Genomic DNA, 72,089 nt, shown 5'->3' on the forward strand with positions numbered 1-72,089 from the left:
CTACACTCTACACCCTACAATCTACACCCTACACCCTACACGCTACACGCTACACTCTACACCCTACACGCTACACGCTACACTCTAAACCCTACACGCTACACTCTACACCCTACACGCTACACCCTACACGCTACAGCCTACACTCTACACGCTACACTCTACACCCTACACACTACACCCTACACTCTACACCCTACACCATACATGCTACACGCTACACTCTACATCCTACATGCTACACGCTACACGCTACACCGTACACCCTACACCCTCCATGCTACACGCTACACGCTGTAGAATGTAGGGTCTTGGGTGTAGGGTGTAGAGTGTAGAGTGTAGGGTGTAGACTGTAGACTGTAGGGTGTAGGGTGTAGACTGTAGACTGTAGGGTGTAGTGTGTAGAATGTAGGGTGTAGAGTGTAGGGTATAGAGAGTAGTGTGTAGGGTGTAGAGTGTAGGGTGTAGAGTGTAGTGTGTAGGGTGTAGAGTGTAGAGTGTAGGGTGTAGAGCATAGAGTGTACACTCTACACCCTACACGCAACACGCTACACTCTACACCTTACACGCTACACTCTACACGCTACACGCTACACTCTACACTCTTCACCCTACACCCTGCACTCTACACGTTACACATTACACGCTACACCCTACACTCTACACCCAACACTCTACACGCTACATGCTACACCTTACACCCTACACGCTACACGCTACACCCTGCACCCTACACGCTACACTCTACACTCTACACCCCACACGCTACACCCTACACTCTACACCCAACACGCTACACCCTACACCCTACACGCAACACGCTACACTCTACACCCTACACGCTACACTCTACACTCTACACGCTACACTCTACACTGTACACCCTACATGCTACACGTTACGCTCTACACCCTATACGCTACACGCTACACGCTACACCCTACATGCTACACCCTACACTCTACACCCTACACCCTACACGCTACACGCTACACCCTACACGCTACACCCTACACCCTACACGCTACACTCTACACCCTACACCCTACACGCTACACCCTACACTCTACACTCTACATTCTACACCCTACACTCTACACTCTACACCCTACACCCTACACTCTACACCCTACACTCTACACTCTACATTCTACACCCTACACTCTACACTCCACACCCTACACCCTACACTCTACAGCCTACAATTTACACCCTACACCCTACACTCTACACTCTACACCCTACACTGTACACCCTACACCCTACACCCTACACCCTACACTCTACACGCTACACTCTACACCTTACACTCTACACCCCACACGCTACACCCTACACTCTACACCCAACACGCTACACCCTACACCCTACACGCAACACGCTACACTCTACACCCTACACGCTACACTCTACACTCTACACGCTACACTCTACACTGTACACCCTACATGCTACACGTTACGCTCTACACCCTATACGCTACACGCTACACGCTACACGCTACACCCTACATGCTACACCCTACACTCTACACCCTACACCCTACACGCTACACGCTACACCCTACACGCTACACCCTACACCCTACACGCTACACTCTACACCCTACACCCTACACGCTACACCCTACACTCTACACTCTACATTCTACACCCTACACTCTACACTCTACACCCTACACCCTACACTCTACACTCCACACCCTACACCCTACACTCTACAGCCTACAATTTACACCCTACACCCTACACTCTACACTCTACACCCTACACTGTACACCCTACACCCTACACCCTACACCCTACACCCTACACTCTACACGCTACACTCTACACCTTACACGCTACAACCGACACGCTACACGCTACACTCTACACCCTACACTCTACACCCTACACCCTACACGCTACACGCTACACGCTACACCCTACACCCTACATGCTACACTCTACACGCTACACGCTACACTCTACACCATACACGCTACACCCTACACTCTACACCCTACACCCTACACGCTACACCCGACACCCTACACCCTACACGCTACACTCTACACTACACCCTACACGCTACGCGCTACACTCTACACCCTACATGCTACACTCTACACCCTACACCCTACACGCTACATGCTACACACTACACCCTACACGCAACACTCTACACACTACACGCTGCACCCTACACTCTACACCCTACACCCTACACTCTACACGCTACACTCTACACCTTACACGCTACAACCGACACGCTACACGCTACACTCTACACCCTACACTCTACACCCTACACCCTACACTCTACACGCTACACTCTACACCTTACACGCTACAACCGACACGCTACACGCTACACTCTACACCCTACACCCTACACCCTACACCCTACACGCTACACGCTACACGCTACACCCTACACCCTACATGCTACACTCTACACGCTACACGCTACACTCTACACCATACACGCTACACCCTACACTCTACACCCTACACCCTACACGCTACACCCGACACCCTACACCCTACACGCTACACTCTACACTACACCCTACACGCTACGCGCTACACTCTACACCCTACACGCTACACTCTACACCCTACACCCTACACGCTACATGCTACACACTACACCCTACACGCTACACGCAACACTCTACACACTACACGCTACACCCTACACTCTACACCCTACACCCTACACTCTACACTCTACACGCTACACGTTACACGCTACACTCTACACCCTACAGCTACACTCTACCCTACACGCTACACCCTACACTCTAAACCCTACACGCTACACGCTACACTCTACACCCTACAGGCTACACTCTACACCCTACACGCTACACTCTACACCCTACATGCTGCACCCTACACTCTACACCCTACACGCTACATGCTACACTCTACACCCTACACGCTACACGCTACACTCTACACTCTACACCCCACACGCTACACCCTACACTCTACACCCAACACGCTACACCCTACACCCTACACGCAACACGCTACACTCTACACCCTACACGCTACACTCTACACTCTACACGCTACACGCTACACTCTACACTGTACACCCTACACGCTACACGTTACGCTCTACACCCTATACGCTTTACGCTACACGCTACACGCTACACCCTACATGCTACACCCTACACTCTACACCCTACACCCTACACGCTACACGCTACACCCTACACGCTACACCCTACACCCTATACACTACACTCTACACCCTACACCCTACACGCTACACCCTACACTCTACACTCTACATTCTACACCCTACACTCTACACTCTACACCCTACACCCTACACTCTACACTCTACACCCTACACCCTACACTCTACACCCTACAATCTACACCCTACACCCTACACTCTACACTCTACACCCTACACTGTACACCCTACACTCTACACCCTACACCCTACACTCTACACGCTACACTCTACACCTTACACGCTACAACCGACACGCTACACGCTACACTCTACACCCTGCACTCTACACCCTACACCCTACACGCTACACGCTACACGCTACACCCTACACCCTACATGCTACACTCTACACGCTACACGCTACACTTTACACCATACACGCTACACCCTACACTCTACACCCTACACGCTACACCCGACATCCTACACCCTACACGCTACACTCTACACTACACCCTACACGCTACGCGCTACACTCTACACCCTACGCGCTACACTCTACACCCTACACCCTACATGCTACATGCTACACACTACACCCTACACGCAACACTCTACACACTACACGCTACACCATACACTCTACACCCTACACCCTACACTCTACACGCTACACTCTACACCTTACACGCTACAACCGACACGCTACACGCTACACTCTACACCCTACACTCTACACCCTACACTCTACACGCTACACTCTACACCTTACACGCTACAACCGACACGCTACACGCTACACTCTACACCCTACACTCTACACCCTACACCCTACACGCTACACGCTACACCCTACACCCTACACTCTACATGCTACACTCTACACGCTACACGCTACACTCTACACCATACACGCTACACCCTACACTCTACACCCTACACCCTACACGCTACACCCGACACCCTACACCCTACACGCTACACTCTACACTACACCCTACACGCTACGCGCTACACTCTACACCCTACACGCTACACTCTACACCCTACACCCTACACGCTACATGCTACACACTACACCCTACAAGCTACACGCAACACTCTACACACTACACGCTACACCCTACACTCTACACCCTACACCCTACACTCTACACTCTACACGCTACACGTTACACGCTACACTCTACACCCTACAGCTACACTCTACCCTACACGCTACACCCTACACTCTAAACCCTACACGCTACACGCTACACTCTACACCCTACAGGCTACACTCTACACCCTACACGCTACACTCTACACCCTACATGCTGCACCCTACACTCTACACCCTACACGCTACATGCTACACTCTACACCCTACACGCTACACGCTACACTCTACACGCTACACTCTACACCCTACACCCTACACGCTACATGCTACACACTACACCCTACACGCAACACTCTACACACTACACGCTGCACCCTACACTCTACACCCTACACCCTACACTCTACACGCTACACTCTACACCTTACACGCTACAACCGACACGCTACACGCTACACTCTACACCCTACACTCTACACCCTACACCCTACACTCTACACGCTACACTCTACACCTTACACGCTACAACCGACACGCTACACGCTACACTCTACACCCTACACTCTACACCCTACACCCTACACGCTACACGCTACACGCTACACCCTACACCCTACATGCTACACTCTACACGCTACACGCTACACTCTACACCATACACGCTACACCCTACACTCTACACCCTACACCCTACACGCTACACCCGACACCCTACACCCTACACGCTACACTCTACACTACACCCTACACGCTACGCGCTACACTCTACACCCTACACGCTACACTCTACACCCTACACCCTACACGCTACATGCTACACACTACACCCTACACGCTACACGCAACACTCTACACACTACACGCTACACCCTACACTCTACACCCTACACCCTACACTCTACACTCTACACGCTACACGTTACACGCTACACTCTACACCCTACAGCTACACTCTACCCTACACGCTACACCCTACACTCTAAACCCTACACGCTACACGCTACACTCTACACCCTACAGGCTACACTCTACACCCTACACGCTACACTCTACACCCTACATGCTGCACCCTACACTCTACACCCTACACGCTACATGCTACACTCTACACCCTACACGCTACACGCTACACTCTACACTCTACACCCCACACGCTACACCCTACACTCTACACCCAACACGCTACACCCTACACCCTACACGCAACACGCTACACTCTACACCCTACACGCTACACTCTACACTCTACACGCTACACGCTACACTCTACACTGTACACCCTACACGCTACACGTTACGCTCTACACCCTATACGCTACACGCTACACGCTACACGCTACACCCTACATGCTACACCCTACACTCTACACCCTACACCCTACACGCTACACGCTACACCCTACACGCTACACCCTACACCCTATACGCTACACTCTACACCCTACACCCTACACGCTACACCCTACACTCTACACTCTACATTCTACACCCTACACTCTACACTCTACACCCTACACCCTACACTCTACACTCTACACCCTACACCCTACACTCTACACCCTACAATCTACACCCTACACCCTACACTCTACACTCTACACCCTACACTGTACACCCTACACTCTACACCCTACACCCTACACTCTACACGCTACACTCTACACCTTACACGCTACAACCGACACGCTACACGCTACACTCTACACCCTACACTCTACACCCTACACCCTACACGCTACACGCTACACGCTACACCCTACACCCTACATGCTACACTCTACACGCTACACGCTACACTTTACACCATACACGCTACACCCTACACTCTACACCCTACACGCTACACCCGACATCCTACACCCTACACGCTACACTCTACACTACACCCTACACGCTACGCGCTACACTCTACACCCTACGCGCTACACTCTACACCCTACACCCTACATGCTACATGCTACACACTACACCCTACACGCAACACTCTACACACTACACGCTACACCATACACTCTACACCCTACACCCTACACTCTACACGCTACACTCTACACCTTACACGCTACAACCGACACGCTACACGCTACACTCTACACCCTACACTCTACACCCTACACTCTACACGCTACACTCTACACCTTACACGCTACAACCGACACGCTACACGCTACACTCTACACCCTACACTCTACACCCTACACCCTACACGCTACACGCTACACCCTACACCCTACACTCTACATGCTACACTCTACACGCTACACGCTACACTCTACACCATACACGCTACACCCTACACTCTACACCCTACACCCTACACGCTACACCCGACACCCTACACCCTACACGCTACACTCTACACTACACCCTACACGCTACGCGCTACACTCTACACCCTACACGCTACACTCTACACCCTACACCCTACACGCTACATGCTACACACTACACCCTACAAGCTACACGCAACACTCTACACACTACACGCTACACCCTACACTCTACACCCTACACCCTACACTCTACACTCTACACGCTACACGTTACACGCTACACTCTACACCCTACAGCTACACTCTACCCTACACGCTACACCCTACACTCTAAACCCTACACGCTACACGCTACACTCTACACCCTACAGGCTACACTCTACACCCTACACGCTACACTCTACACCCTACATGCTGCACCCTACACTCTACACCCTACACGCTACATGCTACACTCTACACCCTACACGCTACACGCTACACTCTACACGCTACACTCTACACCCTACACGTTACAGTCTACACACTACACGCTACACGCTACACTCTACACCCTACACGCTACACGCTACACCCTACAAGCTACACGCTACACTCTACACCCTACACACTACACGCTACACGCTACACTCTACACCCTACACGCTACACTCAAAAACGCTACACGCTACACGCTACATGCTACACCCTACACACTACACGTTACACTCTACACTCTACACGCTACACTCTACACCCTACACGCAACACCCTACACGCTACACTCTACACCCTACACACTACACCCTACACTCTACACCCTACACCCTACACGCTAAACGCTACACTCTACACGCTACACGCTACACTCTACACCCTACACGCTACACTCTACACCCTACACGCTACACCCTACACTCTACACCCTACACGCTACACTCTACACCCTACACGCTACTCCCTACACTCTACACCCTACACCCTACACGCTACACGCTACAATCTATACCCTACACACTACACTCTACACCCTACACCCTACAAGCTACACGCTACACGCTACATGCTACACCCTACACTCTACACCCCACACGCTACACGCTACACCCTACACCCTACATGCTACACGCTACACTCTACACCCTACACGCTACACTCTACACCCTACACTCTACACCCTACACCTTACACGCTACACGCTACACCCTACACGCTACACTCTGCACCCTACACGCTACACTCTACACACTACACCCTACACGCTACACCCTACACTCTACACTCTAAATTCTACACCCTACACTCTACACTCTACACCCTACACCCTACACTCTACACTCTACACCCTACACCCTACACTCTACACCCTACATTCTACACCCTACACCCTTCACTCTACACTCTACACCCTACACTCTACACTCTACACTCTACACCCTACACTCTACACCCTACACCCTACACTCTACACGCTACACTCTACACCTTACACGCTATACCCGACACGCTACACGCTACACTCTACACCCTACACTCTACACCCTACACCCTACACGCTACACGCTACACGCTACACCCTACACCCCACATGCTACACTCTACACGCTACACGCTACACTCCACACCATACACGCTACACCCTACACTCTACACCCTACACCCTACACGCTACACCCGACACCCTACACCCTACACGCTACACTCTACACTACACCCTTCACCCTACACGCTGCGCGCTACACTCTACACCCTACACGCTACACTCTACACCCTACACCCTACACGCTACATGCTACACACTACACCCTACACGCTACACGCAACACTCTACCCACTACACGCTACACCCTACACTCTACACCCTACACCCTACACTCTACACGCTACACGTTACACGCTACACTCTACACCCTACAGCTACACTACACCCTACACGCTACACCCTACACTCTAAACCCTACACGCTACACGCTACACTCTACACCCTACAGGCTACACTCTACACCCTACACGCTACACTCTACACCCTACATGCTGCACCCTACACTTTACACCCTACACCCTACACGCTACACGCTACACGCTACACCCTACACCCTACATGCTACACTCTACACGCTACACGCTACACTCTACACTACACCCTACACGCTACGCGCTACACTCTACACCCTACACGCTACACTCTACACCCTACACCCTACACGCTACATGCTACACACTACACCCTACAAGCTACACGCAACACTCTACACACTACACGCTACACCCTACACTCTACACTCTACACGCTACACGTTACACGCTACACTCTACACCCTACAGCTACACTCTACCCTACACGCTACACCCTACACTCTAAACCCTACACGCTACACGCTACACTCTACACCCTACAGCCTACACTCTACACCCTACACGCTACACTCTACACCCTACATGCTGCACCCTACACTCTACACCCTACACGCTACACGCTACATGCTACACTCTACACCCTACACGCTACACGCTACACTCTACACGCTACACTCTACACCCTACACGTTACAGTCTACACACTACACGCTACACGCTACACTCTACACCCTACACGCTACACGCTACACCCTACAAGCTACACGCTACACTCTACACCCTACACACTACACGCTACACGCTACACTCTACACCCTACACGCTACACTCAAAAACGCTGCACGCTACACGCTACATGCTACACCCTACACACTACACGTTACACTCTACACTCTACACGCTACACTCTACACCCTACACGCAACACCCTACACGCTACACTCTACACCCTACACACTACACCCTACACTCTACACCCTACACGCTAAACGCTACACTCTACACGCTACACGCTACACTCTACACCCTACACGCTACACTCTACACCCTACACGCTACACCCTACACTCTACACCCTACACGCTACACTCTACACCCTACACGCTACTCCCTACACTCTACACCCTACACCCTACACGCTACACGCTACAATCTATACCCTACACACTACACTCTACACCCTACACCCTACAAGCTACACGCTACACGCTACATGCTACACCCTACACTCTACACCCCACACGCTACACGCTACACGCTACACCCTACACCCTACATGCTACACGCTACACTCTACACCCTACACGCTACACTCTACACCCTACACGCTACACTCTACACACTACACCCTACACGCTACACCCTACACTCTACACTCTAAATTCTACACCCTACACTCTACACTCTACACCCTACACCCTACACTCTACACTCTACACCCTACACCCTACACTCTACACCCTACATTCTACACCCTACACCCTTCACTCTACACTCTACACCATACACTCTACACTCTACACTCTACACCCTACACTCTACACGCTACACTCTACACCTTACACGCTATACCCGACACGCTACACGCTACACTCTACACCCTACACTCTACACCCTACACCCTACACGCTACACGCTACACGCTACACCCTACACCCCACATGCTACACTCTACACGCTACACGCTACACTCTACACCATACACGCTACACCCTACACTCTACACCCTACACCCTACACGCTACACCCGACACCCTACACGCTACACTCTACACTACACCCTTCACCCTACACGCTACGCGCTACACTCTACACCCTACACGCTACACTCTACACCCTACACCCTACACGCTACATGCTACACACTACACCCTACACGTTACACGCAACACTCTACACACTACACGCTACACCCTACACTCTACACCCTACACCCTACACTCTACACTCTACACGCTACACGTTACACGCTACACTCTACACCCTACAGCTACACTACACCCTACACGCTACACCCTACACTCTAAACCCTACACGCTACACTCTACACCCTACAGGCTACACTCTACACCCTACACGCTACACTCTACACCCTACATGCTGCACCCTACACTTTACACCCTACACGCTACACGCTACATGCTACACTCTACACCCTACACCCTACACGCTACACGCTACACTCTACACGCTACACTCTACACCCTACACGTTACAGTCTACACACTACACGCTACACACTACACTCTACACCCTACACACTACACGCTATACCCTACACGCTACACGCTACACTCTACACCCTACACGCTACACGCTACACTCTACACCCTACACGCTACACTCAAAAACGCTACACGCTACACGCTACATGCTACACCCTACACACTACACGTTACACTCTACACCCTACACGCTACACCCTACACTCTACACCCTACACCCTACACGCTAAACGCTACACTCTACACGCTACACGCTACACTCTACACCCTACACGCTACACTCTACACCCTACACACTACACCCTACACTCTACACCCTACACGCTACACTCTACACCCTACATGCTACTCCCTACACTCTACACCCTACACCCTACACGCTACACGCTACACTCTACACCCTACACACTACACTCTACACCCTACACCCTACAAGCTACACGCTACACGCTACATGCTACACCCTACACTCTACACCCTACACGCTACATGCTACACGCTACAGCCTACACCCTACATGCTACACGCTACACTCTACACCCTACACGCTACACTCTACACCCTACACTCTACACCCTACACCCTACACGCTACACGCTACACCCTACACGCTACACTCTGCACCCTACACGCTACACTCTACACCCTACACGCTGCACGCTACACCCTACACGCTGCAGCCTACACGCTACACGCTACACTCTACACCCTACAAGCTACACGCTACACACTACACCCTACACGCTACACTCTGCACCCTACACGCTACACTCTACACACTACACCCTACACGCTACACCCTACACTCTACACTCTAAATTCTACACCCTACACTCTACACTCTACACCCTACACCCTACACTCTACACTCTACACCCTACACCCTACACTCTACACCCTACATTCTACACCCTACACCCTTCACTCTACACTCTACACCCTACACTCTACACTCTACACTCTACACCCTACACTCTACACCCTACACCCTACACTCTACACGCTACACTCTACACCTTACACGCTATACCCGACACGCTACACGCTACACTCTACACCCTACACTCTACACCCTACACTCTACACGCTACACGCTACACGCTACACCCTACACCCCACATGCTACACTCTACACGCTACACGCTACACTCTACACCATACACGCTACACCCTACACTCTACACCCTATACCCTACACGCTACACCCGACACCCTACACCCTACACGCTACACTCTACACTACACCCTTCACCCTACACGCTACGCGCTACACTCTACACCCTACACGCTACACTCTACACCCTACACGCTACATGCTACACACTACACCCTACACGCTACACGCAACACTCTACACACTACACGCTACACCCTACACTCTACACCCTACACCCTACACTCTACACTCTACACGCTACACGTTACACGCTACACTCTACACCCTACAGCTACACTACACCCTACACGCTACACCCTACACTCTAAACCCTACACGCTACACGCTACACTCTACACCCTACAGGCTACACTCTACACCCTACACGCTACACTCTACACCCTACATGCTGCACCCTACACTTTACACCCTACACGCTACACGCTACATGCTACACTCTACACCCTACACCCTACACGCTACACGCTACACTCTACACGCTACACTCTACACCCTACACGTTACAGTCTACACACTACACGCTACACACTACACTCTACACCCTACACACTACACGCTATACCCTACACGCTACACGCTACACTCTACACCCTACACGCTACACGCTACACTCTACACCCTACACGCTACACTCAAAAACGCTACACGCTACACGCTACATGCTACACCCTACACACTACACGTTACACTCTACACTCTACACGCTACACTCTACACCCTACACGCAACACCCTACACGCTACACTCTACACCCTACACGCTACACCCTACACTCTACACCCTACACCCTACACGCTAAACGCTACACTCTACACGCTACACGCTACACTCTACACCCTACACGCTACACTCTACACCCTACACGCTACACCCTACACTCTACACCCTACACGCTACACTCTACACCCTACATGCTACTCCCTACACTCTACACCCTACACCCTACACGCTACACGCTACACTCTACACCCTACACACTACACCCTACACCCTACAAGCTACACGCTACACGGTACATGCTACACCCTACACTCTACACCCTACACGCTACATGCTACACGCTACAGCCTACACCCTACATGCTACACGCTACACTCTACACCCTACACGCTACACTCTACACCCTACACTCTACACCCTACACCCTACACGCTACACGCTACACCCTACATGCTACACTCTGCACCCTACACGCTACACTCTACACCCTACACGCTGCACGCTACACCCTACACGCTGCAGCCTACACGCTACACGCTACACTCTACACCCTACAAGCTACACGCTACACACTACACCCTACACTCTACACCCTACACCCTACACGATACACTCTACACCCTACACGCTACACTCTACACCCTACTCGCTACACCCTACACTCTACACCCTACACGCTACACTCTACACCCTAAACGCTACTCCCTACACTCTACACCCTACACCCTGCACGCTACACGCTACACTCTACACCCTACACTCTACACCCTACACCCTACACGCTACACGCTACATGCTACACCCTACACTCTACACTCTACACCCTACACGCTACACGCTACAGCCTACACCCTACATGCTACACGCCACACGCTACACTCTACACCCTACACGCTACACTCTACACCCTACAATCTACACCCTACACCCTACACGCTACACGCTACACGCTACACTCTACACCCTACACGCTACACGCTACACTCTACACCCTACACGCTACACTCTACACCCTACACGCCACACCCTACACGCTACAGCCTACACGCTACACGCTACACTCTACACGCTACACTCTACACCCTACACACTACACCCTACACTCTACACCCTACACCCTACATGCTACACGCTACACTCTACATCCTACATGCTACACGCTACACCGTACACCCTACACCCTCCATGCTACACGCTACACGCTGTAGAATGTAGGGTCTTGGGTGTAGGGTGTAGAGTGTAGAGTGTAGGGTGTAGACTGTAGGGTGTAGGGTGTAGACTGTAGACTGTAGGGTGTAGTGGGTAGAATGTAGGGTGTAGAGTGTAGGGTACAGAGAGTAGTGTGTAGGGTGTAGAGTGTAGGGTGTAGAGTGTAGTGTGTAGGGTGTAGAGTGTAGAGTGTAGGGTGTAGAGCATAGAGTGTACACTCTACACCCTACACGCAACACGCTACACTCTACACCTTACACGCTACACTCTACACGTTACACGCTACACTCTAAACTCTTCACCCTACACCCTGCACTCTACACGTTACACATTACACGCTACACCCTACACTCTACACCCAACACTCTACACGCTACATGCTACACCTTACACCCTACACGCTACACGCTACACCCAGCACCCTACACGCTACACTCTACACTCTACACCCCACACGCTACACCCTACACTCTACACCCTACACGCTACACCCTACACCCTACACGCAAAACGAAACACTCTACACCCTACACGCTACACTCTACACTCTACACGCTACACGCTACACTCTACACTGTACACCCTACACGCTACACGTTACGCTCTACACCCTATACGCTACACGCTACACCCTACATGCTACACCCTACACTCTACACCCTACACCCTACACGCTACACCCTACACGCTACACCCTACACCCTACACGCTACACTCTACACCCTACACCCTACACGCTACACCCTACACTCTACACTCTACATTCTACACCCTACACTCTACACCCTACACCCTACACCCTACATTCTACACCCTACACTCTACACTATACACCCTACACTCTACACCCTACACTCTACACCCTACACCCTACACTCTACACGCTACACTCTACACCTTACACGCTACACCCGACACGCTACACTCTACACCCTACACTCTACACCCTACACGCTACACGCTACACCCTACACCCTACATGCTACACCCTACACCCTACACGCTACACCCGACACCCTACACCCTACACGCTACACTCTACACTACACACTACACGCTACGCGCTACACTCTACACCCTACACCCTACACGCTACATGCTACACACTACACCCTACACGCTACACGCAACACTCTACACACTACACGCTACACCCTACACTCTACACCCTACACCCTACACTCTACACTCTACACGCTACACGTTACACGCTACACTCTACACCCTACAGCTACACTACACCCTACACGCTACACCCTACACTCTAAACCCTACACGCTACACGCTACACTCTACACCCTACAGGCTACACTCTACACCCTACACGCTACACTCTACACCCTACATGCTGCACCCTACACTCTACACCCTACACGCTACATGCTACACTCTACACCCTACACGCTACACGCTACACTCTACACGCTACACTCTACACCTAACACGTTAAAGTCTGCACACTACACTCTACACCCTACACGCTACACGCTACACCCTACACGCTACACGCTACACTCTACACCCTACACGCTACACGCTACACTCTACACCCTACACGCTACACTCTACACCATACACCCTACACGCTACACTCTACACCCTACACTCTACACCCTACACCCTACATGCTACACGCTACATGCTACACTCTACACCCTACACGCTACACGCTACACCCTACACCCTACACGCTACACTCAACACCCTACATGCTACACGCTACACTCTACACGCTACACTCTACACTCTACACTCTACACGCTACACGCTACACTCTACACCCTACACCCTGCACGCTACACGCTACACGCTACACTCTACAAGCTACTCCCTACACCCTACACCCTACACGCTACACTCTACACGCTACACGCTACACTCTACACCCTACACGCTACACTCAAAAATGCTACACGCTGCATGCTACACCCTACACCCTACATGCTACACGTTACACTCTACACTCTACACGCTACACTCTACACCCTACACGCAACACCCTACACGCTACACTCTACACCCTACACGCTACAAGCTAAACGCTACACTCTACACGCTACACTCTACACCCTACACGCTACACTCTACACCCTACACGCTACACCCTACACTCTACACCCTGCACGCTACACTCTACACCCTACACGCTACTCCCTACACTCTACACCCTACACCCTACACGCTACACGCTACACGCTACACTCTACACCCTACACTCTACACCCTACACCCTACAAGCTACACGATACACGCTACATGCTACACCCTACACTCTACACCCTACACCCTACACGCTACATGCTACACGCTACAGCCTACACCCTACATGCTACACACTACACTCTACACCCTACACGCTACACTCTACACCCTACACTCTACACCCTACACCCTACACTCTACACGCTACACCCTACACGCTACACGCTACACTCTACACCCTACACGCTACACTCTACACCCTACACGCTGCACGCTACAGCCTACACGCTACACGCTACACTCTACACCCTACAAGCTACACGCTACACGCTACACCCTACACTCTACACCCTACACGCTACACTCTACACCCTACACGCTACACTCTACACCCTACTCGCTACACCCTACACTCTACACCCTACATGCTACACTCTACACCCTACACGCTATTCCCTACACTCTACACCTTACACCCTACATGCTACACGCTACACGCTACACTCTACACCCTACACTCTACACTCTACACCCTACACTCTACACGCTACATGCTACACCAAAAGCTCTACACCCTACACCCTACACGCTACACGCTACACTCTACAGCCTACACCCTACATGCTACACGCTACACGCTACACTCTACACCCTACACGCTACACTCTACACCCTACACTCTACACCATACACCCTACACGCTACACGCTACACTCTACACCCTACACGCTACACTCTACACCCTACACACTACACACTACATGCTACAGCCTACACGCTACAAGCTACACTCTACACCCTACAAGCTACACGCTACACGCTACACCCTACACTCTACACCCTACACCCTACACGCTACACTCTACACCCTACACGCTACACTCTACACCCTACACCCTACACGCTACACTCTACACCTTACACACTACACCCTACACTCTGCACCCTACACCCTACATGCTACACGCTACACTCTACACCCTACATGCTACACGCTACACGCTACACCGTACACCCTACACCCTACATGCTACACGCTACACCCTGTAGAATGTAGGGTCTTGGGTGTAGGGTGTAGAGTGCAGAGTGTAGGGTGTAGACTGTAGACTGTAGGGTGTAGGGTGTAGACTGTAGACTGTAGGGTGTAGGGTGTAGAGTGTAGGATGTAGAGTGTAGAGTGTAGGGTGTAGAGTGTAGGGTGTAGAGAGTAGTGTGTAGGGTGTAGAGTGTAGGGTGTAGAGTGTAGGGTGTAGGGTGTAGAGTGTAGAGTGTAGGGTGTAGAGTGTAGAGTGTACACTCTACACCCTACACGCAACACGCTACGCTCTACACCCTACACGCTACACTCTACACTATACGCGCTACATGCTACACTCTACACTCTACACCCTACACCCTACACTCTACACGTTACACATTACACGCTACACCCTACACTCTACACCCAACACCCTACACGCTACATGCTACACCTTACACGCTACACGCTACACCCTGCACCCTACACGCTACACTCCACACGCTACACGCTACACTCTACACTCTACACCCCACACGCTACACCCTACACTCTACACCCTACACGCTACACCCTACACCCTACACGCAACACGCTACACCCTACACGCTACACTCTACACGCTACATGCTACACGCTACACTCTACACTCTACACCCTACACGTTACACTCTACACCCTACACGCTACACGTTACACTCTTCACGCTACACGCTACACCCTACATGCTACACCCTACACTCTACACCCTACACCCTACACGCTACACGCTACACGCTACACCCTACACGCTACACCCTACACGCTACACTCTACACCCTACACCCTACACGCTACACCCTACACTCTACACTCTACATTCTAAACCCTACACTCTACACTCTACACCCTACACTCTACACTCTACACTCTACATCCTACACTCTACACTCTACACCCTACACGCTACACCCTACACTCTACACCCTACACGCTACACCCTACACCCTACACGCTACACTCTACACCCTACACCCTACACGCTACACCCTACACTCTACACTCTACATTCTACATGCTACACGCTACACCCTACACCATACACGCTACACCCTACACTCTACACCCTACACGCTACACCCGACACCCTACACGCTACACTCTACACTACACCCTACACCCTACACGCTACATTCTACATCCTACACGCTACACTCTACACCCTACACCCTACACGCTACACACTACACCCTACACGCTACACTCTACACCCTACACGCTACACTCTACACCCTACACGCTACACCCTACACTCTACACCCTACACGCTACACACTACACCCTACACGCTACTCCCTACACTCTACACCCTACACCCTACACGCTACACGCTACACGCTACACTCTACACCCTACACTCTACACCCTACAAGCTACACGATACACGCTACATGCTACACCCTACACTCTACACCCTACACCCTACACGCTACACGCTACAGCCTACACCCTACATGCTACACACTACACTCTACACCCTACACGCTACACTCTACACCCTACACTCTACACCCTACACCCTACACGCTACACCCTACACGCTACACGCTACAATCTACACCCTACACTCTACACCCTACATGCTGCACGCTACACCCTACACGCTACAGCCTACACGCTACACGCTACACTCTACACCCTACAAGCTACACGCTACACGCTACACCCTACACTCTACACCCTACACGCTACACTCTACACCCTACACGCTACACTCTGCACCCTACTCGCTACACCCTACACTCTACACCCTACATGCTACACTCTACACCCTACACGCTATTCCCTACACTCTACACCTTACACCCTACATGCTACACGCTACACGCTACACTCTACACCCTACACTCTACACTCTACACCCTACATTCTACACGCTACACGCTTCATGCTACACCAAACGCTCTACACCCTACACCCTACACGCTACATGCTACACGCTACAGCCTACACCCTACATGCTACACGCTACACGCAACACTCTACACCCTACACGCTACACTCTACACCCTACACTCTACACCCTACACGCTACACGCTACACTCTACACCCTACACGCTACACTCTACACCCTACACACTACACACTACATGCTACAGCCTACACGCTACACGCTACACTCTACACCCTACAAGCTACACGCTACAAGCTACACCCTACACTCTACACCCTACACCCTACACCCTACACGCTACATGCTACACGCTACAGCCTACACCCTACATGCTACACGCTACACTCTACACCCTACACGCTACACTCTACACCCTACACTCTACACCCTACACCCTACACGCTACACGCTACACTCTACACCCTACACGCTACACTCTACACCCTACACACTACACACTACATGCTACAGCCTACACGCTACACGCTACACTCTACACCCTACAAGCTACACGCTACACGCTACACCCTACACTCTACACCCTACACCCTACACGCTACACTCTACACCATACATGCTACACCCTACACTCTACACCCTACACGCTACACCCGACACCCTACACCTTACACGCTACACTCTACACTACACCCTACACCCTACACGCTACACGCTACATTCTACATCCTACACGCTACACTCTACACCCTACACCCTACACGCTACACACTACACCCTACACGCTACACTCTACACCCTACACGCTACACTCTACACCCTACACGCTACACCCTACACTCTACACCCTACACGCTACACTCTACACCCTACACGCTACTCCCTACACTCTACACCCTACACCCTACACGCTACACGCTACACGCTACACTCTACACCCTACACTCTACACCCTACACCCTACAAGCTACACGATACACGCTACATGCTACACCCTACACGCAACACCCTACACGCTACACGCTACACGCTACAGCCTACACCCTACATGCTACACACTACACTGTACACCCTACACGCTACACTCTACACCCTACACTCTACACCCTACACCCTACACGCTACACGCTACACCCTACACGCTACACGCTACACTCTACACCCTACACTCTACACCCTACACGCTGCACGCTACACCCTACACGCTACAGCCTACACGCTACACGCTACACTCTACACCCTACAAGCTACACGCTACACGCTACACCCTACACTCTACATCCTACACGCTACACTCTACACCCTACACGCTACACTCTACACCCTACTCGCTACACCCTACACTCTACACCCTACATGCTACACTCTACACCCTACACGCTATTCCCTACACTCTACACCTTACACCCTACATGCTACACGCTACACGCTACACTCTACACCCTACACTCTACACTCTAGACCCTACACTCTACACGCTACACGCTTCATGCTACACCAAACGCTCTACACCCTACACCCTACACGCTACAGCCTACACCCTACATGCTACACGCTACACGCTACACTCTACACCCTACACGCTACACTCTACACCCTACACTCTACACCCTACACCCTACACGCTACACTCTACACCCTACACACTACATGCTACAGCCTACACGCTACACGCTACACTCTACACCCTACAAGCTACACACTACACGCTACACCCTACACTTTACACCCTATACCCTACACGCTACACTCTACACCCTACACGCTACACTCTACACCCTACACCCTACACGCTACACTCTACACCTTACACACTACACCCTACACTCTGCACCCTACACCCTACATGCTACACGCTACACTCTCCACCCTACATGCTACACGCTACACGCTACACCGTACACCCTACACCCTACATGCTACACGCTACACCCTGTAGAATGTAGGGTCTTGGGTGTAGGGTGTAGAGTGTAGACTGTAGGGTGTAGGGTGTAGACTGTAGGGTGTAGGGTGTAGACTGTAGGGTGTAGAGTGTAGAGTGTAGGGTGTAGAGTGTAGGGTGTAGAGAGTAGTGTGTAGGGTGTAGAGTGTAGGGTGTAGAGTGTAGGGTGTAGGGTGTAGAGTGTAGAGTGTAGGGTGTAGAGTGTAGAGTGTGCACTCTACACCCTACACGCAACACGCTACACTCTACACCCTACACGCAACACGCTACACTCTACACCCTACACGCTACACTCTACACCCTACACGCAACACCCTACACGCTACACTCTACACCCTACACGCTACACTCTACACCCTACACGCTACACTCTACACTCTACACCCTACACGCTACACTCTACACCCCACACGCTACTCCCTACACTCTACACCCTACACCCTACACGCTACACGCTACACTCTGCACCCTACACTCTACACCCTACACCCTACAAGCTACACGATACACGCTACATGCTACACCCTACACTCTACACCCTACACCCTACACGCTACACGCTACACGCTACAGCCTACACCCTACATGCTACACACTACACTCTACACCCTACACTCTACACCCTACACCCTACACGCTACACGCTACACTCTACACCCTACACGCTACACTCTACACCCTACACACTACACACTACATGCTACAGCCTACACGCTACACGCTACAGTCTACACCCTACAAGCTACACGCTACACGCTACACCCTACACTCTACACCCTACACCCTACACGCTACACTCTACACCATACACGCTACACCCTACACTCTACACCCTACACGCTACACCCGACACCCTACACCCTACACGCTACACTCTACACTACACCCTACACCCTACACGCTACACGCTACATTTTACATCCTACACGCTACACTCTACACCCTACACCCTACACGCTACACACTACACCCTACACGCTACACTCTACACCCTACACGCTACACTCTACACCCTACACGCTACACCCTACACTCTACACCCTACACGCTACACTCTACACCCTACACGCTACTCCCTACACTCTACACCCTACACCCTACACGCTACACGCTACACGCTACACTCTACACCCTACACTCTACACCCTACACCCTACAAGCTACACGATACACGCTACATGCTACACCCTACACGCTACACCCTACACGCTACACGCTACACGCTACAGCCTACACCCTACATGCTACACACTACACTCTACACCCTACACGCTACACTCTACACCCTACACTCTACACCCTACACGCTACACGCTACACCGTACACGCTACACGCTACACTCTACACCCTACACTCTACACCCTACACGCTGCACGCTACACCCTACACGCTACAGCCTACACGCTACACGCTACACTCTACACCCTACAAGCTACACGCTACACGCTACACCCTACACTCTACATCCTACACGCTACACTCTACACCCTACACGCTACACTCTACACCCTACTCGCTACACCCTACACTCTACACCCTACATGCTACACTCTACACCCTACACGCTATTCCCTACACTCTACACCTTACACCCTACATGCTACACGCTACACGCTACACTCTACACCCTACACTCTACACTCTACACCCTACACTCTACACGCTACACGCTTCATGCTACACCAAACGCTCTACACCCTACACCCTACACGCTACACGCTACACGCTACAGCCTACACCCTACATGCTACACGCTACACGCTACACTCTACACCCTACACGCTACACTCTACACCCTACACTCTACACCCTACACGCTACACTCTACACCCTACACACTACACACTACATGCTACAGCCTACACGCTACACGCTACACTCTACACCCTACAAGCTACACACTACACGCTACACCCTACACTCTACACCCTATACCCTACACGCTACACTCTACACCCTACACGCTACACTCTACACCCTACACCCTACACGCTACACTCTACACCTTACGCACTACACCCTACACTCTACATCCTACACCCTACATGCTACACGCTACACTCTACACCCTACATGCTACACGCTACACGCTACACCGTACACCCTACACCCTACATGCTACACGCTACACCCTGTAGAATGTAGGGTCTTGGGTGTAGGGTGTAGAGTGTAGACTGTAGGGTGTAGACTGTAGACTGTAGGGTGTAGGGTGTAGAGTGTAGGGTGTAGAGTGTAGAGTGTAGGGTGTAGAGTGTAGGGTGTAGAGAGTAGTGTGTAGGGTGTAGAGTGTAGGGTGTAGAGTGTAGGGTGTAGGGTGTAGAGTGTAGAGTGTAGGTTGTAGAGTGTAGAGTGTGCACTCTACACCCTACACGCAACACGCTACACTCTACACCCTACACGCAACACGCTACACTCTACACCCTACACGCTACACTCTACACCCTACACGCAACACCCTACACGCTACACTCTACACCCTACACGCTACACTCTACACACTACACGCTACACCCTACACTCTACACCCTACACGCTACACTCTACACCCCACACGCTACTCCCTACACTCTACACCCTACACCCTACACGCTACACTCTGCACCCTACACTCTACACCCTACACCCTACAAGCTACACGATACACGCTACATGCTACACCCTACACTCTACACCCTACACCCTACACGCTACACGCTACACGCTACAGCCTACACCCTACATGCGACACACTACACTCTACACCCTACACGCTACACTCTACACCCTACACTCTACACCCTACACCCTACACACTACACGCTACACCCTACACGCTACACGCTACACTCTACACCCTACACGCTACACTCTACACCCTACACGCTGCATGCTACACCCTTCACGCTACAGCCTACACGCTACATGCTACACTCTACACCCTACAAGCTACACGCTACACGCTACACCCTACAATCTACAACCTACACGCTACACTCTACACCCTACACGCTACACTCTACACTCTACTCGCTACACCCTACACTCTACACCCTACATGCTACACTCTACACCCTACACGCTATTCCCTACACTCTACACCTTACACCCTACATGCTACACGCTACACGCTACACTCTACACCCTACACTCTACACTCTACACCCTACACTCTACACGCTACACGCTACATGCTACACCAAACGCTCAACACCCTACACCCTACACGCTACACGCTACACGCTACAGCCTACACCCTACATGCTACACGCTACACGCTACACTCTACACCCTACACGCTACACTCTACACCCTACACTCTACACCCTACACCCTACACGCTACACGCTACACTCTACACCCTACACGCTACACTCTACACCCTACACACTACACACTACATGCTACAGCCTACACGCTACACGCTACACTCTACAGCCTACAAGCTACACGCTACACGCTACGCCCTACACTCTACACCCTACACGCTACACTCTACACCCTACACGCTACACTATACACACTACACCCTACACGCTACACTCTACACCTTACACACTACACCCTACACTCTGCACCCTACACCCTACATGCTACACGCTACACTCTACACCCTACATGCTACACGCTACACGCTACACCGTACACCCTACACTCTACATGCTACAAGCTACACCCTGTAGAATGTAGGGTCTTGGGTGTAGGGTGTAGAGTGCAGAGTACACCCTACACGCTACATCCTACACTCTACACTCTACATTCTAAACCCTACACTCTACACTCTACACCCTACACTCTACACTCTACACTCTACATCCTACACTCTACACTCTACACCCTACACCCTACACTCTACACGCTACACTCTACAGCCTACACGCTACACCCGACACACTACATGCTACACTCTACACCCTACACCCTACACCCTACACGCTGCACGCTACACCCTACACCCTACATGCTACACTCTACATGCTACACGCTACACTCTACACCATACACGCTACACCCTACACTCTACACCCTACACGCTACACCCGACACCCTACACCCTACACGCTACACTCTACACTACACCCTACACCCTAGGGTGAAGAGTGTAGGGTGCAGAGTGTAGAATATAGGGTGTAGGGTGTAGAATGTAGGGTGTAGAGAGTAGAGTGTAGGATGTACAGTGTAGGGTGTAGATTGTAGGGTGTAGAATGTAGGGTCTTGGGTCTAGGGTGTAGAGTGTAGAGTGTAGGGTGTATACTGTAGACTGTAGGGTGTACAGTGTAGAGTGTAGGGTGTAGAGTGTAGGGTGTAGAGTGTAGAGTGTAGAGTGTAGGGTGTGAAGTGTAGGGTGTAGAGTGTAGATTGTAGAGTGTAGGGTGTAGAATGTAGAGTGTAGATTGTAGGATGTAGAGTGTAGAGTGTAGAGTGTAGGGTGTAGAGTGTAGGGTGTAGGGTGTAGAGTGTAGGGTGTATAGTGTAGAGTGTAGAGTGTAGGGTGTAGGGTGTAGAGTGTAGGATGTAGAGTGTAGAGTGCAGGGGGTAGAGAGTAGAGTGTGGGGTGTAGAGTGTAGGATGTAGAGAGTAGAGTGCAGAGTGTAGGGTGTAGGTTGTAGCGTGTAGAGTGTAGAGTGTAACGTGTAGCGTGTAGATTGTAGCGTGTAGCGTGTAGGGTGTAGAGTGTAGCGTGTAGGGTGTAGTGTGTAGGGTGTAGTGTGTAGGGTGTAGCGTGTAGCGTGTAGGGTGCAGGGTGTAGAGTGTATGGTGTAGCATGTAGGGTGTAGAGTGTAGCGTGTAGCGTGTAGAGTGTAGCGTGTAGCGTGTAGCGTATGGGGTGTAGAGTGTAGCATGTAGCATGTAGGGTGTAGAGTGTAGGGTGTAGGGTGTAGCGTATAGGGTGTAGAGTGTAGCGTGTGGGGTGTAGGGTGTAGAGTGTAGGGTGTAGCGTGTAGGGTGTAGAATGTAGCGTGTAGGGTGTAGAGTGTAGCGTGTAGGGTGCAGGGTTTAGAGTGTAGCGTGTAGCGTGTAGCGTGTAGGGTGTAGGGTGTAGAGTGTAGAGTGTAGCGTGTATGGTGTAGAGTGTAGCGTGTAGAGTGTAGGGTGTAGGGTGTAGAATGTAGCGTGTAGGGTGTAGAGTGTAGCGTGTAGGGTGTAGAGTGTAGCGTGTAGTGTGTAGGATGTAGAGGGTAGGGTGTAGTGTGTAGGGTGTAGAGTGTAGAGCGTAGAGTGTAGCGTGTAGGGTGTAGACTGTAGCGTGTAGAGTGTAGCGTGTAGCTTGTGGCGTGTAGGGTGTAGGGTGTAGAGTGTAGTTGTAGCGTGTAGGGTGTAGCGTGTAGCGTGTAGCGTGTAGGGTGTAGGGTGTAGATTGTGGGGTGTAGCGTGTAGGGTGTAGAGTGTAGCGTGTAGCGTGTAGGGTGTAGGGTGTAGCGTGTAGGGTGTAGAGTGTAGCGTGTAGGGTGTAGAGTGTAGTGTGTAGGGTGTAGCGTGTAGCGTGTAGCGTGTAGGGCGTAGAGTGTAGGGTGTAGTGTGTAGGGTGTAGAGTGTAGCGTGTAGGGTGTAGAGTGTAGCGTGTAGCGTTTAGAGTGTAGCGCGTAGCGTGTAGGGTGTAGGGTGAAGAGTGTTGGGTGTAGCGTGTAGGGTGTAGTGTGTAGCGTGTAGCGTGTAGCGTGTAGGGTGTAGGGTGTAGCGTGTAGGGTGTAGAGTGTAGGGTGTAGAGTGTAATGTGTAGCGTGTAGGGTGTAGGGTGTAGGGTGTAGCGTGTAGCGTGTAGGGTTTAGGGTGTAGAGTGTAGAGTGTAGCGTGTAGCGTGTATGGTGTAGAGTGTAGCGTGTAGAGTGTAGGGTGTAGGGTGTAGAATGTAGCATGTAGGGTGTAGAGTGTAGCGTGTAGGGTGTAGAGTGTAGCGTGTAGCGTGTAGGATGTAGAGTGTAGGGTGTAGTGTGTAGGGTGTAGAATGTAGAGTGTAGAGTGTAGCGTGTAGGGTGTAGAGTGTAGCGTGTAGCTTGTGGCGTGTAGGGTGTAGGGTGTAGAGTGTAGTTGTAGCATGTAGGGTGTAGCGTGTAGCGTGGAGCGTGTAGGGTGTAGGGTGTAGATTGTGGGGTGTAGCGTGTAGGGTGTAGAGTGTAGCATGTAGGGTGTAGAGTGTAGTGTGTAGGGTGTAGCGTGTGGCGTGTAGCGTGTCGGGTTTAGTGTGTAGGGTGTAGAGTGTAGCGTGTAGGGTGTAGAGTGTAGCGTGTAGCGTGTAGAGTGTAGCGCATAGCGTGTAGGGTGTAGGGTGCAGAGTGTTGGGTGTAGCGTGTAGGGTGTAGTGTGTAGCGTGTAGCGTGTAGGGTGTAGGGTGTAGCGTGTAGCATGTAGGGTGTAGGGTGTAGCGTGTAGGGTGTAGAGTGTAGGGTGTAGAGTGTAATGTGTAGCGTGTAGGGTGTAGGGTGTAGTGTGTAGCTTGTAGAGTGTAGGGTGTAGAGTGTAGCGTGTAGCTTGTAGCGTGTAGAGTGTAGGGTGTAGCGTGTAGCGTGTAGGGTGTAGGGTGTAGCGTGTAGCGTGTAGGGTGTAGGGTGTAGAGTGTAGGGTGTAGAGTGTAGGGTGTAGCATGTAGGGTGTAGGGTGTAGCTTGTAGGGTGTAGAGTGTAGCGTGTAGGGTGTAGCGTGTAGAGTGTAACGTGTAGAGTGTAGCGTGTAGCATGTAGGGTGTAAGGTGTAGAGTGTAGCGTGTAAGGGTAGAGTGAGGATGTAGAGTGTAGGGTGTAGGGTGTAGAGTGTAGGGTGTAGCATGTAGGGTGTAGGGTGTAGCGTGTAGGGTGTAGAGTGTAGAGTGTAGGGTGTAGAGTGCACATTTTTCCCCATTTCCCCACTGGGTCATAATTTCTGTTAGAATGATCAGAGGTTGAAATTTTTGGCGTTTTCCTGCTCTTTCCAATGGCCTACAAGCACAAGTGAAGCAGTGAGCAGCAGTCTCTATTAGTATAGGAGATAACAGAAAACATTTCACATTTTTCCCCATTTCCCCATTGGGTCATAACTTCTGTCAGAATGATCAGAGGTTGAAATTTGTTGTGTTTTCCTGCTCTTTCCAATGGCCTACAAGCAAAAGTGAAGTGGTGAGCAGCAGTTTCTATTAGTATAGGAGATAACGGAAAACGTGTCACATTTTTCCCCATTTCCCCATTGGGTCATAACTTCTGTTACAGTGATCAGAGGTTGAAATTTTTTGCGTTTTCCTGCTCTTTCCAATGGCCTACAAGCATAAGTGAAGCGGTGAGCAGCAGTTTCTATTAGTATAGGACCCAATGGGGAAATGGGGAAAAATGTGAAATGTTTTCCGTTATCTCCTATACTAATAGAGACTGCTGCTCACCGCTTCACTTATGCTTGTAGGCCATTGGAAAGAGCAGGAAAACGCAAAAAATTTCAACCTCTGATCATTGTAACAGAAGTTATGACCTAATGGGGAAATGGGGAAAAATGTGAAATGTTTTCCGTTATCTCCTATACTAATAGAAACTGCTGCTCACCGCTTCACTTTTGCTTGTAGGCAATTGGAAAGAGCAGGAAAACGCCAAAAATTTCAACCTCTGATCATTGTAACAGAAGTTATGTCCCAATGAGGAAATGGGGAAAATTGTGAAATGTATTCCGTTATCTCCTATACTAATAGAGACTGCTGCTCACCGCTTCATATATGCTTGTAGGCCATTGGAAAGAGCAGGAAAACACAAAAAATTTCAACCTCTGATCATTCTGACAGAAGTTATGACCCAATGGGGAAATAGGGAAAAATGTGAAATGTTTTCTTTTATCTCCTATACTAATAGAGACTGCTGCTCACTGCTTCACTTATGTGTTGTGAATTTACCTTTTGGCTCCCTCTAGTGGCTACTAGTGATTTGACTCTGGGTATGTCATTCATCCCTTGTATGCTCACCTGGGTCGTTAGGTCAGGGGTGTTGCTATATAAGCTCCCTGGACCTTCAGTTCAATGCCTGGCAACGTTGATATCAGAGCTAATCTGTAGTGCTCTTGTCTACTGATCCTGGTTCCTGTTTGATTAAGCTAAGTCTGCTCTCTTGCTTTTTGCTATTTGTTTTTGTTTGCATTTTTGTCCAGCTTGTACATAATCTGTATCCTATCCTTGCTGGAAGCTCTAGGGAGGCTGGTGTTCTCCCCCCGGGCCGTTAGACGGTTCGGGGGTTCTTGAATCTCCAGTGTGGTTTTGTGATAGGGTTTTTGTTGACCATATAAGTTATCTTACTACATTCTGCTATTAGTAAGTGGGCCTCTCTTTGCTAAACCTAGTTCATCTCTGTGTTTGTCATTTCCTCTTACCTCACCGTTATTATTTGTGGGGGGCTTGTATCCAACTTTTGGGGTCTTTTCTCTGGAGGCAAGAGAGGTCTTTGTTTTCCTCTTCTAGGGGTAGTTAGCTCTCCGGCTGGCGCGAGACATCTAGCGACCAACGTAGGCATGTTCCCCGGCTACTTCTAGTGTTGGCGATAGGAGTAGATATATGGTCAACCCAGTTACCACTGCCCTATGAGCTGGATTTTTGTACTTCGCAGACTTGCTGATATCTCTGAGACCCTCGCCATTGGGGTCATAACACTTATGCTTGTAGGCCATTGGAAAGAGGAGGAAACCGCAAAAAAATTCAACCTCTGATCATTCTAACAGAAGTTATGACTAGGGTTGAGCGACTTTCATTTTTTAAAGATCGAGTCGGGTTTTGTGAAACCTGACTTTGTCCAGAGTCGAGTCGAGGGCAGTCGGCCGATTATCGCTAAAAGTCGGGGATCGACCGAAACACGAAACCCAATGCAAGTCAATGGGGAAGCATAGTCGGCAGTGAGTGGAGGCCAGGAAAACACCTACAGTGCCCATTTTAATGCCAAAAACATCCATTCTTGTTTCTGAAGCTTGTCAATCTTAATTAACTTTATAATAATAGTTGTTCATTGGAACTTGGGGGTCATTTGGCAAAAGTTGTGGGGGGTAGGGCTGGTTCAAGGTTTTAGTGGAGTGGGCCCAGGAATTGTGGACTACGTCACGGCGGTGGAGCAGGGAGAGGTAAGTATTTCAACGTTGCAAGTGCTGTGATCCTGATCAAGCAGGGGGGCCCACTCGTTCGCATTGGCACTGGCACAGGGCCCCTCAAAGTACAGCGGTGTGTGTGCACGGCGGGGGCGCCTCCCACCAGCAGCGACACTTTTGCGTACTCTGAGGGGCCCTGTGCCAGTGACGTCGCCAACGAGTATGCCCCCCCACCTGATGAAGGAACCTGCACTTTCATCTGCACCTTCCTCTTTGTCCCTGTGTAAGGTGGTATAACATGCGGGAAGGGGAACCTTACTTTCAGCAGGGTCAGATTCTGGCTGTGTAGAGTGCAAGGGGAATGTAGTGGTCTAGGTCAATGTACCAGCAGACTCATCTAGCAGTGGCTGGGCAATGGGCAGGATGAGGAGGAAACAGATATAGGGCCAAAGAATAAAGTGGGCTAAATGCAGTTCAAAATTGGTAACAGGACTAAACAGGCGGCATTGCTTTGTTCAGTGGAGTAGCAAACCCAGGAGCAGCAGACACTGTTTTAAGGGCCCAAACACACTAATAGGCCAAATGCAGTTTAATATCTGATACTTTAGGCCAAAAGCCTAAAGACTGAAGTTCAGCTTTATACAGTGGAGGACAACACCAGGGAGGGGCAGACACTGTTAGTAGGCCGTAACCAAAGTTGAAGGCCAAATGCAGTTTAATATCTGATACTATAGGCCGAAAGCCAGAAGGTGGAAGCTCAGCTTTATTCAGTTGAGGGCAAACACCAGGGAGGGGCAGACACCGTTAGTAGGCTGTAACCACCAAGTTTTTTAAAGAACAGCACTTAATAAGAGCCAGAAGGTTGAAGCTCAGCTTTATTCAGTTGAGGCAAACACCAGGGAGCGGCAGACACCGTTAGTAGGCCGTAACCAAAGTTGAAGGCCAAATGCAGTTTAATATCTGATACTATAGGCCAAAATCCAGAAGGTGGAAGCTCAGCTTTATTCAGTTGAGGGCAAACACCAGGGAGGGGCAGACACCGTTAGTAGGCTGTAACCACCAAGTTTTTTAAAAAACAGCACTTAATGAGAGCCAGAAGGTTGAAGCTCAGCTTTATTCAGTTGAGGACAAACACCAGGGAGGGGCAGACACCGTTAGTAGGCCGTAACCAAAGTTGAAGGCCAAATGCAGTTTAATATCTGATACTATAGGCCGAAAGCCAGAAGGTGGAAGCTCAGCTTTATTCAGTTGAGGACAAACACCAGAGAGCGGCAGACACCGTTAGTAGGCCGTAACCAAAGTTGAAGGCCAAATGCAGTTTAATATCTGATACTATAGGCCGAAAGCCAGAAGGTGGACGCTCAGCTATATTCAGTTGAGGGCAAACACCAGGGAGGGGCAGACACTGTTAGTAGGCTGTAACCACCAAGTTTTTTAAAAAACAGCACTTAATGAGAGCCAGAAGGTTTAAGCTCAGCTTTATTCAGTTGAGGACAAACACCAGGGAGGGGCAGACACCGTTAGTAGGCCGTAACCAAAGTTGAAGGCCAAATGCAGTTTAATATCTGATACTATAGGCCGAAAGCCAGAAGGTGGAAGCTCAGCTTTATTCAGTTGAGGGCAAACACCAGGGAGCGGCAGACACCGTTGGTAGGCCGTAACCAAAGTTGAAGGCCAAATGCAGTTTAATATCTGATACTATAGGCCGAAAGCCAGAAGGTGGAAGCTCAGCTATTTTCAGTTGAGGGCAAACACCAGGGAGGGGCAGACACCGTTAGTAGGCCGTAACCAAAGTTGAAGGCCAAATGCAGTTTAATATCTGATACTATAGGCCGAAAGCCAGAAGGTGGAAGCTCAGCTTTATTCAGTTGAGGGCAAACACCAGGGAGCGGCACACACCGTTAGTAGGCTGTAACCAAAGTTGAAGGCCAAATGCAGTTTAATATCTGATACTATAGGCCGAAAGCCAGAAGGTGGAAGCTCAGCTTTATTCAGTTGAGGGCAAACACCAGGGAGCGGCAGACACCGTTAGTAGGCTGTAACCACCAAGTTTTTTAAAAAACAGCACTTAATGAGAGCCAGAAGGTTGAAGCTCAGCTTTATTCAGTTGAGGACAAACACCAGGGAGGGGCAGACACCGTTAGTAGGCCGTAACCAAAGTTGAAGGCCAAATGCAGTTTAATATCTGATACTATAGGCCGAAAGCCAGAAGGTGGAAGCTCAGCTTTATTCAGTTGAGGGCAAACACCAGGGAGCGGCACACACCTTTAGTAGGCTGTAACCAAAGTTGAAGGCCAAATGCAGTTTAATATCTGATACTATAGGCCGAAAGCCAGAAGGTGGAAGCTCAGCTTTATTCAGTTGAGGGCAAACACCAGGGAGGGGCAGACACCGTTAGTAGGCTGTAATCACCAAGTTTTTTAAAAAACAGCACCTAATGAGAGCCAGAAGGTTGAAGCTCAGCTTTATTCAGTTGAGGGCAAACACCAGGGAGCGGCACACACCGTTAGTAGGCTGTAACCAAAGTTGAAGGCCAAATGCAGTTTAATATCTGATACTATAGGCCGAAAGCCAGAAGGTGGAAGCTCAGCTTTATTCAGTTGAGGGCAAACACCAGGGAGGGGCAGACACCGTTAGTAGGCTGTAACCACCAAGTTTTTTAAAAAACAGCACATAATGAGAGCCAGAAGGTTGAAGCTCAGCTTTATTCAGTTGAGGACAAACACCAGGGAGGGGCAGACACCGTTAGTAGGCTGTAACCAAAGTTGAAGGCCAAATGCAGTTTAATATCTGATACTATAGGCCAAAAGCCAGAAGGTTGAAGCTCAGCTTTATTCAGTTGAGAACAAACACCAGGGAGCGGCAGACACCGTTGGTAGGCCGTAACCAAAGTTGAAGGCCAAATGCAGTTTAATATCTGATACTATAGGCCGAAAGCCAGAAGGTGGAAGCTCAGCTTTATTCAGTTGAGGGCAAACACCAGGGAGCGGCAGACACCGTTAGTAGGCTGTAACCACCAAGTTTTTTAAAAAACAGCACTTAATGAGAGCCAGAAGGTTGAAGCTCAGCTTTATTCAGTTGAGGACAAACACCAGGGAGGGGCAGACACCGTTAGTAGGCCGTAACCAAAGTTGAAGGCCAAATGCAGTTTAATATCTGATACTATAGGCCGAAAGCCGGAAGGTGGAAGCTCAGCTTTATTCAGTTGAGGGCAAACACCAGGGAGCGGCAGACACCGTTAGTAGGCCGTAACCAAAGTTGAAGGCCAAATGCAGTTTAATATCTGATACTATAGGCCGAAAGCCAGAAGGTGGAAGCTCAGCTTTATTCAGTTGAGGGCAAAAACCAGGGAGGGGCAGACACCGTTAGTAGGCTGTAACCACCAAGTTTTTTTTAAAAAACAGCACCTAATGAGAGCCAGAAGGTTGAAGCTCAGCTTTATTCAGTTGAGGACAAACACCAGGGAGGGGCAGACACCGTTAGTAGGCCGTAACCAAAGTTGAAGGCCAAATGCAGTTTAATATCTGATACTATAGGCCGAAAGCCAGAAGGTGGAAGCTCAGCTTTATTCCGTTGAGGGCAAACACCAGGGAGCGTCAGACACCGTTAGTAGGCCGTAACCAAAGTTGAAGGCCAAATGCAGTTTAATATCTGATACTATAGGCCGAAAGCCAGAAGGTGGAAGCTCAGCTTTATTCAGTTGAGGGCAAACACCAGGGAGCGGCAGACACCGTAAGTAGGCTGTAACCACCAAGTTTTTTAAAAAACAGCACCTAATGAGAGCCAGAAGGTTGAAGCTCAGCTTTATTCAGTTGAGGACAAACACCAGGGAGGGGCAGACACCGTTATTAGGCTGTAACCAAAGTTGAAGGCCAAATGCAGTTTAATATCTGATACTATAGGCCGAAAGCCAGAAGGTGGAAGCTCAGCTTTATTCAGTTAAGGGCAAACACCAGGGAGGGGCAGACACCGTTGGTAGGCTGTAACCACCAAGTTTTTTAAAAAACAGCACTTAATGAGAGCCAGAAGGTTGAAGCTCAGCTTTATTCAGTTGAGGACAAACACCAGGGAGCGGCAGACACCGTTAGTAGGCCGTAACCAAAGTTGAAGGCCAAATGCAGTTTAATATCTGATACTATAGGCCGAAAGCCAGAAGGTGGAAGCTCAGCCTTATTCAGTTGAGGGCAAACACCAGGGAGGGGCAGATACCGTTAGTAGGCTGTAACCAAAAGTTTTTTTAAAAAACAGCACTTAATGAGAGCCAGAAGGTTGAAGCTCAGCTTTGTTCAGTTGAGGACAAACACCAAGGAGGGGCAGACACCGTTAGTAGGCTGTAACCAAAGTTGAAGGCCAAATGCATTTTAATATCTGATACTATAGGCCGAAAGCCAGAAGGTGGAAGCTCAGCTTTATTCAGTTGAGGGCAAACACCAGGGAGGGGCAGACACCATTAGTAGGCCGTAACCACCAATTTTTTTTAAAAACAGCACATAATGAGAGCCAGAAGGTTGAAGCTCAGCTTTATTCAGTTGAGGTCAACACCAGGGAGCAGCAAACAGAGGTATTATGCCCCAACCAGCACTTAAAAAAAAAAAAAAAATTAGAGCCAGAAGGTTGAAGCTCAGCTTTATACAGTGGAGAACAACACCAGGGAGCGGCAGACACCGTTAGTAGGTCGTAACCAAAGTTGAAGGCCAAATGCAGTTTAATTTCTGATACTATAGGCCGAAAGCCAGAAGGTTGAAGCTCCGATTTAGATAGTGGAGGACAATTTGAATTAGGGACTGCAGACAGACTTAGTAGGCTGTCCCCTGTGGACCATGCATCCACCACATTAACCCATTGCGCCGTAATGGACACGTAATCTTCCGTGGCCATGCCTACAGGTCCATGCGTCTGTTGTCAGGTGCACCTTTGTACTCACAGATTGCCAGAGTGCATGGACAATGCGGTCTTTTACATGCTGGTGGAGGGTTGGGATGGCTTTTCTCACAAAAGAAGTGTCGACTGGTTAGCTTGTAGCGTGTTACAGCGTAGTCCATCATGGCCTTATTAATAGTAAATAAAATATATAACTAGGCTCTATGAACTTTTAAATAGGTTCCAGGGGTACACGGGCAGCATTGGTGTGGTCAGTGGAGGAGTATTGCAAGTAGGGGCCGCAGACAGGCTATCAAAGGCCTAAAATAACAAACAAAAGGCTCATGGCAGTTTGAAATCGGTTACATGGATACACAGGCAGGCACTCCAGGCAGCATTGTGGTCAGTGGAGGAGTATTGCAAGTAGGGGCCGCAGACAGGCTATCAAAGGCCTAAAATAACAAACAATAGGCTCATGGCAGTTTGAAATCGGTTACATGGATACACAGGCAGGCAGCATTGTGGACAGTGGAGGAGTATTGCAAGAAGTGTCTGACACAGTTAGTACTCCCAAAAAATAAATAGATGTTAATGTCTCGCAAAACAACTATAAATAAAAAAAGGGTGGCATGCTTAGGTACAGGGGTGGGCTCATTTGCAGAGTTTATGACAAAGTAATTTGGCAATAAATTAGTATTTACTGGTGTCAATATAGGACACTGACCCAGACTACTTTAACTAGCATCATAGATGTCAACAAATTGGTATTGTTTGTCAGTGCCAGGCATTGAATGATGTCAGCGCATAGACTAAACATTGGTGGAGCTGTGCGAGATAATTTTGCACGTGGTAGAGCACAGTTTGAGCTGGGGGGGAACTCTCTTGTGGCCGGCGGTACCGCCCCAGGGCCCCTCATGTTACAACGGTGTGTCTGACGTTGGGTGCGCACCACCACCGCCAGAGACACTACATTGTACTATGAGGGACCCAGTGGCAGTGCCGTCGACCAAAAGCGAGCACACCCACCTCTTCTGACAAACAGCACTGTAACTAACGGGTGCTTGCGCCAAGTGTCGAGAGTGAGCCAACGGCCCCGTGGGGGGAGTTTTCCCATTGGGGGATGTGTAAACATGTTGTATGCTGTTCAAACAGCTGCTGCAAATTAAGAGATTTGAACACTCAGTAAGACCACTCCACAAGCAAGACCTTTTTATAGGAAAGCTAGGTGTCAGCGGGAAAGGTGGGGCAAAATAATTTGAAATCCAGGAGTGGTTCATTTTAATGAAGGTGAGATCATCCACATTTTGGGTAGCCAGACGAGTCCTTTTTTTGGTTAATATTGAACCAGCAGCACTGAATACTCTTTCTGATAGCACACTAGCTGCTGGGCAAGCAAGCTCCTGCAGCGCATATTCTGCCAATTCAGGCCAGGTGTCTAATTTGGATGCCCAGTAATCAAATGGGAATGACGGTTGAGGGAGAACATCAATAAGGGCTGAAAAATAGTTAGTAACCATACTGGACAAATGTTGTCTCCTGTCACTTTGAATAGATGCTGCAGTACCTGTCCTGTCTGCGGTCATTGCGAAATCACTCCACAACCTGGTCAGAAAACCCCTCTGTCCAACGCCACTTCTGATCTGTGCACCTCTAACACCTCTGCCATGTAGCCCCCTGCAGCTTGTGTGAGAACCATCACCGGCGCTGTGTGATGGGAATGCCTGAATCAAACGGTCTACAAGAGTAGCTTGTTTGGTTGCTAAGATTTGTTCGAGGTTCTCATGTGGCATAATATTTTGCAATTTGCCTTTATAGCGAGGGTCAAGGATGCAGGCCAACCAGTAATCGTCATCGCTCATCATTTTAATAATGCGTGTGTCCCTTTTGAGGATACGTAAGGCATAATCCGCCATGTGGGCCAAAGTTCCAGTTGTCAAATCTGCGGTTGTGCTTGTTGGAGGGGCAGTTACAGGCAAATCTACGTCACTTGTCTCCCTTAAAAAAACAGAACCCGGCCTTGCAACGCCACTAATTTCTGTTGACCCAGGAGAAGCTTCCTCATTCAAAAAGTACTCATCCCCATCATCCTCCTCGTCCTCCTCCTCCTCTTCGCCCGCTACAGCGTGCTCTACACGGCCCTGACCAGACAATGGCTGACTGTCATCAAGGCTTTCCTCTTCCTCGGCTGCAGACGCCTCCTCCTTTATGTGCGTCAAACTTTGCATCAGCAGACGCATTAGGGGGATGCTCATGCTTATTATGGCGTTGTCTGCACTAACCAGCCATGTGCATTCCTCAAAACACTGAAGGACTTGACACAGGTCTTGTAGCTTCGACCACTGCACACCTGACAACTCCATGTCTGCCATCCAACTGCCTGCCCGTGTATGTGTATCCTCCCACAAAAACATAACAGCACGCCTCTGTTCGCACAGTCTCTGAAGCATGTGCAGTGTGGAGTTCCACCTTGTTGCAACGTCGATGATTAGGCGATGCTGGGGAAGGTTCAAAGACCGCTGATAGTTCTGCATACGGCTGGAGTGTACGGGCGAACGGCGGATATGCAAGCAAAGTCTGCGCACTTTGAGGAGCAGGTCGGGTAGCCCCGGGTAACTTTTCAGGAAGCACTGCACCACCAGGTTTAAGGTGTGAGCCAGGCAAGGAATGTGTTTCAGTTGGGAAAGGGCTATGGCAGCCATGAAATTCCTTCCGTTATCACTCACTACCTTGCCTGCCTCAAGATGTACAGTGCCCAGCCATGACTGAGTTTCATTCTGCAAGAACTCGGACAGAACTTCTGCGGTGTGTCTGTTGTCGCCCAAACACTTCATTGCCAATACAGCCTGCTGACGCTTGCCACTAGCTGTCCCATAATGGCACACCTGGTGTGCAACAGTGGCAGCTGCGGATGGAGTGGATGTGCGACTGCGGTCTGTGGACGAGCTCTCGCTTCTGCATGAGGAGGAGGAAGAGGAGGAGGGGGGCGAACGCCTACAGCCAACTCTTTCCTTGACCGTGGGCTAGGCAGAACTGTCCCAATATTGCTGTCCCCTGTGGACCCTGCATCCACCACATTCACCCAGTGTGCCGTGATGGACACGTAACGTCCCTGGCCATGCCTACTGGTCCATGCATCTGTTGTCAGGTGCACCTTTGTAGTCACAGACTGCCTGAGTGCGTGGACGATGCGGTCTTTAACATGTTGTTGGAGGGCTGGGATGGCTTTTCTAGAAAAGAAGTGTCGACTGGGTAGCTCGTAGCGTGGTACAGCATAGTCCATCAGCGCTTTGAAAGCTTCGCTTTCAACTAACCGGTAGGGCATCATCTCTAATGAGATTAGTCTAGCAATGTGGGCGTTCAAACCCTGTGTACGCGGATGCGAGGATGAGTACTTCCTTTTCCTAACAAGAGTCTCATGTAGGGTGAGCTGGACTGGAGAGCTGGAGATCGTGGAACTAGCGGTGGTGCCGGTGGACATGGGTGACTGAGAGAGGGTTGGAGATGGTATTCTTGCCGGTGCCCTGTGATAGAAATATATATATCATGTAGATCTCACTTGCATGTATACTCCTCTATAATCAAATATATACTTATATGCTCACAGCTAATATATATATTATAATCAATGGTTTAAAATGGCTGACACGAACTGAACTGATATAAGCCTGATATAACCCAGACAGATCATATGGGGTTTTCCACCCCTAAAAGCAGAACAGAGTCAGATGTTTGGTGACTGCTGGTCAGGTGTCTCCACTTTGTCCTAGACAGAGAACTCGAGTTTAGTTGCTTGATCAGCAGTCATATGAGCATTAATCACAATATTCCATATATGTTTAGATAACCAATGACAGAGGAGCTAGACAATATGATAATTAACTAACCACCCCTGACAACCCCTAACCACTCCTTTCTATGTGAAAATATAAAACTATGCATGTACAATAAAGTATCAGTATTGATGGAATGTTGTTCTGTCACAGTTGTGTACAGTCCATTCTTGATGAGCGCTCAAAATACTCAGTCTAATTGGGAGCGGCCACAGCACACACAGGGATATATTTATCCAACCCTAATATTTCCATAACAAATGGCGCCCAACGGCTCGGATGAAACGCACGGGATCCTTCTAACCGGAGATATGGAAGTTATAGCGGTGGCCTGGCACAGGGGCAGGAGACTGCGCAGCTCCATAAGTAAGGTAAGAAAATGTTATCATCTTACCTGAAAGTCCCCTGTGCCCAGTCCTTGTCTATGCCTCTTGCCGGTCAGATGTGGTCACAAATTCCCAGGTAGTGTAAAAAATCCGTAGCCACGAATCCACCCTGGGAGGTGTCTGCTGTGTACCGTGTATATGTATTTGTGTAAAATCCGAGAGAAGAAGGAAAAAGTGACTTTTGTTTGTGGTTGCTGAGAAACAGACCGCAGGAGGTCAAATCGCTCGATAAGCAGGATTCCCGTGCATAGGAGGAACACGCAGAGTTCCGGGGCAGGTAGTCCCATGTTCCAGGCACGGGTAGTGATAACTTAAGAGGGCTACTGCAGATTCCCGTAGTGCCGGCGATCCAGTCAGGACGTCCGGACCGGGGTGGTAGATTTCCCGCTTGTTGTGCTTCTCAAGCACTCAGGTGGCCCGGGCGCAGGTGCGTCCAGTGCGATTGGCAGTAGTCTGTTCCCAGCGCAACCTGCATGTGTCACAGAATTTAAAAGGGCATCTCTCGGATTGTCTATCTGTCTGTTTGTGTCATGTACTATTGCCGCTTTAAGAAGCAGAAATAGTTCTCTTAAACTTCCTCCTTTTTCAGCTGAGAGCAGAGAGAGATGCATTGTAAATCAAACTGTCATATCTGTTTTTTTTTTTTTTTGACTGTTTTCAGCTGCAATGCTGGGTATGTGTAGTTTTTTTGTGAAGAAGTGAAATTTAAATTGTATCTATCATTTTTTTGATGTGACCTACGTGTTTTCAGAAATGTGATTTTAGTGACATTTGATATTATTGCAATGGCATACGGAATAAAGAGGAAGTGTGTCTCTGACTGACAGCCGTTTTAATTTTTAATTTTTTTTACTCTCTTAAAGGGTCTTTTTCTTTTTGCGGCATTTTAAAGTTTTTAATTAAGTTTTCCTCAATCTTCAATCTCTTTACCTTTTTATTTTTTTATTTGTTTTATTTTTGAAAAAAAAAATTTTTCCTCTTGTATCAAAGTTTTGAGTTTTTGGTTGTGAACTAAGTTTTTGACGGTTTTTCTTATCGTTTTGGGTTTTTCTTAGAGTTTTATATACTCATTTTTAGAAGTTTTTTTTAGTACTGTTTTCTTTTCTCATTTTTGTGTTTTTTTCATTTCATTTTCATTTTTTGCTTTTGCCATGGGGAATAGAGTGGCCGAGCAACAGGAAAGTCTTTTTACTTCCTGATGAGAAAACAGCCCTTAGATAGTGGCAGGACACGAAGGTATTACGTATGTGAAGATTTTGGAAGGTACAGAGTACGTGAAATTCATTAGAATGGCAGATTTCAAGCTGCGGAATGGCATGACGTAAAAAGGAAAATAAGGGAAGTTACAGTAGCTGATGTTAGATTGCTGAATACTAATACATGGTATGAAGTAGCAGCAGAGCTTACATCGTTTAGGTGGTACAGTAAGTTATGTGAGCAAACCAGGAAGTGATTTTTGTGGGTATGAGACGGGAGAATCTGCGCAGTCTGCTTTTAGCAGAATCCATGTTATAGGTAGTTATTTTTGCACAGTATGTGGTGCGCCCCGTCTCTCCCTACAGGGAGAAGGCATAATTGCTCCTCTCTATTATTCTTGTTGTTCTCATCTATCCTCTTTTTTTCTCTGTCAGTCTTTTTCTCTCCGCATTCTCTCTCCTTTCTCTCTCCTCTCTCTCTCTCTTCCCCTCTCTATCTCTCTCCTCCATACCCTCCATCTTCTCCTCCCTCCTTATCCACTCCCCCACACCTTTCTCCTTCTTTTCCTTCTCCACACCCATCTCTACTCCCTCTTCTCCTCACCTTCTTTCTCCCCTCCTTCTCTCTCCTCTCTTCTCCTCCCTCTCTCTCCACATTCTCTCTCCCATCCTACTATTCCTTTGTCTCACTCATCACCCCCTCCTCCTTCTTCTTCCTCTTTTTTCCTCCGTGTTGCCGGCTGGGCCAACGCCCAATTCAAACAATATGGTGCTTACAGCACAAGGTTGCCTCATGCCCCTGGCACAGTCCAGCCATTGCCATTTGTGATATCGGGGAAAGAAGGTGAAAGCCCCCCCTACAGTGGGCAGCCCTAGACACGTCAGGTAGCAGACAGCTCAGCCCTGGGTGCAGAGGGGGGAGGAGTGATATCAGAACGAGCTCACTGACAGATCCTCCGTTACCTCATTTCACAGTCAACAATATTGTAACCCTTAAGGTTTTACATGAACTTTGATATCACCATGTATTGATAATGTACAGCTTCAGCACCGGTCAGAGCTGCCTACATCCACATTCACACCAACATGAAACTATAAGCCTAATCCATCATAGCTTCAGCAAGGGGGGAGACATCCTCACATAAAAAAGCAACTTCTAAGTCCAAAAACAGTCAGTGTACGACCCCAGTACAAGCTATCACAACTATTCCTCTGATGAAGATGAAGAGGGAACATCATACATGCTGTCTAGTACTAGAAAAGAAACCCACAGGCACCAAGAATGCAGGGGCAGATAGAGGCACCGCCATTACACTATGTGCACTGCACTTCAAGTCAGGTGACAATAGTCCAGACCCAGGGATGCATCCCATGCCATTTTACCGAAGAATGTAGCAGAAGCAGTAAACATATGCAGCCAGCTGGAATGATCTCTGGGCCATGAATGAAAATAGAAGCAGGTGATGCACTCTGGCCAATCATGAAGGAACAATTCAAACTTCCAGCAGAATCAGACATACACGCTTGGGAGTCAGGGCCACAGCTAATTGAACAGCTCAGAGAGTGGGCCAAAGGCAGATTTGCAGGACAAGCCATGACATGAGCCAAGATAAGACAGAGTCTGTAAAGAAGTTTCATTGCAGAGTAATGCAAGTATTCCAAGACTTGGGCTTCACCATTCATGACCAGATACACAGGCCTTTGGGCATGGACTGAGACAGCCAATCAGGAAACCACTGATAGTGGCTAGGCCTAGGAACAGGTCAATAGCAGTGGACTGACCCAGAAAAAATGTTTTATGTGCGCCTAGGAGACTGTCTATTGCCGATTGTCACCATAACTGCCACCATTATAGCACCACAAAAGAGCACAAAGAAGGAAAAGGGTGACGTGCTGCTGAGAACACCAGAAGGGAAGACAGAGGTGAAGACGCTACAAAGTGCCGATCGACACACCGGAAGAACCGCTGCAGACTCCAGAGAGGAGACACCGACCTCAATAAGGTTAGCAAAGGGGAGAAGCTATGTCGGAGCAGGGGGAAGAAGTGATGGCAGATGCAGCCACAGCCCCTGTAATGCCCCAAGACCTTGGGTTGGATGCAGCCGCCGGTCTCATGGCACCCCCGGGCCTCGCCACGAATGCACCTGCAGGCCCCATCTTACCACCGCAGCTTTAATCAGCAGGCCGGACCCCGCTGCCGCTACAGTGCCCATCATGCCATTGTCCACAGTAGCCAAAGGGACTGAGTCCCAACCAGGATTGCAGAGGACGGCCCCTCTCATGGTGACTACTGACCTGGAAGCGCAACCACCCTACAAAGACAGAAAAAGTGTCAAGTGTTACATCTGTGGCAAGTTTGGCCATTACCAGAACCAGTGCAAAGCACCCACGCCCCCGAGGAGACTGGACCCATGCAACCCAAGAGTTGGTCCAGAGAAACAGGTCAAGGAGGAAGTGCAGAAAGCAGTGAAGTACCCCATCCATAGGACAGAGGCAAGCAAGCCAGGTCCGCAAGACACTACGCTCCTGACATGTAAAACTTCATCTGCAGGACCAATACCTCAAATTACCTTTAAAAGTGGATGGCGTTGTCAGATCCAAAGTGGTGCAGCCAGAAGTGTGATGACACCTGTGGAACTCGCTGATCCCACCTGCCTATCAGAATCCTCTGTGTCTCGCATGGGCATTGATGGTCAAGTCAGACATTCTCAGCTTACAAAGCCACTGAGCGTGTGCACTCAGCCAGGACACTCTATCCTGTCCCAGTTTGTGGTGTAAAGGACCTGCCACTCAACCTGCTGGGAGCGAACCTACTGCAGAAGCTGAAGGCAACCACAGTGTTCCAGGAAGATGGGACAGTGACACTTTCTTCATCCCTGACCCAAGAAGAGTCATGCTGGCGGCCCTACAAGAACATTAAGCAACCAATGAGGCCTACTCAAGGAGGTACTGGACATAGTACCAGAAAGTCTATGGTCTAAGGGACCCCAGCACGTGAGAAAACCTCAAGTTGCCCCAGTACGGGTGTCACTCAAGCCATGTACCCCGTTGTTGTGAAATTGGATTTTGGGCTCCCCCGGTGGCCACTGGTGGAATTGAACTTGTGTGCATCATCCCCTCTGTTCACCTGTTCCCATCAGGATGTGGGAGTCGCTATTTAACCTTGCTCCTCTGTCATTTCCATGCCGGTCAACATTGTAATCAGAAGCCTTTCTGTGCATGTTCCTGCTTCTAGACAACTCCCAGCTAAGTCGGACTTTTGTCCTTGTTTGTTTTTTGCATTTTGTTCCAGTTCACAGCTGCAGTTTCGTTTCTGTGTCTGGAAAGCTCTTGTGATCTGAAATTGCCACTCTGATGTTATGAGTTAATACTAGAGTCTTAAAGTAATTTCAGGATGGTGTTTTGATAGGGTTTTCAGCTGACCATGAAAGTGCCCTTTCTGTCTTCCTGCTATCTAGTAAGCGGACCTCGATTTTGCTAAACCTATTTTCATACTATGTTTGTCATTTTCATCTAAAATCACCGCCAATATATGTGGGGGCCTCTGTCTGCCTTTCGGGGAAATTTCTCTAGAGGTGAGCCAGGACTGTATTTTCCTCTGCCAGGATTAGTTAGACCTCCGGCTGGCGCTGAGCGTCTAGGGATAAAACGTAGGCACGCTACCCGGCTACTGTTAGTTGTGCGGCAGGTTTAGTTCATGGTCAGTTTTAGTTTCCATCCTTCCTAGAGCTTGTTCTTATGTATGCTGGGCTATGTTCTCTTGCCATTGAGAACCATAACAGTTTGACCGGCCCACAAAGGGTTAAATTAATTGGCAGAGAAAGGAGAGAAAAAAGAAGTCTGCTGAAAATTTTTTTTTTTTTCCTTCAGTTCTGAGTGTGCTTTCAATTGAATCACTTGCAAGTCTGCCTATATTGCAGCCTTCCTCTCTCTCTCTCCTTCTAATCCTGGAATGGCTCTGTGTTCACCTGTTTAAAATGGATATTCAGAGTTTAGCTGCAGGTTTGAATAATCTCACCACGAAAGTTCAAAATTTACAAGATTTTGTTGTTCATGTTCCTATATCTGAACCTAGAATTCCTTTGCCTGAATTTTTCTCGGGGAATAGATCTTGCTTTCAAAATTTCAAAAATAATTGCAAGTTGTTTTTGTCCCTGAAATCTCGCTCTGCTGGAGATCCTGCACAGCAGGTCAGGATTGTGATTTCCTTGCTCCGGGGCGACCCTCAAGATTGGGCTTTTGCATTGGCTCCAGGGGATCCTGCGTTGCTCAATGTGGATGCATTTTTTCTGGCCTTGGGGTTGCTTTATGAGGAACCTCATTTAGAGCTTCAGGCGGAAAAAGCCTTGATGTCCCTATCTCAGGGGCAAGATGAAGTTGAAATATACTGCCAAAAATTCCGTAAATGGTCTGTGCTTACTCAGTGGAATGAGTGCGCCCTGGCGGCGAATTTCAGAGAGGGTCTCTCTGATGCCATTAAGGACGTTATGGTGGGGTTCCCTGTGCCTGCGGGTCTGAATGAGTCCATGACAATGGCTATTCAGATCGATAGACGTCTGCGGGAGCGCAAACCTGTGCACCATTTGGCGGTGTCTACTGAGAAGACGCCAGAGAATATGCAATGTGATAGAATTCTGTCCAGAAGCGAACGGCAGAATTTTAGACGAAAAAATGGGTTGTGCTTTTATTGTGGTGATTCAACTCATGTTATATCAGCATGCTCTAAGCGTACTAAGAAGCTTGATAAGTCAGTTTCAATTGGCACTTTTCAGTCTAAGTTTATTCTATCTGTGACCCTGATTTGTTCTTTATCATCTATTACCGCGGACGCCTATGTCGACTCTGGCGCCGCTTTGAGTCTTATGGATTGGTCCTTTGCCAAACGCTGTGGGTATGATTTAGAGCCTCTTGAAACTCCTATACCTCTGAAGGGGATTGACTCCACCCCATTGGCTAGTAATAAACCACAATACAGGACACAAGTAACTATGCGAATTAATCCGGATCATCAGGAGATTATTCGCTTTCTTGTGCTGTATAATCTACATGATGTGTTGGTGCTTGGATTGCCATGGCTGCAATCTCATAACCCAGTCCTCGACTGGAAAGCTATGTCTGTGTTAAGCTGGGGATGTAAGGGGATGCATGGGGACGTACCTTTGGTTTCCATTTCATCATCTATTCCCTCTGAGATTCCTGAATTCTTGTCTGACTATCGTGACGTTTTTGAAGAACCTAAGCTTGGTTCATTACCTCCGCACCGGGAGTGCGATTGTGCCATAGATTTGATTCCGGGTAGTAAATACCCTAAGGGTCGTTTATTTAATCTGTCTGTGCCTGAACATGCTGCTATGCGAGAATATATAAAGGAGTCCTTGGAAAAGGGACATATTCGTCCTTCGTCATCTCCCTTAGGAGCCGGTTTTTTCTTTGTGTCTAAGAAAGATGGCTCTTTGAGGCCGTGTATTGATTATCGGCTTTTGAATAAAATCACGGTTAAATATCAATATCCGTTGCCACTGCTGACTGATTTGTTTGCTCGCATAAAGGGGGCCAAGTGGTTCTCTAAGATAGATCTCCGTGGGGCGTATAATTTGGTGCGAATTAAGCAGGGGGATGAGTGGAAAACCGCATTTAATACGCCCGAGGGCCACTTTGAGTATTTGGTGATGCCTTTTGGCCTTTCAAATGCCCCTTCAGTCTTTCAGTCCTTTATGCATGACATTTTCCGTGATTATTTGGATAAATTTATGATTGTGTATCTGGATGATATTCTGATTTTTTCGGATGACTGGGACTCTCATGTCCAGCAGGTCAGGAGGGTTTTTCAGGTTTTGCGGTCTAATTCCTTGTGTGTGAAGGGTTCTAAGTGCGTTTTTGGGGTGCAAAAGATTTCCTTCTTGGGATACATTTTTTCCCCCTCTTCCATCGAGATGGATCCTGTCAAGGTTCAGGCTATTTGTGATTGGACGCAACCCTCTTCTCTTAAGAGTCTTCAGAAATTTTTGGGCTTTGCTAACTTTTATCGTCGATTTATTGCTGGTTTTTCTTATGTTGTTAAACCATTGACTGATTTGACTAAGAAGGGTGCTGATGTTGCTGATTGGTCCCCTGCTGCTGTGGAGGCCTTTCGGGAGCTTACGCGCCGCTTTTCTTCCGCCCCTGTGTTGCGTCAGCCTGATGTTGCTCTTCCTTTTCAGGTTGAGGTCGACGCTTCTGAAATCGGAGCTGGGGCGGTTTTGTCGCAGAGAAGTTCCGACTGCTCCGTGATGAAGCCTTGTGCTTTTTTTTCTCGTAAATTTTCGCCCGCCGAGCGGAATTATGATATTGGGAATCGGGAGCTTTTGGCCATGAAGTGGGCTTTTGAGGAGTGGCGTCATTGGCTTGAGGGGGCTAGACATCAGGTGGTGGTATTGACCGACCACAAAAATTTAATTTATCTTGAGTCCGCCAGACGCCTGAATCCTAGACAGGCGCGCTGGTCGTTGTTTTTCTCTCGGTTTAATTTTGTGGTGTCATACCTACCGGGTTCTAAGAATGTTAAGGCGGATGCCCTTTCTAGGAGTTTTGAGCCTGACTCCCCTGGTAATTCTGAACCTACAGGTATCCTTAAGGATGGAGTGATATTGTCTGCCGTTTCTCCAGACCTGCGGCGGGCCTTGCAGGAGTTTCAGGCGGATAGACCTGATCGTTGCCCACCTGGTAGACTGTTTGTTCCTGATGATTGGACCAGTAAAGTCATTTCTGAGGTTCATTCTTCTGCATTGGCAGGTCATCCTGGAATCTTTGGTACCAGGGATTTGGTGGCAAGGTCCTTCTGGTGGCCTTCCCTGTCACGAGATGTACGAGGCTTTGTGCAGTCTTGTGACGTTTGTGCTCGGGCCAAGCCTTGTTGTTCTCGGGCTAGTGGATTGTTGTTGCCCTTGCCTATCCCGAAGAGGCCTTGGACGCACATCTCGATGGATTTTATTTCGGATCTTCCTGTTTCTCAGAAGATGTCTGTCATCTGGGTGGTGTGTGACCGTTTCTCTAAGATGGTCCATTTGGTTCCCCTGCCTAAGTTGCCTTCTTCTTCCGAGTTGGTTCCTCTGTTTTTTCAAAATGTGGTTCGTTTGCATGGTATTCCGGAGAATATCGTTTCTGACAGAGGAACCCAATTCGTGTCTAGATTTTGGCGGGCATTCTGTGCTAGGATGGGCATAGATTTGTCTTTCTCGTCTGCTTTCCATCCTCAGACTAATGGCCAGACCGAGCGGACGAATCAGACCTTGGAGACATATTTGAGGTGTTTTGTGTCTGCAGATCAGGATGATTGGGTTGCTTTTTTGCCTTTAGCGGAGTTTGCCCTCAATAATCGGGCCAGCTCTGCCACCTTGGTGTCTCCTTTTTTCTGTAATTCGGGGTTTCATCCTCGATTTTCCTCCGGTCAGGTGGAATCTTCGGATTGTCCTGGAGTGGATGCTGTGGTGGAGAGGTTGCATCAGATTTGGGGGCAGGTAGTGGACAATTTGAAGTTGTCCCAGGAGAAGACTCAGCTTTTTGCCAACCGCCGGCATCGGGTTGGTCCTCGGCTTTGTGTCGGGGACTTGGTGTGGTTGTCTTCTCGTTTTGTCCCTATGAGGGTTTCTTCTCCTAAGTTTAAGCCTCGGTTCATCGGCCCGTACAAGATATTGGAGATTCTTAATCCTGTGTCCTTCCGTTTGGACCTCCCTGCATCTTTTTCTATTCATAATGTTTTTCATCGGTCATTATTGCGCAGGTATGAGGTACCGGTTGTGCCTTCCGTTGAGCCTCCTGCTCCGGTGTTGGTTGAGGGCGAGTTGGAGTGCGTTGTGGAAAAAATCTTGGACTCCCGTGTTTCCAGACGGAAACTCCAGTATCTGGTCAAATGGAAGGGATACGGTCAGGAGGATAATTCCTGGGTGACTGCCTCTGATGTTCATGCCTCCGATCTGGTCCGTGCCTTTCATAGGGCTCATCCTGATCGCCCTGGTGGTTCTGGTGAGGGTTCGGTGCCCCCTCCTTGAGGGGGGGGTACTGTTGTGAAATTGGATTTTGGGCTCCCCCGGTGGCCACTGGTGGAATTGAACTTGTGTGCATCATCCCCTCTGTTCACCTGTTCCCATCAGGATGTGGGAGTCGCTATTTAACCTTGCTCCTCTGTCATTTCCATGCCGGTCAACATTGTAATCAGAAGCCTTTCTGTGCATGTTCCTGCTTCTAGACAACTCCCAGCTAAGTCGGACTTTTGTCCTTGTTTGTTTTTTGCATTTTGTTCCAGTTCACAGCTGCAGTTTCGTTTCTGTGTCTGGAAAGCTCTTGTGATCTGAAATTGCCACTCTGATGTTATGAGTTAATACTAGAGTCTTAAAGTAATTTCAGGATGGTGTTTTGATAGGGTTTTCAGCTGACCATGAAAGTGCCCTTTCTGTCTTCCTGCTATCTAGTAAGCGGACCTCGATTTTGCTAAACCTATTTTCATACTACGTTTGTCATTTTCATCTAAAATCACCGCCAATATATGTGGGGGCCTCTGTCTGCCTTTCGGGGAAATTTCTCTAGAGGTGAGCCAGGACTGTATTTTCCTCTGCCAGGATTAGTTAGACCTCCGGCTGGCGCTGAGCGTCTAGGGATAAAACGTAGGCACGCTACCCGGCTACTGTTAGTTGTGCGGCAGGTTTAGTTCATGGTCAGTTTTAGTTTCCATCCTTCCAAGAGCTTGTTCTTATGTATGCTGGGCTATGTTCTCTTGCCATTGAGAACCATAACACCCCGTACCCTCGTAAGGCCCAGGCCAGGCCTAGAGTCAAGCTGCCTCTGACCAACTGAAGGTCTACCTGGAAATAGGAATCATTGTTCCTCGCACATCGCCTTGCAATACCCCACTTTCCCCGTCAAGAAAAAGACTGTAAAAGGAGAGCCAGCCAAGTTCAGAATGGTATATAACCTGAGAGCTGTGAATGACGCCACAGTGTTTGAAACTGCAATTATGCCGAATCCGCACACTCTGCTCTCAAATGTGCCTGCCACAGCAAAAGTGTTCACAGTGACCGACCTGGCTAATGTTTTCTCCAGTGTTCCCCTTCATCTGGAAGACCAGTTCCTGTTTGCCTTAATGCACCAGGGGGGACACCACACATGAACAGTGATGCCACAGTGGGCCCAGAAAAGCCATTCACAGTTCACCAAAGCAATGTCCACAGTCTTCACCAACTGGGTCGCAGAACATGCAGAAGTAACCCTGCTACAATACGTGGACGATCTACTCCTTTGTGCAGTTGACTTTGACACGTGTAAAGCCCATTCCTATTCCTACTCTACCTGGCGGAGCAGCACTGCAAGATCTCAAAGAACAAGGTCCAGTGGTGTCTGAAGCAAGTTACGTTCCAGAGACACTGTATTGCTCACCAGGCGAAACACCAGATGACCGGAAGACCACAGTGGAGAAGATGGTCCCTCCGACAACTCCAAAGGTGCTACAGGCCTTCCTTGGTCTAGTTTCATATTACAGAGCCTGGATCCCTGATGCTTCCGTCCTAATGCAGCCTCTGTGTGAATACGTCAGTGTGACCCCGTTCCTCCAGACAGATGTGGCCTTCAGTTCGTTCAAGAAGTTAAAAGGCTCTGTAGTCTCAGCGCCAGCACTAGGCCTATCTGACTACAAGAAGCCATTCCGTCTCTACTTGATGAGAAGAGAAGGCCTTGCTACTGGAGTCCTGACACAGCTTCAGGGGGGAAAGCAGAGACTTTCGGACTACTTTTCAGCTTGCCTGGATCCAGTTGCAAGGGAAGCCTCTTCCTCCCGCATGAGAGCAGCAGTTGCAGCACACGCCCTCCTGGACAGGACTACTGACATCAGTGGAAAAACCATTGGAAATCCTGGCTCTGCATGACATCTCAGCAATCCTCAACCAAACCCAGCTAAAACATCTCTCCACCGCCAGGCATCTTCGCCTCCAGTGCTCTCTACTCCTGCCCAACAATGTCACCATCTCCAGATGCACAGTCCTCAACCCGTCCACTCTACTCCCACTCCCAAGGGGGGATACAGATATGGACCCTCAGATAAAAAGTCTGCATGGGAACTGAATTTGCTCCGGATGGATGACCATGATTGCTTCAGCATCATGCAACAGGAAACAGCAGGACTACCCAAGGTGGCAGAAGAGCCACTGACCAACCCAGAGTTGATCCTCTATGTGGATGGCTCCAGATTTGCAGATGATGAAGGAAGATTCCACACGGGAGGTGCAGCGACCAGCAATCAAGAGATCCTGTGGTCCAGAAGTCTGCCGCCCAGTCTGTCAGCCCAGGAAGCAGAACTGATAGCGCTGATGAAGGCCTACCAGATGGCAGAAGACAAGACTGAGAAAATGTATACCGATTCAAGGTACTTGCATGGCATAGCACACGACTTCGGACCCATCTGGGCTGCAAGGGACTTCATAACAGCCAGCGGAACAACCGTGAAGCATCAATGGAGCCATTAAGGACCTGCTGAACACACTTCAACTTCCAAAAGTGGTGACAATGCTAAAAGTCAAAGCGCATGGAAAACTGAACACAGTAGGGGCACGAGGCAACAACATGGCGGATATGGCAGCCAAAGAAACAGTCAAGGGAAGACAATATGGACAAGTGGAAGAGGTCGTAGAGCCGGACGGCTACTACAGGACGGCTGAAGACAGGAAACCTGACAAGATGACATCCTGGGATCTGCTCAAAAAGGTTGCAAGAGCAAGCCCCAAAGGACAAGAAGGAATGCTGGATGCAGAAGTGAGCAACACATGAAGAAGGAAGGGTATACTAAATGGACTACAAACTCTGTTTACCCCGAAGCATGTACCCTATGGTGGTCCAGTGGGCACATGGGCCCACACACAGATTAAAGACACAGATGAATGATCCGATTGGTGCTTACTGGTTCACTCCAGAAATCTCCACCCTAACAGCCAAGTTCATAAACAGCTGTCTGACCTGTGGCAAATGCAACCCTGGGAGAATGAAGAAAGTTCCCACACATCGTCTTGCCAGACCACTGTACCCCCTTCCAGAGGATCCAGATAGACCACATCCAGATGCCGCCAAGTGGAGGATTCGAATATGCCCTTGTGGTCGCGGACGTGTTCTCAGGATGGCCAGAAGCTTTCCCAGTGAGGAACCAGTCAGCAAAGACTACTGCAAAGAAGCTACTCTCAGAGACGAGATATGCAGCTATGGGGTCCCAGAAGTGATAGAGAGTGACCAGGTACCTGCATTCACAGCAAACCTCACATGAGAGATCTAGTCAGCAGTAGGGTCAGACTTAGGCCTACACACTCCCAATCACACTACTCAGTGTTAGGCACACTCCCAGAGGCCCAGGAAAGCTGTTACCATATGAAATTTTGTTTGTGTCTAGTCCCAGGTTAGGGGTATCCTTTCCCTTAGCAGCTGATTATGTAATATGATACTTTGTCTGCTTATGTAATTGAAATCACCAAGAAACTTGCTAACATCCATTCTCGAGTTTTTTTCTTCATTGCCAGATCCAGATTCAGTGTCCGGTATGCACTCCTAGAAGCCAGGAGACTGGGAGTTGGTGGAAAAAAGTTTGTAAGGAGAACACCACTCGATCCCAGATTTGATGGTCCTGCTCAAGTGCTGCTGATGACACCAAACTCTGTGAAACTGGAGGGAAGACTCGCTTGGATCCACTCATCGCATGGCAAGAAAGCTCCCCTACCAGAAGATGACACCCAAGCCAGAATGATGTCGTGGATGCCCTGCCTGACCGAACAGATGACCTACCTGATAAAGACTGCACATCGCTCACTACACATGCTATTGACTAAGAGACTGATTGCAACGAACCCCCGTTAGGGACAGATCTCCTGACCGCCCATTTGCGAAAAGTCTGTATGGAGTGGGGCACAGGCGTTAGGCTTGTGTCAGTTCGCCAACAGCACAAAAGAGTTGCAGCGCTTTGGGACAGGAGGCTAGGATTAGGGCAAGTGATATCTAAGGGGGGCTTGTGATAGAAATATATATATCATGTAGATCTCACTTGCATGTATACTCCTCTATAATCAAATATATACTTATATGCTCACAGCTAATATATATATTATAATCAATGGTTTAAAATGGCTGACACGAACTGAACTGATATAAGCCTGATATAACCCAGACAGATCATATGGGGTTTTCCACCCCTAAAAGCAGAACAGAGTCAGATGTTTGGTGACTGCTGGTCAGGTGTCTCCACTTTGTCCTAGACAGAGAACTCGAGTTTAGTTGCTTGATCAGCAGTCATATGAGCATTAATCACAATATTCCATATATGTTTAGATAACCAATGACAGAGGAGCTAGACAATATGATAATTAACTAACCACCCCTGACAACCCCTAACCACTCCTTTCTATGTGAAAATATAAAACTATGCATGTACAATAAAGTATCAGTATTGATGGAATGTTGTTCTGTCACAGTTGTGTACAGTCCATTCTTGATGAGCGCTCAAAATACTCAGTCTAATTGGGAGCGGCCACAGCACACACAGGGATATATTTATCCAACCCTAATATTTCCATAACAGCCCTACATGCAGTGTTTCCTACTACTAACCTGGTGATTCCCTGACTGCTTTGGCCTGGCGACGAAAGCTGCACAGATACTGCAGGTGGTGTGGGAAATGGTCGGCTTACAGGGAGGGAAGGGATGTAGCGTTGCTGACTAGCTTCATTGGCCGAGGGTGCTGCAACCTTTAGGGACGTTTGGTAGTTAGTCCAGGCTTGCAAATGCATGGTGGATAAATGTCTATGCATGCAACTTGTATTTAGACTTTTAAGATTCTGACCTCTGCTTAAGGTTGTTGAACATTTTTGACAGATGACTTTGCGCTGATCATTTGGATGTTGTTTAAAAAAATGCCAGACTGCACTCTTTCTACTATCGGATACCATTTCAGGCATTGCAGACTGAGCTTCTTTAACCAGATGGCCACGCTGTCCTCCAACTGGTTTTGTTTTTGCCACGCGTTTTTGGCCAGATACGGGCCCGGTAGATGGAACCTGTTGTGATGTTGATGCCTGCTGCGGCTCCTCCTCCTCCGCTTCAGAACTACTGCCGCTTGTACCCTGTTCCCCCAATGGCTGCTAATCGGGGTCCACAACTGGGTCATCTATGACCTCCTCTTCTATGTTGTGTGCAATTTCGTCTGTGTCACCGTGTAAGCCGGTGGTATAGCGTTCGTGACAGGGCACCATAGTCTCCGCTGGGTTTGATTCTGCCTCAGTACACTGCGAGGGCAATGTTCTGGTCTGAGTCAAAGGAACAGCATAGTAATCTGGCTGTGGCTGTGCATCTGTGCACTCCATGTCCGATTCAACTTCTAATGGGCATGGCCTGTTAACTGTTTCACTGTCTAACCCAGGAATGGTATGTGTAAAGAGCTCCATGGAGTAACCTGTTGTGTCGACTGACGCATCTTTAACTGTTGTTTTTAGTGAAGGACACAAGGAAGCGACTTGTTCCTGACCGGGAGCATCCACTGACGATGCACTGCTCTGACATTTGGCACTTTCCGAGGAGGAGGCAAAAGAGCTAGAGGCAGAGTCAGCAATGAAAGCCAGTTTTCCTACTCCCAGAAAAGAGAGCGTTCGAGGCCTTGTGTAGCCAGACAACCTGGCTCAACAACTCGAGACTTAGGTGCTGTACTGCTTTTACCATGACCACCTGATGCTCCACCACCACTACCATCATTACCAGCTGACAATGACCGCCCACGGCCACGACCTCTTCCACTAGACTTCCTCATTGTTTGCAAAACGTAACCAAAGTAATGCTATTTGTTACTGTAAAACAACTTATAAGGTGAACTCAAACTTCTGTAGGATTTATATATACCTTTATAGGTGCCTGACACTGAAATGAAAATCAGGCCCAATGTTACACACTAGGTTTTCTGTGGCCCAATAATTTGAGACAGATGGCACACACAGGACCAGCACTCAAGCAGAAATGCCAATCTTAATCTCCCACTATTATTTTTTTTTTTAAAAGGGAGAATGTACCCCCCCAAAAAAATGGCCAAGTATTACACAGTGTTTTCGGTGGCACACAATGAGAGACAGATGCCACACACAGCAATGGCACGGAGGCAGACTTGCCAATATTTATCTCCCACTAACTTTATTTTTTTGAAAAGGGAGAATGTACCCCCAAAAAAAAAAATGGCCAAGTATTACACAGTGTGTAGAGTGTAGCGTGTAGCGTGTAGGGTGTAGAGTGTAGGATGTAGTGTGTAGGGTGTAGAGTGTAGCATGTAGGGTGTAGAGTGTAGCGTGTAGAGTGTAGCGTGTAGCGTGTAGGGTGTAGGGTGTAGAGTGTTGGGTGTAGTGTGTAGGGTGTAGTGTGTAGCATGTAGCGTGTAGCGTGTAGGGTGTAGGGTGTAGAGTGTAGGGTGTAGCGTGTAGGGTGTAGAGTGTAGCGTGTAGCGTGTAGGGTGTAGAGTGTAGCGTGTAGGGTGTAGAGTGTAGCATGTAGGGTGTAGAGTGTAGAGTGTAGCGTGTAGCGTGTAAGTTGTAGAGTGGCACACAATGAGAGACAGATGCCACACACAGCAATGGCACGGAGGCAGACTTGCCAATATTTATCTCCCACTAACTTTTTTTTTTTGAAAAGGGAAAATGTACCCCCCCCAAAAAATGGCCAAGTATTACACAGTGTTTTCGGTGCCACACAATCAGAGACAGATGCCACACACAGCAATGGCACGGAGGCAGACTTGCCAATATTAATCTCCCACTAACTTTTTTTTTTTGAAAAGGGAGAATGTACCAAAAAAAAAAAAATGGCCAAGTATTACACAGTGTGTAGAGTGTAGCGTGTAGGGTGTAGAGTGTAGCATGTAGACTGTAGAGTGTAGAGTGTAGCGTGTAGCGTGTAGGGTGTAGGGTGTAGAGTGTTGGGTGTAGCGTGTAGGGTGTAGTGTGTAGCATGTAGCATGTAGCGTGTAGGGTGTATGGTGTAGAGTGTAGGGTGTAGCGTGTAGGGTGTAGAGTGTAGTGTGTAGGGTGTAGAGTGTAGAGTGTAGCGTGTATCGTGTAAGTTGTAGAGTGTAGCGTGTAGGGTGTAGGGTGTAGCGGGTAGCGTGTAGCATGTAGAGTGTAGGGTGTAGCATGTAGAGTGTAGCGTGTAGGGTGTAGCGTGTAAGTTGTAGAGTGTAGCGTGTAGGGTGTAGGGTGTAGGGTGTAGCGTGTAGAATGTAGCGTGAAGGGTGTAGAGTGTACCATGTAGGGTGTAGCGTGTAGGGTGTAGAGTGTAGCATGTAGCGTGTAGGGTGTAGGGTTTAGAGTGTAGCGTGTAGCATGTAGGGTGTAGGGTGTAGAGTGTAGCGTGTATGGTGTAGAGTGTAGCGTGTAGCGTGTAGCGTGTAGCGTGTAGGGTGTAGGGTGTAGGGTGTAGAGTGTAGGGTGTAGCGTATAGAGTGGAGAGTGTAGCGTGTAGTGTGTAGGGTGTAGAGTGTAGGGTGTAGCATGTAGGGTGTAGAGTGTAGCATGTAGAGTGTAGAGTGTAGCATGTAGGGTGTAGAGTGTAGCGTGTAGCGTGTAGCGTGTAAGTTGTAGAGTGTAGCGTTTAGGGTGTAGGGTGTAGCGGGTAGCGTGTACCGTGTAGAGTGTAGGGTGTAGCGTGTAGAGTGTAGCGTGTAGGGTGTAGAGTGTAGCGTGTAGGGTGTAGCGTGTAGGGTGTAGAGTGTAGCATGTAGCGTGTAGGGTGTAGGGTTTAGAGTGTAGCGTGTAGCGTGTAGCGTGTAGGGTGTAGGGTGTAGAGTGTAGAGTGTAGCGTGAATGGTGTAGAGTGTAGCGTGTAGCGTGTAGCATGTAGGGTGTAGGGTGTAGGGTGTAGAGTGTAGGGTGTAGCATATAGGGTGGAGTGTGTAGCGTGTAGTGTGTAGGGTGTAGAGTGTAGGGTGTAGCGTGTAGGGTGCAGAGTGTAGCGTGTAGGGTGTAGCATGTAGCGTGTAGCGTGTAGGGTGTAGAGTGTAGGGTGTAGTGTGTAGGGTGTAGAGTGTAGTGTGTAGGGTGTAGCGTGTAGCGTGTAGGGTGTAGGGTGTAGAGTGTAGGGTGTAGCGTGTAGGGTGTAGCGTGTAGCATGTAGGGTGTAGGGTGTAGAGTGAAGGGTGTAGCGTGTAGGATGTAGAGTGTAGCGTGTAGGGTGTAGGGTGTAGCGTGTAGGGTGTAGAGTGTAGCGTGTAGGGTGTAGAGTGTAGCGTGTAGGGTGTAGAGTGTAGCGTGTAGCGTGTAGCGTGTAGAGTGTAGGGTGTAGTGTGTAGGGTGTAGAGTGTAGCGTGTAGGGTGTAGAGTGTAGCGTGTAGCGTGTAGAGTGTAGGGTGTAGGGTGTAGAATGTTGGGTGTAGCGTGTAGAGTGTAGTGTGTAGCGTGTAGCGTGTAGCGTGTAGGGTGTAGGGTGTAGAGTGTAGGGTGTAGCGTGTAGGGTGTAGAGTGTAGCGTGTAGAGTGTAGGGTGTAGGGTGTAGCGTGTAGCGTTTAGAGTGTAGCGTGTAGGGTGTAGAGTGTAGCTTGTAGCGTGTAGGGTGTAGAGTGTAGGGTGTAGTGTGTAGGCTGTAGAGTGTAGCGTGTAGGGTGTAGAGTGTAGCGTGTAGCGTGTAGAGTGTAGCGTGTAGCGTGTAGGGTGTAGGGTGTAGAGTGTTGGGTGTAGCGTGTAGAGTGTAGTGTGTAGCGTGTAGCGTGTAGCGTGTAGGGTGTAGGGTGTAGAGTGTAGGGTGTAGCGTGTAGGGTGTAGAGTGTAGCGTGTAGCGTGTAGGGTGTAGGGTGTAGCGTGTAGGGTGTAGAGTGTAGCGTGTAGGGTGTAGAGTGTAACGTGTAGCGTGTAGGGTGTAGCGTGTAGCTTGTAGAGTGCAGCATGTAGGGTGTAGAGTGTAGCGTGTAGCGTGTAGCGTGTAGAGTGTATCGTGTAGGGTGTAGGGTGTAGCGTGTAGCATGTAGGGTGTAGGGTGTAGAGTGTAGGGTGTAGAGTGTAGGGTGTAGCATGTAGGGTGTAGGGTGTAGCGTGTAGGGTGTAGAGTGTAGCGTGTAGGGTGTAGGGTGTAGCGTGTAGCGTGTAGGGTGTAGCGTGTAGGGTGTAGGGTGCAGAGTGTAGCGTGTAAGGGTAGAGTGAGGATGTAGAGTGTTGGGTGTAGGGTGTAGAGTAGAGTGTAGAGTGTAGGGTTTAGAGTGTAGAGTGTAGGGTGTAGAGTGCACATTTTTCCCCATTTCCCCACTGTGTCATAATTTCTGTTAGAATGATCAGAGGTTGAAATTTTTTGCGTTTTCCTTCTCTTTCCAATGGCCTACAAGCAAAAGTGAAGCGGTGAGCAGCAGTTTCTATTAGTATAGGAGACAACGGAAAACATTTCACATTTTTCCCCATTTCCCCATTGGGTCATAACTTCTGTTACAATGATCAGAGGTTGAAATTTTTTGCGTTTTCCTGCTCTTTCCAATGGCCTACAAGCATAAGTGAAGCAGTGAGCAGCAGTCTCTATTAGTATAGGAGATAACAGAAAACATTTCACATTTTTCCCTATTTCCCCATTGGGTCATAACTTCTGTCAGAATGATCAGAGGTTGAAATTTTTTGTGTTTTCCTGCTCTTTCCAATGGCCTACAAGCATATATGAAGCGGTGAGCAGCAGTCTCTATTAGTATAAGAGATACGCAGGAAAACGCAAAAAATGTCAACCTCTGATCATTCTAACACAAGTTATGACCCAATGGGGAAATGTGGAAAAATGTGAAATGTTTTCCGTTATCTCCTATACTAATAGAAACTGCTGCTCACCGCTTCACTTTTGCTTGTAGGCCATTGGAAAGAGCAGGAAAACGCAAAAAATTTCAACCTCTGATCATTGTAACAGAAGTTATGACCCAATGGGGAAATGGGGAAAATTGTGAAATGTTTTCCGTTATCTCTTATAATAATAGAGACTGCTGCTCACCGCTTCATATATGCTTGTTGTTGTGATCCGCTTTTTGGGCTCCCCTAGTGGTGGCTGGTGGTACTGGAGACTTGTGTGTTCTTTTCTGCCTCAGCTCACCTGCTTCCATCAGTTTTGGGAGTTCCCTATTTAGCCTTGCTCTCCAGTCACTTCCTTGCCGGTCATCATTGTAACCTGAGTCTTTCAGTTGCATGTTCCTGCTACCAGTCTGCTGATCAGCTAAGTGGGCTCTTGTCCTTTTTGTTTTGTATTTTTTGTCCAGTTTACAGTTTGTCATTTCCTGTTACTGGAAGCTCTTGTGGACTGAAATTGCCACTCCTGTGTCATGAGTTGACACAGGAGTCTTAAAGTAATTTCAGGATGGGTTTTTGAAAGGGTTTTTTCAGCTGACCGTGAAGTCCTCTTTTGTATCCTTCCTCTATCTAGTAAGTGGACCTCGCTTTGCTAAATCTACCTTCATACTGTGTATGTCTTTTCCTCTGAACTCACCGTTAATATATGTGGGGGCTACTATCATCTTTGGGGAATTTCACTAGAGGTAAGCCAGGTCTGTTTCTTCCTCTTCCAGGCGTAGTTAGTTCTCCGGCTGGCGCATGGCATCTAGGCAGCCGTAGGAATGCTTCCTGGCTACTGTTAGTTGTGTGGTAGATTTAGGTCACGGTCAGCTTGAGTTTCCATCACCCGAGGGCTAGTCTGTTATTTTGTGTTTCTGATGTTCCCATGCCATTGGGGAATCATGACAGTATGACCGGCCACTGTTAAAGTAATTGGCAGAAGAAAGGAGAGTAAAAGAAGTCTGTAGATTTTTTTTTTTTTTCCTCACATGTTTGCTACTTAGTTGGCTCAGTTGTATTTCTGCTCTATTTACAGCCTTGCCTTTCTCTCCTTCTAATCCTTGAATGGCTCTGATCTCTCCGGTGTAAGGATGGACTCTCAGAGTTTGGCTGCAGGTTTAAATAATCTTGCTACGAAGGTTCAGAATTTACAAGATTATGTTATACGTACTCCTATTTCTGAACCTAAGATTCCTACACCTGAGGTATTTTCCGGAGATAGATCTCGGTTTCTGAATTTCAAATGTAATTGTAAATTATTCCTTTCTCTCAGACCTCACTCCTCTGGAGATCCTGTTCAGCAGGTTAAGATTGTGATTTCTTTGCTGCGAGGTGACCCTCAAAATTGGGCATTTTCATTGACACCAGGGGATCCTGCGTTGCTCAATGTGGATGCGTTTTTTCTGGCTTTAGGGTTGCTGTATGAGGAACCTAATTTGGAGATTCAAGCTGAAAAAGCTTTAATAGCCCTGTCTCAAGGGCAAGATGAAGCTGAGATATACTGCCAAAAATTTCGTAAATGGTCTGTGCTTACTCAGTGGAATGAGTGTGCCCTAGCGGCAATTTTCAGAGAAGGCCTTTCTGATGCCGTTAAGGATGTCATGGTGGGGTTTCCTACGCCCACAGGTCTGAATGAGTCCATCACAATGGCGATTCAGATTGATTGGCGTTTGCGGGAGCGCAAACCCATGCACCATTTGGCGGTATCTTCTGAAGGGACGCCAGAGAAAATGCAATGTGACAGAATTCTGTCAAGAAGCAAGCGGCAGAATTATAGGCGCAAAAATGGCTTGTGCTTCTACTGTGGTGATTCCGCGCATGTTATATCAGCATGCTCTAAACGTACTAGGAAGGTTGACAAGTCTGTTTCTATTGGCACTTTACAGTCTAAATTTCTTCTGTCTGTAACTCTGATTTGTTCATTATCAGTTATTACCGTGGATGCCTATGTGGACTCTGGCGCCGCTCTGAGTCTCATGGATTGGTCCTTCGCCAGGCGCTGTGGGTTTGATTTGGAGCCTCTGGAAGTTCCTATACCTCTGAAGGGTATTGATTCTACACCTCTGGCTTGTAATAGACCACAGTTCTGGATGCAAGTGACTATGCGTATGACTCCAGACCATCAGGAGATGATTCGCTTCCTCGTGTTGCATAATTTACATGATAGTGCTTGGATTACCATGGTTGCAATCTCATAACCCAGTACTGGACTGGAAAACTATGTCTGTGTTAAGCTGGGGATGTCGGGGGGCTCATGGGGACATACCTTTGGTTTCTATCTCGTCATCTATTCCCTCTGAGGTTCCGGCATTTTTGTCGGATTTTGGGGATATTTTTGAAGAGCCTAAAATTGGTTCTCTCCCTCCCCACAGAGAGTGTGATTGCGCCATAGATCTGATTCCAGGCAGTAAATTTCCAAAGGGTCTTTTGTTTAACCTATCTGTACCTGAGCATGCTGCCATGCGAGAGTATGTTAAGAAGTCCCTGGAAAAGGGACATATTCGTCCTTCTTCATCACCTTTAGGAGCTGGGTTTTTCTTTGTCTCTAAAAAGGATGGCTCGCTGAGGCCTTGTATTGATTATCGACTCCTGAATAAAATTACTGTCAAATATCAGTATCCGTTGCCGCTGCTTACTGATTTGTTTGCTCGCATAAGGGGGGCTAAGTGGTTCTCCAAGATTGATCTCCGTGGGGCGTATAATTTGGTGCGAATTAAGCAAGGGGATGAGTGGAAAACCGCATTTAATACGCCTGAGGGCCACTTTGAGTATTTAGTAATGCCTTTCGGCCTTTCTAATGCACCTTCAGTTTTTCAGTCCTTTATGCATGATATTTTCCGTGAATATCTGGATAAATTTATGATTGTGTATTTGGACGATATTTTGATTTTTTCTGAGGACTGGGAGTCTCATGTTCAGCAGGTCAGGAGGGTTTTTCAGGTCTTGCGGGAGAATTCTCTGTGTGTAAAGGGTTCTAAGTGTGTTTTTGGGGTTCAAAAGATTTCCTTTTTGGGGTACATTTTTTCCCCTTCTTCTGTTGAGATGGACCCTGTCAAGGTTCGGGCTATTTGTGACTGGACGCAGCCTACTTCTCTAAAGGGTCTTCTTCAGAAGTTCTTGGGCTTTGCTAATTTTTATCGTCGATTTATAACTGGTTTTTCTGGTGTTGCTAAGCCTCTTACAGATTTGACTAAGAAGGGTGCTGATGTTGCCAATTGGTCCTCTGCCGCTGTGGAGGCCTTTCGGGAACTTAAGCGTCGCTTTTCGTCTGCCCCTGTGTTGCGCCAGCCTGATGTCTCTCTCCCCTTTCAGGTTGAGGTCGATGCTTCCGAGATCGGAGCGGGGGCAGTTTTGTCGCAGAAAAGTTCCGATTGCTCAGTGATGAGACCTTGTGCGTTCTTTTCTCGAAAATTTTCTGCCGCCGAAAGAAATTATGATGTCGGTAATCGGGAGCTTTTGGCCATGAAGTGGGCATTTGAGGAGTGGCGTCATTGGCTTGAGGGTGCTAGACATCAGGTGGTGGTTTTGACTGATCACAAGAATCTGATTTATCTTGAGTCTGCCAGGCGCCTGAATCCTAGACAGGCGCGCTGGTCATTGTTTTTCTCTCGGTTTAATTTTGTGGTCTCATATCTACCAGGTTCTAAGAATGTGAAGGCAGATGCCCTTTCTAGGAGTTTTGAGCCTGATTCCCCTGGTGATTCGGAACCTACAGGTATCCTTAAGGATGGGGTGATATTATCCGCTATTTCCCCAGATCTGCGACGTGCTTTGCAAGAGTTTCAGGCGGATAGACCTGATCGCTGTCCACCTGGTAGACTGTTTGTTCCTGGTGATTGGACCAGTAGAGTCATCTCGGAGGTTCATTCTTCTACGCTGGCGGGTCATCCTGGAATTTTTGGTACCAGGGATTTGGTGGCTAGATCCTTCTGGTGGCCATCTCTGTCTCGAGATGTGCGTGTTTTTGTGCAGGCTTGTGATGTGTGTGCTCGGGCCAAGCCTTGTTGTTCTAGGGCTAGCGGGTTGTTGTTGCCCTTGCCTATTCCGAAGAGGCCTTGGACGCACATCTCGATGGACTTTATTTCTGATCTTCCTGTCTCTCAGAGGATGTCTGTTATCTGGGTGGTGTGTGACCGTTTTTCTAAGATGGTTCATTTGGTGCCATTGCCGAAGTTGCCTTCCTCGTCTGAGTTGGTTCCTTTGTTTTTTCAAAATGTGGTTCGCTTGCATGGTATTCCTGAAAATATCGTTTCTGATAGGGGTACCCAGTTCGTTTCTAGATTTTGGCGGGCATTCTGTGCCAGGTTGGGCATTGATTTGTCTTTTTCGTCTGCCTTCCATCCTCAGACTAATGGCCAGACGGAGCGAACTAATCAGACTTTGGAGACGTATTTGAGGTGTTTTGTGTCTGCGGATCAGGATGATTGGGTTGCCTTTTTGCCGTTGGCGGAGTTTGCTCTTAATAATCGGGCTAGTTCGGCCACTTTGGTTTCCCCTTTCTTTTGCAATTCGGGGTTTCATCCCCGTTTTTCTTCTGGTCAGGCGGAGTCTTCGGATTGTCCTGGAGTAGATGCTGTGGTGGATCGGTTGTATCGGATTTGGGAACAAGTGGTGGACAATTTGAATTTGTCCCAGGAGAGGACTCAGCGGTTTGCTAACCGCCAGCGTCGGGTTGGTCCTCGCCTTCGTGTTGGGGACTTGGTGTGGTTGTCTTCCCGTTTTGTCCCAATGAGGGTTCCTTCTCCTAAATTTAAGCCTCGGTTCATCGGTCCCTATAGGATTTTGGAGATTATTAACCCTGTTTCCATTCGTTTGGACCTCCCGGCATCTTTCGCTATCCATAATGTGTTCCATCGGTCGTTGTTGCGGAGATACGAGGTGCCGGTGGTTCCTTCTGCTGAGCCTCCTGCTCCTGTGCTGGTTGAGGGTGAATTGGAGTACGTTATAGAGAAGATCTTGGACTCCCGTATTTCCAGGCGGAGACTCCAGTATCTGGTTAAATGGAAGGGCTATGGTCAGGAAGATAATTCTTGGGTAACTGCCTCTGATGTTCATGCCTCGGATTTGGTTCGTGCCTTTCATAGGGCTCATCCAGGTCGCCCTGGCGGTTCTTGTGAGAGTTCGGTGCCCCCTCCTTAAGGGGGGGTACTGTTGTGATCCGCTTTTTGGGCTCCCCTAGTGGTGGCTGGTGGTACTGGAGACTTGTGTGTTCTTTTCTGCCTCAGCTCACCTGCTTCCATCAGTTTTGGGAGTTCCCTATTTAGCCTTGCCCTCCAGTCACTTCCTTGCCGGTCATCATTGTAACCTGAGTCTTTCAGTTGCATGTTCCTGCTACCAGTCTGATGATCAGCTAAGTGGACTCTTGTCCTTTTTGTTTTGTATTTTTTGTCCAGTTTACAGTTTGTCATTTCCTGTTACTGGAAGCTCTTGTGGACTGAAATTGCCACTCCTGTGTCATGAGTTGACACAGGAGTCTTAAAGCAATTTCAGGATGGGTTTTTGAAAGGGTTTTTCAGCTGACCGTGAAGTCCTCTTTTGTATCCTTCCTCTATCTAGTAAGTGGACCTCGCTTTGCTAAATCTACCTTCATACTGTGTATGTCGTTTCCTCTGAACTCACCGTTAAAATATGTGGGGGCTACTATCATCTTTGGGGAATTTCACTAGAGGTAAGCCAGGTCTGTTTCTTCCTCTTCCAGGCGTAGTTAGTTCTCCGGCTGGTGCATGGCATCTAGGCAGCCGTAGGAATGCTTCCTGGCTACTGTTAGTTGTGTGGTAGATTTAGGTCATGGTCAGCTTGAGTTTCCATCACCCGAGGGCTAGTCTGTTATTTTGTGTTTCTGATGTTCCCATGCCATTGGGGAATCATGACAGCTTGTAGGCCATTGGAAAGAGCAGGAAAACGCAAAAAAATTCAACCTCTGATCATTCTGACAGAAGTTATGACCCGATGGGGAAATAGGGAAAAATGTGAAATGTTTTCTGTTATCTCCTATACTAATAGAGACTGCTGCTCACTGCTTCATTATGCTTGTAGGTAGTGTTGAGCGATACTGTCCGATACTTGAAAGTATCGGTATCGGAAAGTATCGGCCGATACCGGCAAAGTATCGGATCTGATCCGATACCGATACCCGATACCAATACAAGTCAATGGGACTCAAGTATTGGAAGGTATCCCTGATGGTTCCCAGGGTCTGAAGGAGAGGAAACTCTCCTTCAGGCCCTGGGATCCATATTAATGTGTAAAATAAAGAATTAAAATAAAAAATATTGATATACTCACCTCTCCGACGCAGCCTGGACCTTACCGCTGTGAACCGGCAGCCTTCTTTGCTTAAAATGAGCGCGTTCAGCACCTTCCATGACATCACGGCTTCTGATTGGTCGCATGCCGCTCATGTGACCGCCACGCGACCAATCAGGAGCCGCGACGTCATCCCTCAGGTCCTAAATTCCTAGAAGGCTTGTGATTGGTCGCGTGGCGTTCAAATGAGCGGCACGCGATCAATCAGAAGCTGTGACGTCATGGAAGGTGCTGAACGCGCTCATTTTAAACAAAGAAGGCTGGCGGTTACCAGCGGTGATGTCCAGGGGCCTCCAGACAGGTGAGTATATCAATATTTTTTATTTTAATTCTTTATTTTACACATTCATATGGATCCCAGGGCCTGAAGGAGAGTTTCCTCTCCTTCAGACCCTGGGAACCATACACTGGAAACTTCCGATCCCGATTCCCGTTATCACAAAAGTATCGGATCTCGGTATCGGAATTCCAATACTGCAAGTATAGGCCGATACCCGATACTTGCGGTATCGGAATGCTCAACACTACTTGTAGGCCATTGGAAAGAGCAGGAAAACGCAAAAAATTTCAACCTCTGATCATTCTAACAGAAGTTATGACCCAGTGGGGAAATGGGGAAAAATATGCACTCTACACCCTACACTCTACACCCTACACACTACACTCTACTCTACACCCTACACCCAACACTCTACATCCTCACTCTACCCTTACACCCTACACTCTACATCCTACACTCTACTCTCTTCATCCTACACTCTACACTCTACATCCTACACTCTATACCCTACACTCTACACTATACAACCTACAATCTACACCCTACAAGGTACACTCTACACTCTACATCCTACACTCAACACTCTACACCCTACACTCTACACTCTACACCCTACACCCTACACTCTACACTCTACACTCTACACTCTACACCCTACACTCTACACTCTACACCCTACAATCTACACTCTACACCCTACACTCCACTCTACATCCTACACTCTACACTCTACACTCTACATCCTACACTCTACACCCTACACTCAACACTCTACACCCAACACTCTACACTCTACACCCTACACGCTACACTCTACACCTTACATGCTACACCTTACACTCTACACCCTACACCCTACACGCTACTCGCTACACTCTACACCCTACACGCTACACGCTACACTCTACACGCAACACGCTACATGCTACACCCTACATTCTACACCCTACACGCTACACCCTAGACGCTACACCCTACACGCTACACTCTACACCCTACTCCCTACACGCTACCCACTACACCCTACACTCTACACGCTAGACGCTACACACTACACGCTACACTCTACACGCTACACGCTACACACTACACCCTACACTCTACACCCTACACCCTACACTCTACAACCTACACGCTACACGCTACACGCTACACCCTACACGCTACACTCTACACGCTACACGCTACACTCTACACCCTACACCCTACACGCTACACTCTACACCCTACACGCTACACGCTACACTCTACACCCTACACGCTACACTCTACACCCTACACCCTACACGCTACACGCTACATTCTACAGCCTACACGCTACACCCTACACTCTACACCCTACAACTTAGACCCTACACGCTACACTCTACACCCTACACGCTACACCCTACACCCTACACTCTACGCGCTTTAGCTACACGCTACATGCTACACTCTACACCCTACACGCTACACCCTACACTCTACACCCTACAACCTACACACTATACGCTACACGCTACACTCTACACCCTACATGCTACACCCTACACTCTACACCCTACACGCTACACTCTACACCCTACACCCTACACGCTACACGCTACACACTACACGCTACTCGCTACACGCTACACCCTACACTCTACACCCTACACGCTACACGCTACACTCTACACCCTACACGCTACACCCTATACCCTACATGCTACACCCTACACTCTACACCCTACACCCTACAAGCTACACGCTACACTCTACACCCTACACCCTACACACTGCATGCTACACGCTACACGCTACACTCTACACGCTACACCCTACACCCTACACCCTACACGCTACACTCTACACGCTACATGCTACACGCTACACTCTACACCCTACACGCTACACGCTACACTCTACACCCTACACCCTACACGCTACACGTTACACTCTACACCCTACACGCTACACTCTACACCCTACACGCTACACCCTACACGCTACACTCTACTCCCTACACGCTACACTCTACACCCTACAACCTACATGCTACACTCTACACCCTACACTCTACACCCTACACCCTACACGCTACACGCTACATTCTACACCCTACACGCTACACCCTACACTCTACACCCTACACCCTACACGCTGCACTCTACACCCTACACCCTAAACGCTACACGCTACACGCTACACTCAACACGCTACACCCTACACGCTACACTCTACACCCTACACGCTACATGCTGCACGCTACACCATTCACGCTACACGCTACACTCTACACCCTACACGCTACACGCTACACTCTACACCCTACACGCTACACTCTGCACCCTACAACCTACATGCTACACTCTACACCCTACACTCTACACCCTACACCCTACACGCTACACCCTACACCCTACACTCTACACCCTACATGCTACACGCTAAAGGCTACACGCTACACTCTACACCCTACACACTACATTCTACACTCTACACCCTACACCCTACACGCTACACTCTACCCTACACGCTACACGCTACACTATACACGCTACACGCTACACTCTACACGCTGCACGCTACACTCTACACGCTACACCCTACACCCCATACCCTACACTGTACACTCTACACCCTACATTCTACTCACTACACTCTACACTATACACTCTACTCTCTACCTTCTACACCCCACACTCTACACTCTACACCCTACACCCTACACGCTACATGCTACACTCTACACCCTACACGCTACACCCTACACTCTACACCCTACACGCTACACCCTACACTCTACACCCTACACGCTACACCCTACACCCAACACGCTACATTCTACACCCTACATTTCACATTTTTCCCCATTTCCCCATTGGGTCATAACTTGTGTTAGAATGATCAGAGGTTGAAATTTTTTGTGTTTTCCTGCTCTTTCCAATGGCCTACAAGCATATATGAAGCGGTGAGCAGCAGTCTCTATTAGTATAAGAGATACGCAGGAAAACGCTTCACTTTTGCTTGTAGGCCATTGGAAAGAGCAGGAAAACGCAAAAAATGTCAACCTCTGATCATTGTAACAGAAGATATGTCCCAATGAGGAAATGGGGAAAATTGTGAAATGTTTTCCGTTATCTCCTATACTAATAGAGACTGCTGTTCACCGCTTCATATATGCTTGTAGGCCATTGGAAAGAGCAGGAAAATGCAAAAAATTTCAACCTCTGATCATTCTAACACAAGTTATGACCCAATGGGGAAATGGGGAAAAATGTGAAATGTTTTCCGTTATCTCCTATACTAATAGAAACTGCTGCTCACCGCTTCACTTTTGCTTGTAGGCCATTGGAAAGAGCAGGAAAACGCAAAAAATGTCAACCTCTGATCATTGTAACAGAAGTTATGACCCAATGGGGAAATGGGGAAAATTGTGAAATGTTTTCCGTTATCTCTTATAATAATAGAGACTGCTGCTCACCGCTTCATATATGCTTGTAGGCCATTGGAAAGAGCAGAAAAACGCAAAAAATTTCAACCTCTGATCATTGTAACAGAAGTTATGACCCAATGGGGAAATGGGGAAAAATGTGAAATGTTTTCTGTTATCTCCTATACTAATAGAGACTGCTGCTCACTGCTTCACTTATGCTTGTAGGTAGTGTTGAGCGATACCGTCCGATACTTGAAAGTATCGGTATCGGAAAGTATCGGCCGATACCGGCAAAGTATCGGATCTGATCCAATACCGATACCCGATACCAATACAAGTCAATGGGACTCAAGTATCGGAAGGTATCCCTGATGGTTCCCAGGGTCTGAAGTAGAGAAACTCTCCTTAAGGCCCTGGGATCCATATTAATGTGTAAAATAAAGAATTAAAATAAAAAATATTGATATACTCATCTCTCGGACGCAGCCTGGACCTTACCGCTGTGAACCGGCAGCCTTCTATGCTTAAAATGAGCGCGTTCAGCACCTTCCATGAGGTCACGGCTTCTGATTGGTCGCATGCCGCTCATGTGACCGCCACGCGACCAATCAGAAGCCGCGACGTCATTCCTCAGGTCCTAAATTCCTAGAAGGGAATTTAGGACCTGAGGGATGACGTCGCGGCTTGTGATTGGTCGCGTGGCGGTCACATGAGCGGCACGCGACCAATCAGAAGCTGTGATGTCATGGAAGGTGCTGAATGCGCTCATTTTAAACAAAGAAGGCTGCCGGTTACCAGCGGTGATGTCCAGGGGCCTCCAGACAGGTGAGTATATCAATATTTTTTATTTTAATTCTTTATTTTACACATTCATATGGATCCCAGGGCCTGAAGGAGAGTTTCCTCTCCTTCAGACCCTGGGAACCATACACTGGAAACTTCCGATTCCGATTCCCGTTACCACAAAATTATCGGATCTCGGTATCGGAATTCCGATACCGCAAGTATAGGCCGATACCCGATACTTGCGGTATCGGAATGCTCAACACTACTTGTAGGCCATTGGAAAGAGCAGGAAAACGCAAAAAATTTCAACCTCTTATCAGTCTAAATAGAAGTTATGACCCAGTGGGGAAATGGGGAAAAATGTGCACTCTATACCCTACACTCTACACTGTACACCTTACACTCTACACTCTACACTCTACTCTACACCCTACACCCAACACTCTACACTCTACATCCTACACTCTATACCCTACACTCTACACTATACAACCTACAATCTACACCCTACAAGGTACACTCTACACTCTACACCCTACACTCAACACTCTACACCCTACACTCTACACTCTACACCCTACACCCTACACTCTACACTCTACACCCTACACTCTACACTCTACACCCTACACCCTACACTCTACAATCTACACCCTACACTCTACACCCTACACTCCACTCTACATCCTACACTCTACACTCTACATCCTACACTCTACACCCTACACTCAACACTCTACACCCTACACTCTACACCCTACACTCTACACTCTACACTCTACACCCTACACGCTACACCCTACACCCTACATGCTACACCCTACACTCTACACCCTACACCCTGCACGCTACACGCTACACTCTACACTCTACACCCTACACGCTACACGCTACACTCTACACGCTACACCCTACACTCTACACCCTACACACTACACCCTAGACGCTACACCCTACACGCTACACCCTACACCCTACGCGCTACACGCTACGCCCTACACTCTACACCCTACACCCTACACTCTACACTCTACACCCTACACGCTACACGCTACACTCTACGCCCTACACACTACACCCTACACTTTACACCCTACACCCTACACTCTACATTCTACACCCTACACGCTACACCCTACACCCTACACTGTACACCCTACACGCTACACTCTACACCCTACACGCTACACCCTACACTCTACACGCTACACGCTACACTCTACACCCTACACGCTACACTCTACACCCTACTCCCTACACGCTACACGCTACACTCTACAGCCTACACGCTACACCCTACACTCTACACCCTACACCTTAGACCCTACACGCTACACTCTACACCCTACACGCTACACCCTACACGCTATACGCTACACGCTACACTCTACACCCTACACGCTACACCCTACACTCTACACCCTACACGCTACATGCTACACTCTACACCCTACACGCTACACCCTACACCCTACATGCTACACCCTACACTCTACACCCTACACGCTACACGCTACACTCTTCACCCTACACGCTACACTCTACACCCTACACCCTACACGCTACACGCTACACGCTACACCCTACACGCTACTCGCTACACGCTACACCCTACACTCTACACCCTACACGCTACACGCTTCACTCTACACCCTACACGCTACACCCTACACCCTACATGCTACACCCTACACTCTACACCCTACATTCTACACGCTACACACTACACTCTACACCCTACACCCTACACACTACACGCTACACGCTACATGCTACACTCTACACCCTACACGCTTCACTCTACACCCTACACGCTACACCCTACACCCTACATGCTACACCCTACACTCTACACCCTACATCCTACACGCTACACACTACACTCTACACCCTACACCCTACACACTACACGCTACACGCTACATGCTACACGCTACACCCTACACTCTACACGCTACACTCTACACGCTACATGCTACACGCTACACGCTACACCCTACATGCTACACGCTACACCCTACACCCTACACGCTACACGTTACACTCTACACCCTACACGCTACACTCTACACCCTACATGCTACACCCTACCCGCTACCCGCTACACTCTACACCCTACACGCTACACCCTACACTCTACACCCTACACCCTACACGCTACACGCTACACTCTACACCCTACACGCTACACCCAACACTCTACCCCCTACACCCTACACGATACACTCTACACGCTACACTCTACACCCTACACGCTACACTATACACCCTACACGCTACACTCTACACTCTACACCCTACACGCTACACGCTACATGCTAAACTCTACACCCTACACTCTACACTCTACACCCTACATTCTACACCCTATACTCTACACCCTGCACGCTACACACTACACTCTACACCCTACACCCTACACGCTACACGCTACACGCTACACTCAACACGCTACACCCTACACGCTACACTCTACACCCTACACGCTACATGCTGCACGCTACACCATTCACGCTACACGCTACACTCTACACCCTTACACGCTACACTCTACACCCTACAACCTACATGCTACACTCTACACCCTACACTCTACACCCTACACCCTACACGCTACACCCTACACCCTACACTCTACACCCTACATGCTACACGCTACAGGCTACACGCTACACTCTACACCCTACACACTACACTCTACACTCTACACCCTACACCCTACACGCTACACTCTACACCCTACACGCTACATGCTACACTATACACGCTACACGCTTCACTCTACACGCTGCACGCTACACTCTACACGCTACACCCTACACCCTATACCCTACACTGTACACTCTACACCCTACATTCTACTCACTACACTCTACACTATACACTCTACTCTCTACATCCTACACCCCACACTCTACACTCTACACCCTACACCCTACACGCTACATGCTACACTCTACACCCTACACGCTACACCCTACACTCTACACCCTACACGCTACACCCTACACTCTACACCCTACACGCTACACCCTACACCCTACATGCTACACCCTACACTCTACACCCTGCACGCTACACGCTACACTCTACACTCTACACCCTACACGCTACACGCTACACGCTACACTCTACACGCTACACCCTACACTCTACACCCTACACACTACACCCTAGACGCTACACCCTACAAGCTACACCCTACTCCCTATGCGCTACACGCTACGCCCTACACTCTACACCCTACACCCTACACTCTGCACTCTACACCCTACACGCTACACGCTACACTCTACACGCTACGCCCTACACACTACACCCTACACTTTACACCCTACACCCTACAATCTACATTCTACACCCTACACGCTACACCCTACACCCTACACTCTACACCCTACACGCTACACTCTACACCCTACACGCTACACCCTACACTCTACACGCTACAAGCTACACTC

Source organism: Ranitomeya variabilis, chromosome 2, assembly GCF_051348905.1.
Source record: "Ranitomeya variabilis isolate aRanVar5 chromosome 2, aRanVar5.hap1, whole genome shotgun sequence".
In the NCBI taxonomy this organism is placed as follows: domain Eukaryota; kingdom Metazoa; phylum Chordata; class Amphibia; order Anura; family Dendrobatidae; genus Ranitomeya; species Ranitomeya variabilis.